Source organism: Grammomys surdaster, unplaced genomic scaffold (assembly GCF_004785775.1).
Source record: "Grammomys surdaster isolate TR1022 unplaced genomic scaffold, NIH_TR_1.0 225, whole genome shotgun sequence".
Taxonomy (NCBI): Eukaryota; Metazoa; Chordata; class Mammalia; order Rodentia; family Muridae; genus Grammomys; species Grammomys surdaster.
The window spans coordinates 6,384,397-6,456,485 of record NW_021604670.1 but is presented as its reverse complement, the minus strand read 5'-3'; the positions used below and the strand labels follow the sequence as shown (position 1 = coordinate 6,456,485).

Below are 72,089 nucleotides of genomic sequence, written 5' to 3'. Positions count from 1 at the left end.
ATCTAGACAGGTTGATTGTATTCATACTGAAAGTAGTGAAAGTTTTTAAAGGAGAGCTTATATTGTGAGATGCAGTGTCCTAGTCCAGGACAGTCCTCTCCACTTTGTCTCAGGACTCACTCTTTCTCCTCACTCAGTCTTGCCAGCAACTTGGCTGAGGAAGACAGGGCTCTCCAGACTTCTGCTCTGACCACCTCCCAGGCACAGAGACTGTGTTTCTTTCTTCTCAGATACACAGTGATCCTGTAGAAGTATTTCTTCACAGCTGGCTGAAAGTCTTCCTGGGTCAGGGGATGTTCCTGCACCCCCACCTGCTGCATCAGACAGGCTTTGAGCTCCTTGAGATCATCACAGAAGGAGTCTAGGAGGGTTGCATTCCAAGCAGCAGATGACTCACCTGATGTGAAGAGATTCAACACCTGCTCAGTCAGATCATGCAGGACAGGGATGGCTTGAGCCTTCTGGATCTGCTGGGCATCCACCTTCTCCAGGGGGAATCCAAAATAGTTTCTGTCCTTTAGGCAGGAGGCAGGGGAGAGTCTTCTCATTTGCTTCAGAAGTGTCAAGACCGTTGTCTTGTTCCTGGAGTTATGAGTCTGAGGCAGGTCACATCCTAGACAGCAGGTTGACCAGTAGCTCATCACTGCCAGGACCATCAGGAAAGCACAGAGCCTAGCCATGGTGAATGTTGCCAATGCTTCTGGTCTTCTGGGCTGTTTGGTCCTGATCCTTCCCCTCTAGGTTCTCTGAAGACCATCTTGTGAGGATGTGTCTTAAATAGGGCAAACAGTAGTTTTGACTTTCTGAATGCCCTCCCCTAACTTTCCAATTGTCCTTTCACTTTCTTTAATTCATTCTCTACTTGTTTGGGGCATTTCTATAAACCATTGAGATTTTCATTACTGCTTCCTCTTTCACTGCTTCCCACCAAAAGCTGTTTTCCAGGTGTTATTTTTCTAATTTGAATTTTCATTAACCTTTAAACTGACAATAAACTGTCTTTGTTTGAAATGTACATATTTATTGTAAATCAAAAATTTTGTTAAGTATTTTATAAATGTTAACTACATTGATTTTTTTCAATTTGTTTTTGTTTTATTTAGATTGCTTTTAAAATGTTTAAATTATAAATGTTTTCAAATTTCTCTCAATTAATGTACATTGAAGTAAAGGTACACTTTAAAATATTTTAAGTTCTAAAATTGGGTTTTTAATGTTGCCTTCATTAAATATAATACAAGTTTATATAAAACTCAAATAAATAATCACTGTACGTTAGATATTTATCTGATGATTTACTGCCATTGGGAAGATGCAGTATACAAAGAGACTTGCTGTTGAACTTGATGAGCTGAGTGTGATTCCTGGAACCCATGTTTACAGTAGAGAAGCAACGCATGTACAGGAGCCCACATCACAACTTTCACAGCATTGCAGGCTGGGCAAGCTCTCTCTAGCTCTGTCTCTGTCTCTGTCTCTGTCTCTCGCTATCTCTCACTCTCTGTCTCTCTCTATCTCTCACTCTCTGTCTGTCTCTCTTTCCTATACACAGACACACACAGACACACACACAGACACACACATACACACACAATCACCCATTCACACATTGGCATGCTCACTCACTTGTGACAAAGGCATCTGACATATGCTCTGAACCACTGTCTGCATTTTTCTTTGACATACTGAATTTTTCTTTTTTTTTTTTTGATGGGTGCAGCGAACGTTTATTGATGGTATCTCAGAGAGTAAGGAGGGCTCCCTAGGCCCCTCCTGTTGTTATTGGGGTCCGGGAAGGAAATTGTGAGGGAGATGCTCAGTGTTGGGGACAGGGACTCCTCAGCAACCGAGGGCCTCTCTCTTGCTCTCAGTGTCCTTGCTGGGGTGGGTGGTCCAGGGTTTCTTACTCCTTGGAGGCCATGTAGGCCATGAGGTCCATGACCCTGTTGCTGTAGCCGTATTCATTGTCATACCAGGAAATGAGCTTTACAAAGTTGTCATTGAGAGCAATGCCAGTCCCAGCATCAAAGATGGAGGAGTGGGAGTTGCTGTTGAAGTCACAGGAGACAACCTGGTCCTCAGTGTAGCCCAGGATGCCCTTCAGTGGGCCCTCAGATGCCTGCTTCACCACCTTCTTGATGTCATCATACTTGGCAGGTTTCTCCAGGTGGCATGTCAGATCCACAATGGATACATTGAGGGTAGGAACACGGAAGGCCATGCCAGTGAGCTTCCCGTTCAGCTCTGGGATGACGTTGCCCACAGCCTTGGCAGCACCAGTGGATGCAGGGATGATGTTCTGGGCAGCCCCACGGCCATCATGCCACAGCTTTCCAGAGGGGCCATCCACAGTCTTCTGAGTGGCAGTGATGGCATGGACTGTGGTCATGAGCCCTTCCACGATGCCAAAGTTGTCAAGGATGACCTTGGCCAGGGGGGCTAAGCAGTTGGTGGTACAGGACGCATTGCTGACAATCTTGAGCGAGTTGTCGTACTTCTCGTGGTTCACACCCATCACAAACATGGGGGCATCAGCAGAAGGGGCAGAGATGATGACTCTTTTGGCCCCACCCTTCAAGTGGGCCCCGGCTTTCTCCATGGTGGTGAAGACGCCAGTGGACTCCACAATATACTCAGCACCAGCATCGGCCCATTTGATGTTAGCGGGATCTCGCTCCTGGAAGATGGTGATGGCCTTCCCGTTGATGACAAGCTTCCCATTCTCAGCCTTGACTGTGCCGTTGAACTTGCCATGGGTGGAGTCATACTGGAACATGTAGACGATGTAGTTGAGGTCAATGAAGGGGTCGTTGATGGCAGCAATCTCCACTTTGCCACCAGATGGAGAGCAGAAGGCAGCCCTGGTAACCAGGTGCCCAATACGGCCAAATCCGTTCACACCGACCTTCACCATTTTGTCTACGGGATGAGGCTGGCACTGCACAAGAAGATGCGGCGATCTCTGGAACAGGGAGGAGCAGAGAGCTACTGAATTTTTCATATCTAAGATTTCTTCTCTGTGTAAACACTTTTCCATGATTTTTTCTTACATTGCATAGAAGCTGGTTCTGATTGTATTTGTGTTGTTTGTATGTGGTATTGTAGCTACCTGTGTCTCTACCACTTCCAAATCATTTTCATGCAGTTCAGAACTTTGCTTTTCCTTTCAGAAACCGAACAGTTTCTTGGGCATTCTTGACTCTAAACCACCTGACAAAAGAAATGTGGATTCATTTACAATCCCCACTGACAAGTATGCACACTACAGTGTCTGCTTGGAGACCCTCATTTTCCTTCTTTTCTCTTTGTGTCATTTCACAGGGTTGACACACCAGCATGGCTAGTCACAGTTGTTTGCATCCATCTCAGTAAACTGAAGAATCAGAAACTGTGCCATATTTATTTCATTTCCTCAAGCAAACAGCGCAATCTCTCTTTTTTACAAGTTAAATACCAGTATCATTATTTGTCCCCTATTTTTCTCTGAATGTACCTTTGGCTCGTACTTTTTCAAACACAAATATTGAAAACTTTTTCAGACTTACTAATTATTGAAATACACAATGGAGAGATAGCTGAGTCAGGAAATTTCCTGCAGTAAGTGCAGAAATAGCTGGTTTCTCAGAAACCATGCAGAGGACTATAGAGGTGTATATGTCTGTAATCCTGACATTGAAGAGGAGACACAGACATATACCTGAAATACTGTACCAGTCAGTGTTTTCCAGAGTAGATGAATTTATAAAAAGATTTTCTCTCAGCCGGGCAGTGGTGGTGCACGCCTTTAATCCCAGCACTTGGGAGGCAGAGGCAGGCAGATTTCTGAGTTCAAGGCCAGCCTGGTCTACAGAGTGAGTTCCAGGACAGCCAGAACTGCACAGAGAAACCTTGTCTCGAAAAAGAAAAAAAAAGAAAAAAGAAAAAAAAGATTTTCTCTCTTTTACTCTCTCTCTCTTTCTACATATTTATATGTATATATATATGAATATTCACACACATGTGTATGCATAAATGTAGTGTTAGAGTGGCTTACAGAATGAAATCCAATCAGTTCAGAAACTGTCTGCCTATGGGTGTAAGTTCAAAGAATCCAGTAATTGTTCACTAGGGTGGATTCTTAGCTGGTAATCACTATGTGCCAGATTCCAATAAAATTAGGCTCTAAACCCAGTGAAGGAATGGATTGCTAGCAAGGGAAAAGCACACAGACAAACAGCAAAATCATCTTTCCTTCATGTACTTACACAGGCTTCCAGCAAAAGGCTTGGCTCATAATCCACCTCAAAGAACCAAATTCAAGTAGTGTCTTCCCATTTTAGAGATCCTGATTAGAGGTGGGTTTTCCTACTCCAAGTTAAGCAAATCTTGATCACAGGTGTGTGCCTACATTTTGGGCTTTCAATTAATTCCACATTTAGTCAAGTTCACATCCAAGTACGACCATCACAAGCTCACAGGCCAGTCACTCTGACAGCAATGATGAGCCCTCACTTAAGTGACAGGTCCTGTCACAGAAACTGAGGTAAAAACCTGGCATTGATTGACATCTGGCCCCACTGTATACACATGCAAATGTGAACACACAACATGTGTCAACAGTAGGGATTTTATGATCTAAAACATGTAACAACTCTATGTTACCCTTCATTAAAATTAACAATTTATTAGTCATAAAGTGAGTATTGAACTGTGGAAATATTGAAAAATTAAAGAACTGGTACAGGTGTCACCAGCCTTGTACTCACAATGTATTACAGACTTATAAGTGTATAAAGAGCATAGGCTTAGAATATAAACAGATGGTTGACCTATGGAATCGAATAGAAGGGTCAGCTACAATTCCTTACACTTATTGAAATTTTATTATTAGCAAAGAGTACAAAAGTGCACACTGGAAATAAGAGACTGTCTTTAACAAATGGTGCTCCTCTACATGGATAGTTATCTCTAAGACAATAAAAATTGATCTATATTCATCATCCTCTAAAAAAACTGAACAGCATAACATCAAGGACCATGATATGTGACTTGATACACTTAATCTCTGATAAAAGAGAAAGTGGCGAAGAGGCTTCAACTCATTGACAAGTGGAACGAGTTTAACATGTACTGGCCTGTGCATGCACATGTGTGTATGGAAGACAGAGATGTGTGTCAAGTATCCTCTATCACTCTCTTCTTGATGCCTTTCTCACAATGCCTCATACTGGCCTTGAAGCTCTCTGATTTAGCTAGGATGTTGGCCAGATGATTGGGGTGGACTTCTTCTCTTAGTTGAAATGTTTTTTTGTCCTGCTGTACATCAGTGGATACTGGTCACTGAAATTCAGGAATAGCAGACACAGAGAACTGGATATGACCATCTTCACACTCTCAATCTTGAAGCTTGACAAACTTGGCTGTCACCTGCTAACATGATGTTACTGTACACAGACATATCTTCATGGAAAGCCATGTGATGCTCCCTGACACTAAGGTCATTTCTGTGTGAATAGAGTGTGCATTGAACCAAGTCTGCTTATGCATGTAGGAATGATAGCTCAGTAGTTGCCACCTATTGCATTCTCCTATCTCAGTCCTTCCAATTATGTGTCTTGATTCCCAAATTTTGTTTAATAAAGACAAGCAATTAACTCAAAGGTGTGAAATACAACATAGCATTTCATATTTTCTGAGCAGGTTAATATCTGCAGCTATTTCATAACATTTATTATTATATAACCATGGAAATGGTGAAAATTACAGTAAAAATAAACACAAAGAAACAATACAGGAAGTCATATCTGAAATATGTTTAGTAGTCATACCACTAGTCATTTATCCAATAAGTACAACCCCCAACAAAGTCTCCTTCAGTTAGAAATCTGTAGCTTACCTTGATATCACTTGACTGTCTACAAATACATCAATCACCAATATATGTCCCTATCACATATAAGTTTGTTGACATAGTTCTCTGCTCCCTGTAAGGAATTAGACATGGCATCATTCATATAAGTATGTTTATCACCCAAAGAGACAGAGACATCATTCTCCTGACCATGGAGTCAAGAGGCAAAACAAAACATTAAAGAGGAATTGTTGTAATTGACAGCTTATTCTTAAGAAGAGCTGAAGAAGTTCTAGCATTTACTTGAAAGCTCTATACACAGATACACATTACATTCCTCTGTTCAAGTGTCCTTCAAAACTCAAAGAGGCTGAGGCATCAAGAGCTCATGATATGTTGATCCATGCCCCTGTAAATCACAAATCTAGCCTAAATAGAAATATGAACTAATGTCAGATTCCTGCCTGGAGCCCACTTCCTTGTCCTTGGCCAATGTCATATTCCTGCCAAGCAGCCCATTTCCTTGTCCTTGGCCCATGCAAGTTTCTTGCCAAGGAGCCCCAAAAGCTCTCTGCCTTTTTCCTTTTTCTTATTTCATCAACAAGTCTAAGCCTGTCTTAGGTCATTCCTTACAAGAATGCCTTCCTTACAACTAGTGGAATATGCATTATCAAAGGCAATGCACTTCTGTCTTAGGTTAGTAAGGCTCTGTGCAGCATCTTACCTGTTCTTGGTTTGCCAGCCTGTTAATTTAATTACTCTGTCTGGGAATCCATTTTCAGTTTCAAGCTATGAACTTTGGGTGCCAACTTGTTGATGTTGTTAAAGGCAAGCTTTAACACAATGTGCAGGAATAAAATTATTCCCAGAACAAAAAAGGCTAGCATGATCAAACTATATATGTCATTCTTGAAGCTTGACCAAAATAGGAATACCGACCTCAGGTTATTGGTAATTTTATTAGCAGTATCTGCCATATCAATGCTCAGCACGTCAGCATTCTTGAAATTCATAAGCTCACTATGCAAAGTGAAAACATCCAGAGAGGTGTTAGAATTATGCCAAATACCCTGCAAGTGTCTTTAAACTTTTTCCTAATTATAATGACTACCACTGTAAATTTTAGAACTAACATGAATCCAATGGTATTTAGCATGACATTCTAGATGGCTCCTTACTGTTAATAATAACAAGAAGAAGAACAAGAAGAAGGAGGAAGAGGAGGAGGAGGAGGAGGAGGAGGAGGAGGAGGAGGAGGAGGAGGAAAGGAGAAGGAGAAGGAGAAGGAGAAGGAGAAGGGCACTGGCTATCGCAGTCGAGCACTTGAGACCTTTTGTCAGCAAATTAATATTACACATATTACTGGGATTCCTTATCATTGTTAAGGACAAGGGACTATGGAAGGGGCCCATGGAACTTTAAAACAATATCTTCATAAAATACAAAAGGAGGAGGTTTATCCCTGTACACTACAAATTGATTTGAATTATGTTCTCTTTGTTTAATTTTTTTTTTATTTGGATGCCAAGAAACTTTCTGCTGAGTGTCTTTGGCACCCTACAACTAGGCATACATATGCGTAGGTTAAAGGAAAGGATCCACTTACTGGCATATGGCATGATCCTGATCAGATATCTAATATGGGGAAGAGGGCATATTTGTGTTTTTTTTCTGCAGGATGCTGAAGGAGCATGGTAGCAGCCAGAGCAACGGGTGAGACATGCTGATGCCAGGACAAAGAAGGATGCTGACCTGTGAGCTTGCTGAGTGTTCTTACAATGGTGACTGGGAAGCTGTATTGGACATATGCTCCCAACCCACCTTTGCTTACCTATACCCCTGATGGGACAAGCTGCCTTGCCTCAAGTTTTTAGATCTTGTGGAACAGAGAATCAAAAAGAGTTTTAATGACTCTTGTATTTTTCTTAAAGGTGACCAGTTATTTGGACTCAATCATGGACTGGTCTAGAAATCAATTCAATATTGAAAATAACAGTCTTCATTTGGGAGGCTGGTTCTGGACATTTTCAGAGACATATTTGGAAGTTAGCTGCAGTTCTCTATGATGTTATGCTAGCAAGAGATAAAGTTGGAACAGGATCTGGATTTCAAACACGTGTTAATATATGTGTTAAGGCTATTTTAATTGTCAAGTTGAAATTACTTTTGTTTCTTCTACAGTATTTAATGTAAGTTGCATTGATTGCACTCTTTCTAATTGTGTTAGTGTGTTGAAACCTGGCATGTCTGTTATGGAAGTCTATCAAATAGCTTTTGTTTTATCGACCTGAATATCACAGAACCTTGGTATTCAGAAAAAAAGTTTGCAAGTACTGGAAGAAGCGAGTCAGTCTTTAAGCAGCAGTAAGAGGGTAGTGGGCTTGATAATTGCTGGTATAACAGCTTTAATTGCATTAATTGCTAACACCACTGCTTCTGCAACTGCTTTGACACACTTTTGTTAGTCATTTAGTAAAAAATGTTACTAATCTGTTAATATACAAGAGGATTTAGATAGGCATTTGGAACAACAGATTGATGCTCTTTATCCTATTCAAATTATTGGAAGGAAGGTCCGAGTTTAAGAGGAAAAATGTGTTTTAATGTGGAGGAAACTCTGCCAAATAACAGAATGCATGAGCAACTTGCCTGTTTGTTCTTTCCAGGCCAGGCCAGTAGGTGGCTCTCTTCTTCTCTAAATTTTTCTTATAATTGAAGATTTGGTTTCCTTTTCATTTCTCTCTTTCTTTCCTTCCTTTCTTCTTTCTTTCCTTCTTTCTTCCTTTCTTCCTCTTCTTTCTTTCTTTCCTTTCCTTCTCTTTTGTTCTGTCTTTCCTCTTTATTTATTTTTCCTTTTCATTTTTTGTTGAAACAGTGATCATTAGGTCATTAGAAGAACATTGTCAAGCTCTATACCCCATTTTTTAATAGGGTTATTTGGTTGTCTGGAGTCTAATTTCTTGAGTTCTTTGTATATATTGGATATTAGCCCTCCATTAGATGTAGGATTGGTAAAGATCTTTTCCCAGTTTGTTGGTTGTCGTTTTGTCCTTTTGACAGTGTTCTTTGCCTTACAGAAACTTTGCAATTTTATGAAGTCCCATCAAGAATTTTTCAATTGTTGATCTTAGAGAATATGCCATTGGTGTTCTGTTCAGGAACTTTTCCCCTGTGCCCAAGTATTCAAGGCTCTTCCCCACCTTCTCTTCTATTAGTTACAGTGTATCTGGTTTTATGTGGAGGTCCTTTATCCACTTAGACTTGAGCTTTGTACAAGGAGATAAGAATGGATCAATTTTCATTCTTCTACATGTTGTCCTCCAGTTGAACCAGCACCATTTGTTGAAAATGCTGTCCTTTTTCCACTGGACAGTTTTAGCTCCTTTGTCAAAGATCAAGTGACCATAGGTGTGTGGGTTCATTTCTGGGTCTTCAATTCTATTCCATTGATCTTCCTGCCTGTCTGTGTACCAATACCAAGTAGTTTTTATCACTATTGCTCTGTAGTACAGCTTGAGGTCAGGGATGGTGATTCCTCCAGAAGTTCTTTTATTGTTAAGAGTAGTTTTCGCTATCCTGGGTTTTTTGTTATTCCATATGAATTTGAGAATTTCCTTTTCTAACTCTGTGAAGAATTGAGTTGGGATTTTAATGGGAATTGCATTGAATCTGTAGATTGCTTTTGGCAAGATGGCCATTTTTATTATATTAATCCTGCCAATCCATGAGCATGGGAGAAGGTCTAAACTTAAGAGGAAATTCTTATACATGAGAGTTTCACTCAAACATTGAACTCTTTCATTCTGTTTTCAATGGTGGCTATATGTTTTCAGAAAAAACTCCTGTGAGGAATCAAGATATAATAGACAACAACTGTACAGTGAGCAGAGCTGAGAATGAGGAGAGAATGAAGAACACACACCAGAGATTCCTGCATCAGGGAGGGGAAAACAAGAGCTTGCAGGCTGGAAAATGGGTTCTGGGACAACAGGGAGGTCCTGGGACTCTATCAGAGAGAAATCTGTGTGTGTGTCTGTGTGTCTGTGTGTGTGTGTGTATGATTATTTTAATAATTTTATATATATATATATATATATATATATATATATATATATATATACTTACTTAATGGTATTATAAATCATATGTACAAGACATCATGCATAATATATACATTTGTTTATAATTCCACTTTCAGTTTCAGTCTAACACACTCGTGCCCATATAGTATATTTGTCAGCTATCAATTCTTATTGAGTATTGAATTTGGTGACTAATCTTCCATGTCCAATGTATCTAACAACAGAAGTGTTCCATTAATTGTGACAGACAACAAGGGCTTTCAGTGCCTCAACTGTCTGTACTTTGCCATTTCCCTTTCATCTTTACTAAGGTGTTGGTCTGATGGTTGAAGTCTCCAATTCTGTTCTCTCTTCTCTACTTTCCTAGAAAGTAAACACTGAAGTTGGTTTGTGGCACTGAACCAAAAATATGATGCCATTGAAAATTAAAGCTGAAAAAGGAACTGATGTGTCATGTAATTGACAAAATAGTAGCAAAAATGTTAGCTACTAAGATAAAAAAGACAAGATCTATGATCATTAATAAGATAAAGTTATGAAAGTAGCTATATTTTCAGATGATTTTTTGTGTCAATGCAATCCAATAAAACTTTCAGTAATATTTCTCTCAGAAGTATCATATCTAAAGTACAAGTGGAGCAATGAAGATAAAAAAGAATTAAACAGTGCTGTGTTTAGACTGTCACAATACCTGATTTGAAAGCAGAGCTTACATTATAGAGAGGGTTCCTGCACTGGCCAACACTTACCATAGAACAGTTCATTCCAATGAACAGAGAGACACACAACTGGTCACTGAGCAGAAAATAAAGGGCTGATTTCCTGGCCTCAAGAATCATTGAAGAAGAGGTAGTAGAAGAATAGTAAAAGCCAGAATCAGTGGATGGCTGCAGTAAAGTCCTGTTCTTGAACACAGCAGGGTAGTTACTCATGTGGACTGAGAGTGGCTATAATTGAATGTACAAGACCAAGCCAGACAAAATATCAGCTTGGAAAATGGTGGCAATTCCACCTCTAGCTCAGGAACTATGACAACTGATGACTACTTGGAGAAAGAGATTTAGATGTCCTCAGGGATGGGGCCCCTGATAGCTGCTACCCATGCTCCACGAGATGGTGCTATACCATGAACAGCTAGTAGTTCAAAGGAGATGGAGCAAAAGTAGCAGGATGAGGAGGAGGGTGAGAAGGAGGAGGAGGATTAGGAGGAGGAGGAGGAGGGTGAGGAGGAGACGGAGGAGGAGGAGGAGGGTGAGGAGGAGACGGAGGAGGAGGAGGAGGAGGAGGAGGAGGAGGAGGGTGAGGAGGAGGGGAAAGGTGAGAAGGAGAAGGAGGAAGAGGGGAGGAGGAAGAGGAGAGGGAGGAGGAGGAGGAGGCGGAGGAGGAAGAGGAGGAGGAGGAGGAAGAGGAATTGGAGAAGGAGGAAGCAGAGGAGGAGAGGCTGGAACAATAACAGAAAGAGAAGTAGAAATTGGGAAGAGAAAGGGTCCAGGAAATAGAGAAGGAACAATGGTATTTCAAACGGTTAATTTCAGAGTCATTTAACTTCCCTTGTGGGATTTATTCCCAGAATTGGTTTATGAAACAATTATGAGTAGAATTAATTCCCTGGTTCTTCTTGTCTTGCTTTTCTGTGCTATATAGGCACTCTAATCATTTTTCTTGATCTGTTTTGCATTGCTGTACAAGATCTCACTCATATTTAAGAACCCAAAACAAATAAACTCATTAACAGTAAGAGTAGATGATAGGTATATGATATCAGGGAAGTCAGATGGTGAATTAATCAAGGAAATATTTGATTAAAGTGGACTAAGTAACATAACAGGAACAAGAATCTATGGCTTTCTCCTGAACAGCATCCTCTCTGTACATCCAGAAGAATACTGCGTACTGGAGACAAGAACATGAAAATATTTAGGGTTTGTCTAAGTACTGTGCAGTGTATGTGCGTATACTCTGTGATATTTGAAACTGTTTATTTGTACAATACTTATAGTGTACACTTTAATGTTAAAAATATTTGATAATGTTATAGAGATAGCAAATTAACTAATCCACAGTGTCTTATAAAGCAAATTTATTTGAATACAAAAGAAGTTAATTACAAATGATAATTTGCTACATTTAAAAATGTAAGACTGAAAGAGTTAACACAGATACCTTAAATTATATTAATAGCATAATAAATAAATATATAAATAAGTAAATAAATAAATAAGAACAAATTGGTGCAGATACAAAAATGGTTTTACATACTTAAAATATTTGCTGAGTATTTCTGAAACATCTAGACAGGTTGATTGTATTCATACTGAAAGTAATGAGAGTTTTTAAAGGAGAGCTTATAATGTGAGATTCAGTGTCCCAGCCTAGGAGAGTCTTCTCCACTTTGTCTCAGGACTCACTCTTTCTCCTCATTCAGCCTTGCCATCAACTTGGCTGAGGAAGACAGGGCTCTCCAGACTTCTGCTCTGACCACCTCCCAGGCACAGAGACTGTTTTCTTTCTTTCTCAAATACACAGTGATCCTGTGGAAGTATTTCTTCACAGCTGGCTGAAAGTCTTCCTGGGTCAGGGGATGTTCCTGCACCCCCACCTGCTGCATCAGACAGGCTTTGAGCTCCTTGAGATCATCACAGAAGGAGTCTAGGAGGGTTGCATTCCAGGCAGCAGATGACTCATCTGATGTGAAGAGATTCAACACCTGCTCAGTCAGATCATGCAGGACAGGGATGGCTTGAGCCTTCTGGATCTGCTGGGCATCCACCTTCTCCAGGGGGAATCCAAAGTCCTTTCTGTCCTTCAGACAGGAGATGGGGGAGAGTCTTCTCATTTGCTTCAGAAGTGTCAAGACCGTTGTCTTGTTCCTGGAGTTATGAGTCTGAGGCAGGTCACATCCTAGACAGCAGGTTGACCAGTAGCTCATCACTGCCAGGACCATCAGGAAAGCACAGAGCCTAGCCATGGTGAATGTTGCCAATGCTTCTGATCTTCTGGGCCGTTTGGTCCTGATCCTTCCCCTCTAGGTTCTCTGAAGACCATCTTGTGAGGATGTGTCTTAAATAGGGCAAACTGTAGTTTTGACTTTCTGAATGCCCTCCCCTAACTTTCCAATTGTCCTTTCACTTTCTTTAACTCATCCTCTGCTTGCATCTGAGAGTTTTTCTAAACAATTGTGGTTTTCTTTATTGCTTCCTCTTTTGCTGCTCCCCACCAAAAGCTGTTTTATAACATTTCTTTTCTCATTTGAATTTTCATTAACTGTGACAGCACTGATAATCTGTCTTCATTTGAAATTTATATATGTATTGTAGATCAAAATTTCCTGTAAAATACTTTATAAACGTTAATAACATTGATTTTACAATTAATTTTAGTTTTATTTATATTGCTTTATAAAGTACTTAAATCATAATATAATATATAAGAGCAAATTTCTCTCAATTAATATTCATTGATTTAAAGGTATACTTTAAAATGTCTCAATATTTAAAGTACTAAAATTGGGATCTTCAAGTACCTTCAATAAATGTAATATAAATTTATATAAAACTTAATTTAAAATCACAATGTGTTAGCTGTTTATCTGATGTTTTAGTGCCATCAGGAGGATGCAGGATGCAAAACTGCTTGCTGTTAAACTTGAGTGTGATCCGTGGAACCCACAGATGCAGTGGAGAACCAGTGCATCCAGTGCATGTACTGGAGTCCTCATCACAACATTCACAACATTGCATGCTGTGCATGCTCTCTCTCTCTCTCTCTCTCTCTCTCTCTCTCTCTCTCTCTCTCTCTCCCTCTCTCTCTCTCTCTCATTCACATAATACAATCACACACAACCATACATTCACACATTCACTCATTCGTGACAAAGGCACCTCATGTGTGCTGTGAACTTCTGTCTGAATTTTATTTGACATACTGAAATCTTCAAGTCCAAGATTTCTTCTCTGTGTTTATAGCACCTTTTCCCTGATTTTCGCTCTTATTGTATAAATGTTATTGTGATTTTATTTGTTATATTTGTTCATTATCTTGTAGATATTATAGACTATCGATTTCAAATCCTTTTCAAGCAATTAAGCACTTTGCTTTTCCTCTCAGAAATCTACAAGGGTCTTACATACTCTTAGCTGCAAAACATCTGACAAAAGAAATCTTGGTTGATTTATGAAACCAACCCACCAATATTCACACCACTGTGTCTTCTTGGAGACCCTCATTTTTTTTCTTTCCCTTTGTGTCATTTCACAGGGTTGATAATCCGGCACAACTAGTTATAATGGATTGCGTCCATCTCAATACAGTGAAGAATCAGAAACTCGACCTTATTTATTCTATTTCCTCAAGCAAACAGCACAATCTGTCTTTTTTACAAGTGAAATATCGGTGTCATTATTTGTCCCCTATTTTTTCTGATGTCACTATGGCTCATACTTTTTCAAACAAAAATATTGTAAACTGTTGAGACTTATTTAATAATTAAAACAGGCAATGGGGAGATATCTAGGTCAGGAAATTTCTTGCACAAAATGAAGAAGTAGCTTATTGGTTTCTCAAAATCCATGTAAAGGCCTGTAGAGGAGTGCATGTCTGTACTCTTGACACTGAAGAGGAGACACAGACATGTACCTGAAATACTGTACCAGTCAGTGTTTTTCAGTGGTTGAATTTATAGAAAGAATTTCTTTTACTCTCTCTATATATGCGTGTATGTATATATATGAAATACACAGACACAAGTGTACTATATGTGTGGTATTAGAAAGGCTTACAGAATTCAGTCCAACTATTTCAGAAAATATCTGCCTATCAGCGTAAGTTCAAAGAATCCAGTAATTGTTCACTAGGGTAGATTTCTTAGCTGATATTCACTATGTGCCAGAGTCCAATAAAATTAGGCTCTAAACCCAGTGAAGGAATGGATTGCTAGCAAGGGAAAAGCACACAGGTAAACAGCAAATCATCTTTCCTTCATGTACTTACACAGGTTTCCAGCAGAAGGCCTGGCTCATAGTAGAGGTGAGTCTTCGCACCGTAAATAGCCAATTAAAGTTGTGTCTTGCCATTTTATAGATGCTGATTAGAAGTGGATTTTCCCACTCCAAGTTAAGCAAAACTAGATCACAGGTGTGTGCCTACCTTTTAGGCTTTCAGTTATTTCACATTTAGTCATGTTGGCATCCAAGGACGTCCATCACAAGCTCACGGGCCAGTCAGTCTGACAGCAAAGGTGATCTCTCACTTAAGTGAGAGAACCTGTCACAGAAAATGAGGTCAAAACCTGATGTTGATTGACATCTGACCCCACTGTATACACATGTAAATGTGAACACACAGCATGTGTGTACATTGAGGATTTTATAATCTAAAACATGTAACAAGTCTATGTTGCAGTTAATTAATTTTTTATTATCCACAAAGCGAGTACAAAGTCTATAGCAATACTGAATAATAAAAGAGCTGGTAGAGGTGTCACCAGCCTTGAACTCACAATGTATTACAGACCTATAATGATAAAAAGAGCATAGGTTTGGAATTTATACAGATAGTAAATCTATGGAATACAATAGAAGACCCAGCTACAATTCCTTACACATACTAAAATCTCATTTTTAGGAAAACGTACAATAGACAAAATGGAAAAAAAGAGACCATCTTTAACAAATGGTATTCATCTAATTGGATAGTTGCCTTTAAAAAAATGAAGATAAATCCATGTAAAATACTGAAATGTGTAGCATCAAGAACCTTGCTGTATGACGTGTGATACATTTAATCTGATAAAGGAGAATGTGCTGAATGTGTTCCAAATAATTGGCAATTGCAAAGAGTTTTAGGTATCCTGGCTTATCCATGTGCATGTCTATGTGGAAGACAGAGATGTGTGTCAAGTATGCACTATCACTCTCTTCTTGAGGCCTTCCTCCTGTGCCTTACACTGTCCTTGAAGCTCACTGATTTAGCTAGGATGTTGGCCAGATCATTGGGGTTTACTTCCTCACTTAATTAAGATGTTTCTTTGTCCTGCTATACATCAGTTGATACTGGTCACTGAAACTCAGGAATAGCAGACACAGAGAACTGGATATGGCCATTTTCACACTCTCAATCCTGAAGCTTGATAAACTTGGCAGTTGCCAGCTTACCTGGTGTTTTTGTACACAGATAAGTCTTCATGGACAGCAGTGTTCTGCTCCCTGACACCAAGGTCCTTTCTGTGTGAACTGTGTGTTCATAGAATCAAGTCTGTTTATGTGTGCAGGAATGATAGCTCAGTACGTTTTCACCTACTTCATTCTCCTGTCTCAGACCTTCCATTTATGTACCTTGATTCTCAAATTTTGTTTAATAAAAGCAAGTTATTGAATCAAAGGTGGGAAACACAATATGGCATTATGTATTTTCTGAGCAGGTTGGCATCTCTCCAGATTTCATAACATTTTTTTAATCATATAACCATGAAAGTTATGAAGATTATACTAAAAATAACCACCAAAGTATCAATAGAGGGCATCATATCTGAAACATGTTTAGCAGTCAGACCAGTAGCCATTTATCCAATAATTAAAATCCCCAACAAAGTCTACTTCAATTACCAGATCTGCAATTCACCTTGATATCACTTGATTTTCTGCAAATACACAGTTCACCAATATATGTCCCTATGATATATCATTGTTTTACTTATTCCTCCACTCCCTGTGATGACTCAGACATAGAAATACTCATGTTAGTATGTTCAACTCCCAAAGAGACAGAGACATTTTCTCCAGACCATGGAGTCAAGGAGTAGAACAAATATCAAGGAGGAATTGTTGTAATTGACAGCTTACTCTTAAGAAGGAACTGAAGTTCTGGCATTTCCTTGGCAGTTCTACATACTGATATATATTGCATTCCTCTGTTCAAGTGTCCTACAAAACTCAAAGAGGTTGAGGGGTCAAGAGCTCCTATGCGTTGAGCCATGCCCCTATAAGTCACAGATCTTTCCTCAATAAAAATATGACCTGAGTTATTCTACATCGATTTAGATTGACCATGGACACAGATTCACTTTGCACCACGTGGCTGTGCCACTGTGGAGTGGGTCACCTGAACTACATGAGGCCACATGTCAGAAGACAGCCATAGATCAGTGCATTTACCTAACTCACTGTTGCTGTCTCAGCAGGCAGAGCAGCAGTTGAAGAATCTCTACGATGGGTTCAGATGCTGTTTTACAGAATTCATAGCTCAGGGTGGGTGTTCTCAGCTTCACAATGCATTATCTACCGATCAAAACGATGTGAGTGTGGGTGTGAGTCACTACTAAGAGCACTGGACTCAGACCCCTCTTTCTCCAGAGAACTTCAGTTATAGAAGGCTAGAGAGAAAGACACAGAAGAGCTTTCTATAAATACTTATCTGTCCATTGTTCAGAAAACATGACCTGTGGACCTGAGAGGATTTCCCTTCCTAATATGAGTTTTAAGAAAATGCACCCTTCCAGACTGAAGTCAGTTCCTCTGGGGGAAAGGTCTGACTTTTCATGTAGAAGAAACTGCCGGGAAACAGAATTCATGAAGAACTTGCCAGAGTTGGATTCTGCTTGTTCTTTGCAGGCCTGGCCAGTAGGGGGCTCTCTTCTCTAAAATTTTCTCATAATTGAAGATTTGGTTCCCTTTTCCTTTCTTTCTTTCTACCTTCTTTCTTTCTTCTTTCATCATCCCATCCTTCCTCTTCTTTCTTTTCTTGTTCTTTCTTTTTCTGTCTTCTTTCTTTTCTTTTTTCTTTTTCTATATTGAAACAGTCAGCATTAGATCATTAGAAAAATGTCTAATGGTTAAAAGTAAGAGGAAATTCTTATACATGAGAGTTTCATTCAAACATTGAATTCCTTCATTCTGGTTTCAATGATGTTTATGTGTTTTAAAAAAAAAGAAAAAGAAAAAAAAAGAAAAAACCTCCAGTCAGGAAGCAAGATGATGTAATAGGCAGCAGTTGTATGGTGAACAGAGCTGAGTAATGAGGAGAGAATGAGGAACACACACTGGGGCTTCCTGCATCAGGGAGGGGGAACAAACGGCAGTGACACTGAAGATGGGGTCTGAGAAAGCAGGGAGGTACTGGGAGTCTATCAGAGAAAAATCTGTGTCTGCACACATATGTATATAAAACTAATGATATTATACATCATATATACAGGACATCATGTATAATACATACATTTATCTGTATTTCTATTTTCAGTTTCAGTCTAACACACTGATGCCCATATAATATATTTTTCAGCCATCAATTCTTATTGAATATTGAATTTAGTGATTAATTTTCCATGTCCAATGTGTCTAATGGCAGAGGTGTACAGTTAATTGTGACAGACAGCAAGGACTTTCAGCACCTCAACTGTTTGTACTTTCTCATTTACCCTTTCATCTTTCCTGACATGTTAGTTTGATGGGCAAAGTCTCCAATTCTGTTCTATTTCTCTTCTCTACTTTCCTAGAAAGTAAACGCTGAAGTTGGTTGGTGGCACTGAACCAAAAATATGATGTCATTGAAAATGAAAGCTGAAAACGGAACTGATGTGTCATCGAATGGACAAAATAGTAGGAAAAATGTTAGTTACTAAGATAAAAAGGACAAGATCTATGGCCATCAATAAGATAATGTTATGAAAGTAGCTATATTTTCAAGTGATCATCACTGTCCATACAATCCAATAAAACTTTCAGCAATATTTCTCTCAGAAGTATCATATTTAAAATATATGTGGAGGGCTTGAGAGATTGTTCAGTGGTTAAGAGCACTGACTGCTCTTCCAGAGGTCCAGAGTTCACTTCCCAGCAACCACATCGTGGCTCATAACCATCTGTAATGGGATTCGATGCCCTTTCTGGAGTGCCTAAAGACAGCGACAGTGTACTCATATAAATAATAAAATTAAATCTTTACAAAAATTTACATGTGGAGCCATGAAGATAACAAAGTGCAAAAGCAGTGCTGTGTTCACACTGCTACAATACCTGATTTGAAATTAGAGCTTACATATAGACAGGATACCGACACTGACCAACGCTTACCACAGAACCCTCTTGCAGTCTCTGCTAATGAACAGAGAGATTCACAACTGGTCGCTGAGCAGAAAATAAAGGGCTGATTTCCTGGCCTCAGGAATCACTGAAGAAGAGGGAGTAGAAGAAATGTAAGAGCCAGAAACAGTGGATGACTGAAGCAAAGCTGTGTTCTTTGACACAACAGAGTAGTTACTCATGTGAACTGAGTGTGGCTATGACTGAATGAATAAGACCAAGCCAGACAAAATATCAGCTTGGAAAATGGCAGCGATTCCACCTCCAGCTGAGGAACTATGTCATCTGATGACTGCTGGGAGAAAGAGATTTAGGTGCCTCAGGGATGGGGCCCCAGAGAGCTGCTACCCATGCTCCACGAGATGGTGCTATACCATGAACAGCTAGTAGTTCAAAGGAGATGGGGCAAAAGTAGCAGGAGGAGGAGAAGGGTGAGGAGGAGGAGGAGGACGAGGAGGAGAAGGAGGACGAGGAGGAGGACGAGGACGAGGACGAGGACGAGGACGAGGAGGACGAGGAGGAGTTGGAGACGGAGTTGGAGAAGATGGAGGAGACGGAGGAGGAGGAGGAGGAGGAGGAGGAGGAGGGGGGGGGGGGGAGGAGGCGGGGGAGGAGACGGAGGAGGAGACGGAGGAGGAACAGGAAAAAGAGGAAGAAGAGAGGCCGGAACAGTAACAGACAGAAAAGTAGAAATTGGGAATAGAAAGGGTCCAGGAAATAGAGAAAGCACAATGGTGTTCCAAAAAGTTAATTTTAGAGTCATTTCACTTCCCTGGTGGAATCTATTCCCAGGACTGGTTTATGAGACTATTATATGTGTAGTTAATTTCCAGATTCTAATTGTTTTGCTTTTCTATGCTATATAGGCACTCTAATCATTTTTCTTGATCTGTTTTGCATTGCTATACATGATCTCACTCATATTTAGACCCCAAAACAAATAAACTCATTAACAATAAGAGTAGATGATCGGTGTATGATATCAGGGAAGTCAGATGCTGAATTAATCCAAGAAATATTTGATCAAAGTGGACTAAGTAATATAACAGGAACAAGAATCTATGACTTTCTACTGAACAGCATGCTGTCATTACATCCAGAAGAATACTGCATACTAGAGACAAGAACATGAAAATATTTAGGGTTTGTATGAAAACTGTCCACTATATGTGTCTATCCTGTCTGATATTTGAAAACTGCTCATTTGTACAATATTTACAGTGTGGACTCTAATGTTAAAAGTATTTTGATAATGTTAAAGAGATTCCAAATTGACTAATTCAAAGTGTCTTATAAAGCAAATTTATTTGAATACAAAATAAGTTAATTACAAATGATAATTGCTACATTAAAAATATAAGACTGAAATATTTAATATAGATAAATTATATATTAATACCGCAATAAATAAGTAAATAAATAAATAAAATAAAGTGGGTGCAGATACAAAAATGGTTTTACAAATTGAAAATAATTGTTCAATATTGCTGAAACATCTAGACAGGTTGATTGTATTCATACTGAAAGTAATGAGAGTTTTTAAAGGAGAGCTTATAATGTGAGATTCAGTGTCCCAGCCTAGGAGAGTCTTCTCCACCTTGTCTCAGGACTCACTCCTTCTCCTCATTCAGTCTTGTCAGCAACTTGGCTGAGGAAGACAGGGTTCTCCAGACTTCTGCTCTGACCACCTCCCAGGCACAGGGGCTGTGTTTCTTCTCTCTCAGGTACACAGTGATCCTGTAGAAGTATTTCCTCATAGCCAGCTGGGAGTCTTCCTGTGTCAGGAGAGGGTCCTGCACCCCCACCTGCTGCATCAGACAGGCTTGCAGGACATTGAGCTGCTGATGTAGGTCATTGCAGAATGAGTCTAGGAGGGTTTCCTCCCAAGCACCAGATGAGTCCTTTGATGTGAAGAGGTTCAAGATCTGCTGGGTAAGATCTCTCAGGACAGTGATGACTTGAACCTTCTGGATCTTCTGGGCATCCACCTTCTCCAAGGGGAATCCAAAGTCCTTTCTGTCCTTCAGGCAGGAGAGAGGGGAGAGTCTTCTCATTTGTGCCAGGAGTGTCAAGACTCTCCTGTTCCTGAGGTTATGAGTCTGAGGCAGGTCACATCCTAGAGAACAGGTTGACCAGTGGCTCACCACTGTCAGGATCATAAGGGAAGCACAGAGCCTAGCCATTGTGGGTCTTGCAGATGCTGATGGCTCTGTGGGCTGTGTTTGAGTCTCCTCCTCAAGGTTCTCTGAGAAGCCTGCTTTGTGCATCTATCCTAAATAGGGATAAACACGAGTTTCCCTTTTTCAAATACCCTCCCCTTGCTTCCCAACTCTCTTTTTGCTTTCTTTACCTCACTCTCTGCTTGTGTCTTGGCTTTTTTTTTTCCAAGCATTTGGGTTCCAACATTGCCTTCTTTTTCACTGTTGCCCTCTACAGGGTTTCTTTCTAAATTACATTTAAATTGCCATCAACGGGTATTCCACAGACATACAGTCTCTGTGTGAAATTGACACATCTATTGCAAACACAATATTTCCACTATGATTGTATTTAAAAATTATAGTAATTCAGTTTAAAATTGTTTTTTGTTTTATTTATATAATTTACATAAATATTTGCGTCAAAAAGTAAAGTATGATGCACAATGTTTCTAAAGTAGAAGTATTGTGGCCTAGAAGTGGCGCTGCACAGTTTAGTCACAGAAGAGGCAGGCAGGTATCTGAGTTCAAGGCCAGTCTAGTCTACAGAGCAAGTTCCAGGACACTCAGGACTACACAGAGAAAACTCTGTCTCTACAAAAGTCATACTGATGTAATGATATACTTTATATTTTTCAACTGTTTAAAGGCTAAAAATTAAGTTATTTTCTTTATATTACCTTCACTAACCCTAATATTAATTTTCATAAAAGGTTAATTATGCCATCACTGTATATTAGTATCTGATGATTGTCATGACATCCTGAGGGCTGTATGTGCAAAAAGCTTTATGCTCAAGCTTGATAAGCTGGGTTTGATTTCTGGAACAGCAGACAACCAAGGCCTGTAAGGTAGCCTCTGGCCACCACATTCATAACTAGGCAAGCTTGTGCCTGTGGACACACTCTCTCTGTGCCACTCTGTCTCAGTATGTGTCTGCCTCTCATTCTCTCTCTCTCTTTCTCACAAAACACACACACACAACCACACTCACATGTGTACACACCCTCACTCATCATGCATATGCATACACACAAACCAATACTTATATAAAGATGCACGGAAATATACACACACACAATACATACATACCCACAACCCACACACACATATTCACATACAGAGATAAGCATTCTCACACACAAATGCACACACACTCACACTCATAAACAGACATACACAGAGACACACAAATAGACAAATGTCACATGTATATGCATACATATACTCACACACAGACATACACACAAATACACACACATATACAACCCCTCATATTCATTCATTCACACACTCACAGACTCACACATACACACATTCCCACAATACTTATACATATATACAAATCTCCCCAGTCATACACACACATACTTACTCTCTCATATGAGACAGTTTTCAACACATGAACACACACTAGACAAACATTTAAACACACATACACACACATGTACAGGTTTCCCCAAAAACATATGTCATTATTCAAACACTCACACATACACACACATATACATGCAAAAATTCCCACACATTCTCACAAACTCTCACAAACCTTTGTAAACACATAGTCACTTTCCGCCGTAACACAACACGCACAAAAACTCATACACACATTCATGCACAGACTTACAGGTGCATATCCTTATACAAATTCACATGTATACATACTCAAATATACACAAACAACCACATACACACATACAGCAACACATGCAGTTAAACATAAACACACTGAGTAACAAACAGACACATGGACACACATGCACATATACTCACACAGATAAACACATGCAGCCACACATACATACACACACACATGCACAATGAGAAAGACATTGACACCCATACACAATATTTAAAATCTCAAAGCTTAAATTGTCATTTATTTTGTCTCATAACCTTAGACAACACCATAGATTTCTTAATTTATTGTATAGTTGGAAGACCATATGTCTCAAAATTTTACTCATTTCACGGTCTCCAAGAGGCACACAGGGAATGTTTGTCCTTAGGATGTATCCCCCTAACGATCTTCATGCAAAGTCTCACTACCTAGTAATCTGCTCATCTGAAATAATCAATGGTTTTTTGTTGATAAAGTTTGTTCCTGGAGCATATGATGAAGGCTCCAGTGCCCTGTGAACACTGCTTTGCTAAGTACCAACCTCCAACATGTTGAATCCCAGTGACATTTTGCAGCCGAGCCAAAATATAATGGTAAGTATCTGAACTTTGTATTTCAAATGCTTGAAATCTCACACTCTGTGCCACAAGGACTATTAAAACCATACAAATCAACATGCAATGCTTATAATTATGCTCAGGATGTTGTAGTATCAGTCAGAACCATACACTGTTCTTATGAAATCACAGTAGAAGCTGTTCTAGATTCTCCACACCTCACAGCAGTAAGGGATTTGCTCAGTCATTTCTTTGTACTTGCAGATTTCACAGTCTTTGCACTTATTTTGAAAGGTAGGAGCAGAAATAATTTATTTAAAGGCAACAATAATAAGCACTATCTCGGAATCAGACTCTGTCAGAATCTATGTAGGATAGGTGAATGCTAGTGTATGACTTTCCTAGAGATGGCCCACTGGTTTCTTGCATGCATTATGATGGATGAGCTCTGCGAGGCAAGGCTCTGAAAGGCTTCATCCCAACATTGCTTCTTGCTACTATTGATATGCCTGTCCTATCATTATTACATGGTCTAACAATTCCTGGGCATCAAACCATTCTATTTGGTAAATTTCCTGTGGATCAACATAAAGACAAACTTTCATGAATTAATATTGCTTAGATAAATTAATGATTTTAAAGAATTCCTGATTTGATTCAAATAATTTTAGGAAGAATATTTTAAGAGATGGTTTTAGGGTTTTTTTTCTAGAAAGATGTAATAAAGCTAGAATCAAGAATAGATTCTACTATTCCTACTCCTCATAGTAGTATGTAAAGGCTGCATAATAAGAAATACAATGAGCTTTCATAATTACACTAAAAAGAGTAACAGTCTTGGGACAAATTTGTGTTCAAAGAAAAACATTCAGGTTCAAGGATGAAGCCACAGATATGCACTATGATAAGGCAAGGCTATGTAAAAATTGTTGCTTTGAACTTATAATGAGCTTACAGTATGCAATACTGCTTTGAATTTGTTACTGTTACATTTCTGTAACTCACCTGTTTTTGTAACATTTTATCTCTGAAATGTGCCCTTCCCCTGGCCTTGAGCAGGCCTGAGAGACCTTGGTTACCACAACAGGCCAAGCGATAAGGATCTAGGTGGAGTTACCCACCTAGGCTGCACTGAACTTGAAAGAAGAACTGCCCCTGGGCTTGTCTTGAGATATCTCCAGCCAGTGACCTGTGACCAAGAGCGGATTATCCCACCCATCTCTCCGGCTGAAACTAGGAAGGGTTCAGGCGGGGTCTTTCCCTTTAAATTGTAAAGCTAACCATTAAAAGTATTGAGCCTTGATCAGAGAACTTAGTCTTGGTTTCATCCATCCTTCTTTTGTTCCCAGCCGCAGGCGGCTACACTGAAGTAATTATTTCTTACATAGGGAACTTTTTGTCAAAAAGCTATAAGAAGCTGAAAGCAGTAAAAAAGGTGGTGCAGCTGATTTCTTCTCTCTCTCTCTCTCTCTCTCTCTCTCTCTCTCTCTCTCTCTGTGTGTGTGTGTGTGTGTGTGTTATCTGAGTGACTTCTTTCCTTTCCTTTTTCTCTCTAGTTCAAAAAGAGTTAACTAGCTCTGAGCCTCTTGACTGGTCTGTGAGAGGCTCCTGGCTTACTTGTCAAAGAAAGAAGTTCTAGAAATAAATTCTTTTACTTAATTCTCTGCAGCTAAACAGCACATGTTAACCATAAGATATTGGCACTTATTTAAGCACAAATAATAAGGGAGATAGAGTTAAGTTTCCGCAGGGCTTATTTAAGCATAGTAGTTAGGTTTTAGCTCTTACTGAAACACAGAGCAATAACAGTTAATACAGAATTTCAGTGCTTATTTAAGCATAAACAATAATAAAGAGACAAGTTCCCTGAGTTTAATAAAGCATGGGGAGTTAAAAATACAGATACAGAATTTCATAAAGCATAGAGATTTATAAAATAAAGATACAATATTAACTAAAGCTAAGAGTTAAAGAAAAAAACAAAGAAAAACAGAAACAAAACAAATCAAAGCTTAATAAAGCATAAAAAGTAAGATTACAAGGCCAAGGATCATTTGGTCTACAGCCTTTGCTCAACTCTGTGCTTCACCTCAGCTCAAACTTCAAAAGTTCAGGCAGGCCCCTGTCATTCCCCTACACACATTCACACCATGGAAGAACCAATTCTGAGGGTCAGGGTAATAGTTAGAGGTTGAAGAACACTACAGAGCCTACTACAAAAGTTGTGGGCAGAAAGGGAATATCTTCATTGATCCTGACTTGGAAGGACCAGTGAAGCATGACCAGGTCCCTAGAAATTAACGCCATCCCATCTAAGTAGGAGTTGGAGTCTCTTCCAAGTGACCAAAGACAGTTGGAAGCCTTTGAAATCACAGAGCAGACATAAGAAGGACATCAAAGCTTTTCTCAACCGTTTTTCTTCCTTTTTGTAGGGTAGGGTTCATTTGTGTGTTCTCTCTGTTGCCTCAGAGCACAAGGCTCAGATATTAACTTTGTGACCAAGCCCGCTCAGTCAACAGGTTCTCCAGCGCAGGAGTGAGGATTAAAAGAAAAGAGACGGTTAGACAAAATTGCAGCGTGACCCCAGCTAGTTCTGAGGCTGAAGGCAGGTTCCTTTAATTCAACTTTTCTGTTAAACCCTTTTAATTACATGCAAGTATTTAGGTCAGTTCTAGGTTTGAGGAACCCACATTACAATAGAAACAAACAGTCAAGGAACAAACAAGGCAATATACAGAGTCCTGTGATCACTCTCTTGATCGATGGTTCTAAGGGCTCATCAGGATGACAAAGTATCTGAGCCTACTTCCTTGTCCTAGCCCACAGTCATATTCATGCCTGAGGCTTACCTCTTTGTTTTAGCCTAAGACTAGGATTCCTGACTGAATTTACTTCTCTATTTTAGCCTAAAAATAGACTCCTGCTGGAACTTACTTCCTTGTCATGGCCCAATGTCAGATTCTTGTCTAAAGCCCAATTCCTTGTCCTTGGCCAATGTCAGTTTCCTGCCAAGCAGCCCCAATGGCTTCCCACAACTTTGAAATCAAATTTTAATTTTTCCACTAAACCTCAAATATACTGAATAGCAAGGTCCATTTTCAATGAAAACAATCAGTACGGTAGAAAGTCAAAGTGCATACATGTATGAAAACATACACCAAGTATTCAAATTGACTCCATGTCTAAGTATTGCTCTTTTGGGAACAATTATTTAACCTGTCATCAATGTCTTCCTTGCTTCATTGAAACTGGAAATGATGCACTCATGGCTCTATGAATTTCCATTACTGTGTAGACACTGGGCAGAGCTTTCATAGCACAGAGGATCTTCAGGACAAGGAAGTAGATTATGTTTTCATTGTTATTGTTATTCCCATTGGTGATTCATTACAGTTGACAGAGCTTTGCTGATAGTTCCCTCTCTCAGGAACAAGTCCTGCAGGCCATGATGTTGTGCCTCTCTGTTCCCTCAGAATCAGGATGAAAACACACATCTCCCTTTCTGTCCACCCTTTGTGCACTGATGTCTACAGTGTTCTTCAGACTATAATAATCGCCCCCACCCTGAATGCTAATTCATTCTCTTTGTCTGTCTGCCTATCTCCCTCCCTACCTACATACCCTCCAGTCTGTTTCTCTGTGTCTCTTTCTATCTTTCTGTCTCTCTGCCTCTGTCTCTGTGTTGCTCTCTGTGTCTCTGTTTCTGTTTCTCTCTGTTTCTCTCTCTCTCTGTGTTTCTCTCTCTCTCTCTGTGTTTCTCTCTCTCTCTCTGTGTTTCTCTCTCTCTCTCTCTCTCTCTCTCTCTCTCTCTCTCTCTCTCTCTCTCTGTGTGTGTGTGTGTGTGTGTGTGTGTGTGTAGTCTGATCCTAATATGCCATTCTCCCAAATACCATGTGAGTTGGTTGGTGGGTTTTGTGTCTAGTCACACTTTCTGCTTCACAGTAGCACGATATCTTTAGCCTTCCCTCTTGAAACCCACTGCCTGAGAACATGCTTACCACATCCTGATGATGTCAGAACTCATACTGGATACGGTGTGTCCTTGGTTTTCAAAATCATAAACTCTAGAAGTCTGCTGTTCTTATGCTTACTGTGTTCATGTGGAGAAATTTTTATTTCAATAGAGACCCACACTCCCAGGAATCAGAGTGTAAAGAAGACTCAGACAGTAACAGCAAAACTGTTTCATCTGTATTTTTGAAGCCATTGTCCAGTTTTTCTTCATTTCATTCATAGCAATAAGTACTAATTGTTCTGCCAAATGCTCTTTTTATAATCCACACTTAATCTTTAAATACTTGTTCTGTTTGAAATATTTGTAATGACACACTTATGGTTGATGATTTGGTTGTTTTTCAACAGGAAACACAAACTAAAGTTGTTTATCCGGTTTGGATGAAGTAAGGGAGGAAGGGGTCGTACAGCCCCATCTCCGTTCATCTCCACATTGCGTTGTAGAGACATTCCAACTATTTTTTCAGAGAGGAAGAACTTTACATCCTTCACTTATACATAAGTTTTTCATTTAATAGTACTACATTTTTGGAGCGTTAAAATTAAATGGTGGAATTCTGCCTGTCTTTTCATTACATTTATTTCATGATGATGGCAGAGAGTAAAATGAAACAAGTAGATAGTATGCATTCTGATGTTCATGACAGTTTAACTATTTATTTATTTATTTATTCTTTTCTACTTTTCTAGAGAGCAAAACACCTGTTTGGTTTTATTATGGGAATAAAAATGTGGTATCAGTTGTCATGAAAGGAAAGAGAGGAAGTGACTTTTGCTATTCAGACACCACTCATGTCAGTAACGATCAGTATAGTACTTGGGGAAATCCCATTTTATGGATTTTTTTCTTTAAAATGATAATATGAAAGTGATTACCTAAGATTTAATGAAGTGTCAGTAAAAGTGTAACAACATTACACTCGAAACAAAATCATCTATTTTTGAATACCCACAGAATTACAAAGAGCAGTGGTGTGGGTATTACAGCACCTGACTGAATGTAGTACAGAGTTCTAGCTATCAGAATAGCAGGACACTAATACAAAAGCACTATGAGGATCAGTGCAATGAGATAGTTGGCCCAGAAATAAATATAGACAGCTACATCCACCTGAGTTTCACTGACTTAGCAACAGCACCCATTGGAGATGTGGCATCTCCTCTGTAACTGTGATTGGGAGAATGAAAGTAGATCTCTGTCTACCACACTGTAAAACAATCAAATCCAAATAAAGAAAGACCTGGATGTGTATGCAGAAAATATCAAGTTGGTAAAACAGACATAGAGAAAACTCTTCACTATAGTGAGAGGCAAGGGCTTTATGAAAAGGACCCAGACAACCCAGGAAACAGCAAGAAGTGAGAAATGGGAAACTGGTATAAACACAGTATAAATTTTCAATGCTTCTGCATGACAAAGGAACAATGATGTAAAGGAAAGTATAGCCTATAGGAAAGAAGGAAAACCATTCCCAGGGAGTCGTCTAGCCAGGCATTATATACTAGAAAAGATAAAGAATGCAAAAAAATATATAAATGATATATAATTTCATTAATTCATGGGCAAATAAACAAAGAGATAGGTCTCAAAAGAGCAAGTGCAAAGTGCTAATGAATATTTGAAAAATCTTCAACATCATTAGGTGTTGGAGAAATTCAATCAAAACTGCATGAGTGTTTCATTTCACCACAATCAACAAGGAAATGCTGGTGAGAATACAGATGAGTAGGAACCATTATTTTTAGTGGTAGGGATATTCATTGGTGCTAACACCATGAGTGTTACTATGAAGTTTCCTCACAAAAGCTAATAGAGCAACCATATGATCCAGCTGAACCACTCCTATGTACCTATCAGAACGAACAAAGAGAACTTGCAATGGAAACATCTGCACATCCATGTTTGTTATGGTACCATTAACAATAGACAAAATCTTTAATTGGCTCAGATGTATATCAAAAGATGAATGGATATTTATTTCAATTGTGTGTGTGTATGTGTGTGTATGTGTGTGTGTATGCGTGTGTGTGTGTGTGTGTGAGTCCTATCAGCTATATTAGTTATAAAAAGAAAAATGTAAGATATAGAAAGTAGCAGATTATTCAGATATAAAGCAGAATAAATTGTATAATTATATGAAAATGAACAGATATCAAGACCTTCATTCTAACAGAAATTGAAAGATATATAGTATATATTCTCAATTATATGGGAAACCTATTCTCTCTCTCTCTCTCTCTCTCTCTCTCTCGCACACACACACACACACACACACACACACACACACACACCTATATATGATATTGATGAAGACCAGGATCCATTTTGGAAAAAGCGGGGACCAACATAAGGGTTTGGGGGAACAAGAAAGTGTAATGGAGGAATAAATATATAAAAATACATTGCAAGACACATGGATGCAAAGTCACAATTAAATTCAGACTCTTTAAATGATGCCACACGTTTTGATCATAGATCATTGGGAAATAAATCTGATACTAACCCTGAAGCTTCCCCTTTGTTGGCTAGCTCTCCAAAACTGAAAGGCGCTTTTTCACACTATTAGAGGAGAAAATTTCATAAAATATCTTATTTAGCTGTGAGCTATAATAGTGATTGACCTAGAAAGCTATGTCCATTGATGTAATTGTGGCAATTTTTAAAAAGCAGGGTTTAAGGGTTTAAAGGACATAATGGAAGAGATTGAAAGGAGAAAAGAGAAGGGGGAAATGATGAAATATTTAATGAAAACTTTAAAAATATATTAAATACATTTATAAATATAACATTGATTTACAGCAAAAAGAAATTTACCCTTTAAAAAAAAAGAATGGGGTTAAAAGAAAAGAAGATTGGAATAAAGGAAAACTGAAATCCAAATGAGCAAACATTAAATCCTTCAGATTCATGACATCTGGAGCTTGGGATGGAATCTTTTGGGCTCCAAAGAGCTTAAGTAACCCTTTACCCCAATCTTTGATACCTGCAGCACAAATTCTTTCTTGGATCACCTCTGTTTCACTCCTGAAGCTTTCCTAAGCAGACATCTCATGATCTTTGCATCTCCAGCATACTTGAGCCTCCAAGTTAGGCTTCATCTTTACAACTTCACACAGTGGTCTCTCATGGGCCCTTTGCAGAAACTTCCAAACCAACCACACATTGCCTGGTATAAAACTCCATCTTTCACATGTGCAAAACCAGTATAATATAGATGACGTCTGTGACGGTTTGAGTAAGACTCATAGACTCATAGATTTGAATGCTTGATCACCAGGAATTGCATAATTAAGAGGTGTGGCCTTGTTGGCATAGGTGTGGTTTTCTTAGAGGAAATGTGTCACTGGGAGTGGGCTGTTAGGTTTTAGAACCTCAAGCCAAGCCCAGTGTTTCTCCTCTCTTCCTGCTGCCCGCTGCCTGCCAATTCAGATGGAGAACTCTCAGCTCCTTCTCCAACACAATGCTTACCTGCATACTGCAATGCTTCCCTCCATGATGATAATGGACTAGATCTCTGGTCAGCTCCAATTAAATATCTTCTTTTATAAGTATTTCCATGGTCATGGTACCTCTACACAGCAATAGAGAAACCCTGAGACAAAAGTGGTACCAGTACTGGAATATTGCTGTGATAGTCTTGTTTGAAAAAATATGGAACCCTTTGAGACTGTGGAGAAGGAAATTACCTGAAAGCTTTAAGTAGGGCTTAATGTGCCATGCTAGTAGGAGGATGAAAGTGGTCCTGAGAATGATTTGAATTGTAGGGGCCTGACTCAAGATGTCTCATTGGAGAAGAATATTAGTATGTGGCCTAGAGACATCCTTGTGATATTTTTGAGAAGAATGTAGATATGTTTTTCCCTTGTTTGGAATTTTGTTTGATTAAATTTAAGAGTTTTTGATTAATTCCATTGGAAAAGATTTCCAGACTACCTAAGATTTCCAGACCACCTACTGTTGCCTGTGTCTGGTGGTTATTAGGTGACAGTCTTCTGCAGATTTATAAGGAAAAAGAGTAAGCTAAAAAACAAAGTTTACAGTTTCAGAAGAAAGGGGGCACCAGGAAGTGTAAACAGATTGAAGAAAAGCCTGATGCTAAATAAAATAAATGCAGTGGTGAACCCAGGGCAAAACACCATGCTGCTAAGCTTCCAAGTTCTTAAGAAGAATCTTTAAAATATGAAAAGAAATTAAAAAAAAAAAACTTAAGGCCAGACATAGTGGTACACCCCTTTAATCCCAGCACTCTGCAAATCTCTGAGTTTGAGACCAGTCTTGTCTACAAAGCAGACAACTTTAGATGGTGAAGGAAACTACTGAAAATGAAAAGCTAGTGACAAGGGAGACATGTGTCAGCACTAGCAAGTAGCAGAACTTGACAGCTTCAGCCATGTGACTCTGGTTTTAAAGTCAAGGATAGAAGAAAGGGGTTGTGGAGTCTCTCTCCACAACTAAGGCAAGGTGCTGAGGCCAGGCATCTTTCAGGGCTGTCCCTGCATGAAGACCCAGAGAGGTCATTGTATGAAGCTGGGAAAGTGAAGCCTAGATTGCCTTAAAGAACTCAAGATGTTGTAAATGTGAGAGTCACGAGATACGTGCCAAGGAAAGCTGGTAACGGAGAAGAACCAGCCCAAGAGCAAGAAGTGTGCTGCAGTCAAAGCTGAAAGGAGCTGGAGCTCTGAAGAGTGCTTTGACCTCAAACATGAAGATGCAGAATTTGAGATTTGCCCAGCTGGTTTTCAGTCTTGTTTTGGTCAAGTATTTCCTCACTGTGCTTCCTTTCCTACCTTTTGGAATGGTAATGTATACCCTATGTCATTATATGTTGGAAGTGTGTGATCTGATTCTGCATTTTAATTTTATAGGAGATTACAGTTAAGAGATAGCCATGAGTCTCAGAGGTGACTTTGAACTTTGGACTTTTAAACATAACTAAAACTGATAGACTGTGGAGTTGGGGCTTGGGGAAGGGAACTTTTGAAGTTGGATTGAATGCATTTCTGCATTATAATATGGCTACAAGTCTATGGTGGCCAGGGAGTAGAATGTGGAGTTCTGAGTAAGGATGCTTCAATAGATTCACAGATTTAAATGCTTGGTCACCAGGGAGCAGCACTCTTAGAAAGTGTGGCTTTGTTAAAAGAAGTGTGTCACTGGGGGCTGGGCCTTGAGGTTTCAAATGCTTAAGTCAGTCACAGTATCTGTCCTCTCTTCCTGCTAACAGTCAATATAGATGGAGAACTCTCAGCTCCTTCTCCAATACCATGTCTGCCTGTGTGCCAACATGTTTCCCTCCATGATAATTGACTAAACCTCTGAACTATAAGTCAGCCCCAAATAAATGTTTTCCTTTATAAGAGTTACCATGGTCTCCTCACAGCAATAGAAACTCTAAGACATTTCTAAGCCCACTGCTACCTCTGGATAGCGGCTAGGCCCCTGGACCACATAAGCTCCCCTATCCTGATCATATGAAAGCACTTTCCTAGGCTGATGTTTTCAGGTCTCAGTCTGATCAGTGGCCGTCTTTGTTTAGATTCTACCTTAAAATGTAATTTGGATTTTCACAAGATGGAGACTTTGTTAGTGGGAATCTTGCTATGTGGACACCATTCCTTTTGTCCCGGTTTGAAACACCTGTTTTCTCTTTGCCTGCCTCACTGATCTTTGCTTTGTCGTCTCTTTGTCTAAGACTTTAAACTTGTTCATATTTCTTTCCTTACTAAACTTCAGTTTCTCATGTTTCTGAGCCTTTTATTGCAGTAATATTTTAAAATGGCGGCACTTCATCTGCCACTGTCTTCCCAACTAGCCTAGGCCTGAGAATACGCAGACACTGGCTCAGGTGGCCAGAGCCACTGGCCCTGCCACCCACAAAACACCAGCATGGGCTCTGTCAATCTTCCACGCTGTCTCCACAAAGGTGGACTGAACCCAGACCAACCCGCCATCCAAGAGGTACCCGGTAGAAATGAGATTCTAATGCTTAGATTATCCAAAGGCTTTATATGTTTGATAATGCTCAATAACAAGATGCCCACACAATTAGAGGTGTAATCCAATACCCAACCTAGATACCAACTACCTTTGACTGCTAGAGACACATGCACATCTGCTGCCATGTTCCCCTCTCTCTGGTCCTCTCTCTCTCTCTAGCTCCTTTTCGTCCGCCTCCTCTTCACTCGTTACTCCTCCTTTTCCTCTCCTTACTCCTCCCACCTTACCTCCTCCTAACTTTCAGGAAAAATATGCCGCTACACTTTTTGATCTTTCTCATTGTAGAGCTCAGTTAGAGCAGTGAAGAATAATCTTGTCAGAGCCTGGGTACTATCTATTCTTAGAATTTCCACCACCGTAGGGTTGCTGGCCCACATCGGGTCTGTCACAGGGCACAGAAACTTGAGGCAGAAGGAAAGGTGTTTGACTAAGCTTGCTGGGGTGGGTACTGGGCTGTAAGGAAGAACCAAAGCACTGCTCCAGGGTGGGAAAGCTCAGTCTTAGGTGTGGGAAGGCTGGAGCTGGTTCAAGGGTCCCTGAGCTTGCAAAGAGGCCCAGGGCCATTGGGTTCTCAGACTCTTGGATATCCAGGAACAGCTGAGAGTTACAGAAGAGCAGAGAACAGAATTGGGGGACGGGGCCTGAGAGCTGAGGACAGTGTTTAGCCGAGGGCCAGGGGACAGGAGAAGCTCTGGCTTGTCCCATTGGGGTGATTGTCCTTATCTTGGTGGTGGCAAGCTTGGTGGCGGGGAGTGCAGAGAGGACTTGTATGGGAAATTATGCTACTGCTCTGTAGATGAAGGCCTTCTTCATGGTTCCCCATGGGGGATCTTGATAAAAAGAGACAGTCCGTGGTTCTGGACAGGGTTCAATAATTCATTGTCATGGCAGAAAATGGGTGCCTAAAAACCATACCCCACTTCTCAGGGTAGGCCTGAGATTAAATACCTTTTGAGGAAGGAATGTCTGGGAAGGGAAGCTTATTGGCTAAGTACTCAGGGCTTCTAGGCACCTCATTAGCATGGAGAACTCTGTTTTGGGCCTATGTGACCATGGGTTACGTCTCTTTTATGTCAGAAGCATAGCACATGTTCCAAGTCAGGAGTTTGGCAAGGAGCTGGGAGTCACCTAAGCCTCAGGTGTGTGCCCACTAAGTCCGGATCTCGATCTATTCTACCTTACCAAACTTCTTGGCATGGTTGTACATCCCCCATACCACCAATAAAATTAGTAATAGCCTTGAAGTTCAGCCTCAAGTTCAGGACAGGAGCAGAACACATTCTGATCCTTCCAGGGTGTCACATGAATGTTCCTTGTACCAGCTTGATCAAATGTTTCTTCCTTCTGAAAGTTGTAAGTCAGGTCTCAACTTTATATGTTTTTCTTGGCATTCTTGTCTTCCAATCTGCCACCAGAATGTCCCTTACAGTGCTCAGGGGCTTGTCTATCCCACAACTACAAAGAGTCCTCCCACAAAGCAGTTTCAACAGCCTCAGAACAAAAAGATTAGATTACCACATCAATCAAAATGATCAGATTGATCACAGTAATGGCCTTACTGATTAATATCAATTCCTTATAACTCTTTCCTGTTGTCACTGTGATATAAACACACACATACACACACACATATACACACACACAACTGTTAAAAGTAACTCAAAGAAGGAAGGGCTTACAGTTTAATGGCACAATCAATCATTACTAAGAACTCATGGTGGCAGGAGCTTAAGATATCCAGTCATGCATAGGGGTTGATGTCAAAAGTATCCCCTCTCCAGGAAAAAGACATCGGGATGGGTATGGCCCTCATGCCTCACTGGACAACGATAGGGGAACTGAAGTCATTATAAGGTCCCCTTCAAGTACTGGAGGTCAGGCCTCTATCCCTGCCTTCTCAAGATTAGAATTGCCACAGCCCTTCTATACTTAGAGAAGGGAGGAGATGTCAGGGCATCCTTGCTTACACACTGAAGGCCTAAAATCAGCCATAGGCCTAAAATCAGCAATAGGCCTGTCATACATGTATACTAACACCAAGTCTTGGGTCTCTGTGGAAAAACATTGAAACAGATGACTATAAGTTATTGTAAACAGGCAGCTTTCGTGGAAATTTACCAGCCTGAGTAGTCATAGACCTTGTAAATAGGTAGCCTTGGAGGATATTACCAACTTAGATAAGGACAAGTGAATCATAGACAGAGTCATAGTGACCTATCCCCTTGAACCTTCACCCAGCAGATACTCTGTTCTGAAAGATATCTGTACTCCCCCTGAACACCCACACTCCAGTGTCATCCCCTTCCCCATGTCCTGCCTTTCTGTATTTATAACCCCTGTGTGAATGAATTACGATTTGAAAAAAATAAATAAATTATATTTAAAAAAAAGATATCCAGTCACATTGTAACTGCAGAGATGAATATGTTTCTCTCACTTTCTCATTGTTATTCAGTCAAGCACCACAGCCCGTGGGATGATCTATATTTAAGTTGAATCTTATCTTAACTAACCTAACCTGGGTAATCATTCACAGATATATCCAGAGGCCTGTCTTTGTGTGACTCAACTTTACAATCAAAATTCACCATCTTAAATACCTTGATAAACATTTGGAATTTCTTTGAGCAGGGTATGAAGGTTACATGAGAGAACATGCCCTCTTCAACAAATGACATCAGGAGAGTTATATGCCCTAAAGAAAGAAGTTGAACCCTAATATAACACCATATATCAAATAAACTCAAAAGCCTATTTTTATTTATTTTCCCTTTATTGGGCTTCACAGAGGCTGTCAGTTTTACAAATGGAAAGGTTTCAGAAACCCTGCTATCAAGCAAGATTCTCGGCATTATTTTTTCCAGCAGTGAATGCTCACTTCATGTCTGTACCCCTTTTTGCTAATTTGTGAACATATTTGTAACATTTCTTCTATGATACATGCCACAGCGACCTCTGATGAGCAGTCTTTGATGCGACTATCGCAGTTGTCTAGGAGCTTCACAAATCACTTCTACAGACAGCAGCAAGCTTAATTGTTTGCTAATTGTTAAGCTTAATTGCTCCCCAGACTATCCATCCTCACTCTCACTTTTCCTGTCCCTGTCCCCAACAAGCCTTGGACCTCCTGTCCCCCTAGATTCAGCTATATTGAAATTATTCTTGTTAAGAAACCCATTACAGCCGGGCAGTGGTGGCGCACGCCTTTAATCCCAGCACTTGGGAGGCAGAGGCAGGCGGATTTCTGAGTTCGAGGCCAGCCTGGTCTACAGAGTGAGTTCCAGGACAGCCAGGGCTACACAGAGAAACCCTGTCTCCAAAAAAAAAAAAAAAAAAAAAAAAACCCCATTACAGCCTTTGCTGAGACAACATTAAGAGCCAAAAGAGGTTTTCATACAGGAGTAAAGAATGAGCATTTGCTGGGTAACACTGAGTCTTAGGGCATCATAACATATTGTAATAATTAAGTCCTACTCATTCCCAAGAACTAATTTTCACAAAGCTGGGCCCAATCTTGCCCAATATAAAGTGACAACTGAAAAAAATATCACCAGGTTAATTAAATAATTAGTAATTATTAAATATCATAATAATTTTGTATTGTGGTTCAAAGTTTTCAAGGAACCACCAGAGGTTTTTGTTCTAATTAATCCTTATACCAATAGATATCATCATGTATCTATGTGTCAGTTGGGATATAAATATAATAATGATCTTTATTATTGCTCTTTAGAGCATGCAAGATAGCCCAGGTTTGCTTGTTTTGTTTCTTTCTTTGTTTGTTTGTTTGTTTTAATAAAAAGCAAAAGTAGCATTATTCCAATGACAGAGATCAAAATCAACATAAATTGATTGTGATAGAGAATTTAAAGAAAGTCATATCACCTTTGTAGGGGAAATGGTGCAATATTAATTAACTATACTTAACAGTCCTGACCAATTAGGAACTAAGGAATGAAGGAGAGTTCAGGAGAGACGATTACAGAGAAGTACAAAAGCTAAAAGCAGGGCTGGAATCAGAGAAAAGGCACCCTTTCCTGGTCCAGGGGGTTGTTTGCGGCTGTCTTAGCAGAATTGGTGCCTAATAAAGGGTACTCTGTAAGAGCACACTGTGCTCTCAGGTGCTCCTCTGCTAGGTAAATGATCTTAGCAATCACTCTGTCCTGTGTGACAAGAAACAAGAAAGTAATGGTATCCAGGGACTTTCCTGTGCCTTATTAGACGAAATCCTAAAAAGACACTATTCTCAGTGCTAGGACAACAGTCCTCCTTCCACTGTGTGAGTGCTCTCATGTTTTTCGTTTTTTGTTTTATATATATATAATTTTTTTCAAATTGTAATTTATACTCATTCACACAGGGGTTATAAACACAAAAAGGCAGGACGTGGGGAAGGAGATGACACTGGAGCATGGGTGTTCAGGAGGAATACAGATATCTTTCAGAACAGGGTATCTGCTGGGTGAGGGTTCAGGGGATAGGTCACTATGACTCTGTCTATGATTCACTTGTCCTTATCTAAGTTGATAATATCTGCCAAGGCTACCTATTTACAAGGTCTATGACTACTCAGGCTGGTAAATTGTCACAAAAACTGCCTGTTTACAATAGCTTATAGCCATCTGTTTCAGTGTTTTTCCACAGAGACCCAAGACTTGGTGTTAGTATACATGTATGACAGGCCTATTGATGATTTTAGGCCTATGGCTGATTTTAGGCCTTCAGTGTGTAAGCAGAGATGCCCCGACTTCTCCTCCCTTCTTTAAGTATAGAAGGGCTGTGGCGAATCTAATCTTGAGAAGGCAGGGATAGAGGCCTGACCTCCAGTAATTGAAGGGGACCTTGTAATGGCTCCGGTCCCCCTATTGTTGTCCAGTGGCTCTCATATTTTACATGCTCTAACAGCTAACAGTTCACAGACACTCAGTCTAGAGACATGAGGGAGTAATATGGCCTGGACAGTCAGAGTTGACCCCCAGAAAAATCCCACACTGGATCTTCAGCCCTACCTTGTTCTCTGGGATCTTTCAGACTGATAGAAACACAACTAGAACCAGATCAAACTATTGTTCCCACTAGTGTTCTGCCTGAGACTTTCTCTTCCCTTCCCTTTCCTCTCAAGCACAAAAACCCCCATTTCTCACTCTGAACACACTACACAATCACAGAACTGGGTCCATCTGACTTACATGTTATAATTTAGTATTTTCATTACAATATACCTCCATAGGCACCCACGAGTTCTTAAAACACTTTGCATGCTTCAGATATGCACTTATAATGACCCTTCATAGCCCTTTCTTTATCACTTTGTTTGAATATCCGTGAGGCTTTGGGTTCCTACTGACCAAAATAAGACTGTGGGGGCAACCAGGCTAGAGGCATGACCAAACACTCAAGCCAGGCAGCTAAGGTTCAGAGAGACTTCAAAGCTTGGAAGGACAAACAGAAGCAGTCCAAGAGACAAGAGGAGAATCCAGCATCTGGGAGGATGGACAATGATAAAAAGGATCCTTGGCCTGCTGCCTTCTCTGCTGCCTGACACAGTGTGTGGGAATTTGCTCGTGAGTGGTCAAATTGATGAGGAGGAGCTGGACAGTGATGGTATAATGTGATATCAAGATAGATCTAGAGAAAAGAGAGTTTGGGGAAAGGATATATTTGAAGGACACAGTATTTCACAAATAAAAAGAATGGGAAGGGAGAAATGTAGGCACTTTGAACTTCCATTTCTTTTTAGCAGGATGAAAACTCTTGAAGTCCCCTCCTGTTATTCATTGGGTCATCCGCCACACCACATACAGAAAAATAACAAGAGCCCATACACTCCCTCTAGCTGTGTGCATTTCTTTGGGGTATTGGTTTTTGTTTTTGTGTTATTCCCAAAATTTGAAATGAATCAGAATATTACTTTAAGAAGAAAACTGAGTGGATTTTTAAAGTGCGGAGTGTTACAGTGTTTCCAACATCACCAATATGACTGTAAGCATCTTTCCCAAGGGTCTACTTCCTATCATTGTGTGCCAGAATCATTTGACAATAGACCAAGGCCAGTTAGAAGGGATTTCTGTCTTAGGCGCTCTTTCTATTAGAAACTCACTGTGTGCTACCAGGTGACCAGCTGTACCTTTTCCCTGTTCCAGCTAGGAGGCACAAATTCAAACACCCCAGATAGTCTGTGATCTGTGTGCAGTGTGACAAAAACACATAGTTTTACCTGGTCCTTGTTAAATCCTTACCTGGATGATTGCATTGTTGCAAACAGGAGGGGAATTGTGGCTATTATTTCATTGAACTTCCTTTTTTGCTTTTCTTGACATTTTATTGGATATGCACAATTCAGACTTTGTTCAGGCAATCCCATCCCAATTGCCCTCATGTTCAGAATCCCTTTATTCTGTTGTTTTACAGGGTCTGTTGTCAGGAACTCCAGATGTGCATCTACTTGGAGTGCTTTGATTCTGTCTTTCTGTTTTTGTTTCCATGTCATCTTGATTTCTTCACCATCATTTTTGCTCACAAAATTATATTATTATACAATATTAGTTTCCGAACGTCATTTTCTGGTATGCTTGCATGTTCTCCTATACTTCATGCTATCACCTTGAAATATTTCTTTAAAATTGTTTTTCAGAAATATCATTGTGTGGCTTTCATCTGGGGAGGTGTGCTTTATTTTCTCCAAGGCAGCTTGCAAAGGAAGCATGGTTTTACTTTTTAACATTCACACCTGGCGTTATTCATACATAACTTCTGCTTTGAAACTGCCAACTTCCTTTACTGTTCTTTATAGCCTTGAGGATTGTTGCAAGTAGATGAATTCTCCCTCTCCCTGTGACCCTGACAGCTTCAAACAGCAGAATCTGTTCCCTTGCTCACTTCTTATGCTTGAAGAAAATATCACAAACTGACACAATCTTAACTTGTGGTTGCAACAGCATAAATCTTACCATTCTTTTGTTTTGGTTTACAAAACATGGGCGTTGAGTTTGCTCTCAGTAAGCTATAATATAGAAGTTATTAATTATAGGAATTAAACAAAATGCAAAGTAAACACATAAAAATTCAATTGTTGCAAAATTTAATGAAATATGAAGATGAATTTGTTCTTATATGAACTGTATAAATCTCATAAGTACATGAAGATAAACAGATGATAGGTAGATGAATAAAGAAATATCAGGTCAGTCATCTCTGAGAGGCTGATCTCCCTGGGTAGGAATATATTTCTCATAAATATGTTTAACATTATCAAAGTACTTCTTAATTCAATTAAATCAAATATGAGCAAAGCACAAATAGGAGTCATTGGAAATAACAAAGGTCCAAGTCTGAGGTGTCAGAGCACAGTGGTTCCCAGAGGCCCCAGGTCCACCTTTGCTTCATCTTCTTGCAACATTCTTCTTGCAGAGAAGGCTCTGGTTTTTTCATGGACAATCTCCCAGGCACAATCAACATATGTCTTCTCTTTCAGGTACAGATGGATTCCTCTGACATATCTCAAGGGCACTTGTAGGGCAGACCTCCCCCTCCCATCACCTCCGTCTAGCATGCTTCAGGTCCTCCAGTTGCTGAAGGAGCTCAGCATGGAGTTTGTCAGGAGGGCTGCATTCCAGCATCAGAGTGCTGTCTGTGAGCAAGAGTTGGAGGATGGGATCTACTGGAACCTCAACTGGAAGAAAGACATAACCTGGACCCTGTGGAACACGATACCATCCACCATCTTCCTCGAGTATTGGAAGTTCCTCTGTCACTCCTGAAAGAGGAAGAAGAGACTCTTCTCATTTGGCCCAAGAACATAAATGTCTTCCTGCTAAGCATGGGAGAGCTCTGAGGTAGATCACAGACCAGAGGAGCCAACTGGGCGTAGCTGCACATCACCAGACGGCCAATAGAGGGAGCAGGAGGGCCATGGGGAAATGATGCCACTGCTCTGGACGAGTTGGGGCTGGATGACTCTTGGACTCAAGGTTTTGTGAAGCCAGCCTGTGCATGGCTGGCTTCTATGTAGCAAAGACAATTGTCATGTCTGAACACTCCCTACAGTTTACTTCTGTATTTTTGTTTGAGTGTTTTCAATGCGACCTGAGAGCACGACACTAAAATAATAATTTTGCAAGGAAGGTGAATGTTCTCAGTAAACTAGCTACTCCATTCCAGTTGGAAATTATCATTAGAAAGATAATAGAGTCTATACTGAGAAGTGTGTATATGTATGCAGTCACTCACTCACAAACACATCCACAACTATAGTCTTTCCACATATTGAAATATTTTATTGGTCCGGTGTAGGGACAAACGTTCAGGCACAGTCTGCACCTCTATTTTCCACCCTCCTTTTACCTGCAGAGTGATGCCCCTGAAGCCCTGTGGGTTTCTGAAGCTATTCGTGACTTGATGAACCATCCATGGCAAGGAAGCACTGGGAGAAGAGGGTGGGTGTTTTACTGTGAAAGTGACTTATCAAAGAGCTTCCCTGAAGAGTTTCTCCTCTGGAAACACATTCTTGCAGGCCATGCAGCTGTGTGTCACTGGTCTCTCAAGGTCACTAGTAATGGGCTCTGCCCTCTTTGCCTACATTTTTTCATACTGAGGTCTAATGTTCTCCCTGCTGTCACCATCCTGAGTGCAGGGTCTCCCCAGTTTTGTCTGTGTATAACAATTCCAATCCTAAGGAAATGCTGCTTCCCTCTCATCATGTGACTCACGCAGAGTCTGTCATCACAGCATCTACACCTCCTGATGTACAGTAAAGACGTTTCTTGGCATCCCACCTCACACTTCACACATAGAGAACAAAAACACTAACTAGCCTATCACTTCAAAACTCTGGTTCTAGAATCGTTGTCCCTCATCCTTCTAGTATATAAAATCCTCGTGTCTGTGTTTGTGTGAAAGGCTTTCATAGTGACTCATGTCCCTCAGATACAAGTGTCAGGAAACCTCAGAAGCTAAAAACAAAGTGGATTTTTTTTTGTCCCATGGCTGAAAAGAATGTCCAATTTGTCATAATTCTATTTTTATTAGACAAATTGCAAAGCCCAACCAACTCTGTTTTTGAGGAAACTCCATTTTGTGCAAGGCCAGGGCCTAAACTTCAATTCCAGGAAGAAAATCACAGAGTCCTTCTGAGCAAGCATTCTATGGCAACCCCACCCACTTAGCAACAGCTAGTCAGGCTACAACAGGAAGGTCAAGGTACATAGAGATAACTTCAGACATCCCTGCAGAGCATAGATAACTCAGCCACCCTTCTGTCAGGTAGTTTTGTCCCCATGTTTGGTTCCTGCAGATTATGCCACAAATGCAGTTTTTAAAATATTAACTTGCTGACCCATATGGAAATTCCCCAAGCTTGGTGTAACTACAATACCCTAAACCTCTATACTTGGGGCTCTCACTCTGACCTGATGTAGTGGCGATAGCGAGAGACCTTGCTTGCAGGCTCATAATAAAGACCCTTATGTGTTTGTATCAGAATTGGCTCCTGGGTGGTTCGGGGGGTTCCCTACAACTTGAGCATAACAAAATTTTTTGTATCTTGTAAATGCTATATTTATCATCAATCTTCTTAAATCCTGACAATTTACTATTTTTAACAATTTGACAATGATGGATTGATGAGCTGCCTTCTCTGGCAGCTACTTATTCAGCAACTAGTGCCCTACGTGTGTTTATGCAGTCTGAACACTGCCCATATTCCACACCCCCTAAGAAAGCCAGCATCACCATCACTATCTCTGATCCTATTCCTGTGCATCCTAAACATCCTGGCCAGTCTGTCAGGAAGATAAAGTCTCTGAGCTTCAGCTGAGAAACTATGTGCTCTAAGCTTTTCTAATGTTTTCAGAATGTGACAATGACTTAATGGTTGACACTTGTTTCCTTCTCTTTTCAATACATACTAAATCATTTTAATAATGGAATTACAAGGAACTAAAAGAAAGACTGAAACATGGAATCATTTTTCTTTATGACTTTCCTTCACATTTTATTTATTATTTCTACTTTTCTAAAAAAATAAAACTCCGTAGAGGCTTTGTAGCCTAAAAGAACTCGTTGAAACTTCCATTGCAATAAGGCTAAAGGAAGTGGCCTTTGCTTATGAAAGAGGGAAGTATCAATTGGGAAAACACAATGTAGCCAAGCTGGGTAACTCAGGACAAGAGCAAGGTGAACACTGGGCGCTGATGTAGAAGTCCACAAAGACAGGTATAATCTGGCAGAGACTACACAGAGGGACACTCCCATGCAGATCCACTGCCTTTGTGAGGCCAGATGATTGTATTTTCTCTCATTTACTGAAGGCTCAAGTAGCTTTAAGGACAGAAAGGAAAAACCAGACTAGCTCATACAAGACTGGCAACCAGACCCCATTTACTACTACAGATGGCCAGATTATATGTTAATAATCCTTCAAGGCCATGAAAATACTATGTCCAGAAATCTAAACAATAATAGAAAGGGAATTAAATGAATTTTAAACTTCTGTCATTAATGTTGATAACAATTAGGATGACATTAATATTTAAGTAATGTTAGTAATGTTACTTACATTGCTGTGGGGTCTTTTGAGAATATTCACTCATATACTTACCTGGCAGGGAAGACACCATGAACTGGAGAATATTCACTCAGCCCTCTCAGTAAAAAACAATTTGAATGATACTCATTTAAAGAACATCTTAGGGGCAAAATTAATCTTCAATGTTAAAACACAGTTGAGATGCAGTTTGTCTGCAATAGTCCTTAAAAAGAAATGAGTAATGGAAATGAAGAGAATTCAGAGCTTAGGAAATCCCTTGGCATGAAATCTATAGGGCAGAGGAAGAGGATGGGATAACAGCAGATTAAACAGATTTATTTCCTGTCTGTAAGATATAATTCAAAATATCTCTTAGGTTTAGTGTGTGTGTGTATACATGTATCACAGATATTTGAATGTCTTTATCTTTGTTTATAACTGGCATTAAAGTAGATTTCCCCCCACATTTTTGTCCCTGTATCATGAGTTTCTCTAGCTTTACAAGCTGTCATCCTGGTTTTACAGACTTTTAACAAATCTATAACAAAACTGTCATGTCTGAAGTGCTGTCCTCTCTGTGACAAATGCAGATGGTGCACTAGACTATGTCACATGGAGCATCTCTCCTGTCCCCAGATAAACCTGTCAAAGCTTACATGTAGCAATGGCCATCCTTCTTGGACCACAGTGTTGTCACTAGGACTTGACAGATGCCTGGGGAGGTGGGATGGTGCTCTGGGGCTGTCAGTGATGAGTCTGTTTGCTTCATAGGAAATCACAGTGAGTGGAGCTCATGAGGACTCTTCAGTGTGTTTCACTGGAGTGGAGTTCCCTTCTGCTAAAAGAGATGACAAGCTGGACCTGGTGGTTCAGCAACCCACAAATGTGGTACATGAGAACTGTAAGTTCAAGACCTGTTTGGGCAACTTTGCAAACATTTGTGGCAACTGTACCCTAAAACACCAAAGAATGACCATGAGATCATAGCTCTGGGGGAGAGCATTTGGCTAGTATGCATGATGTCCTCCTTTGAGTCTCTAGTACTGGAATGAATGAAGAATGAAAGAAAGAAGAGTGGGTTTGAACTGGGAGGTGTGGCTCAGTGGAAGAGCAGTTCTCCACTCTGCAGGAGGTGTCCTGGGCTTCAACCCTAGCATTAGTGAGGAAGGGGAAAAAAGAATGGAGGACTGGTGTGTAACTTACTTAGGAGTGGGTTCAGTCACCAACACATCAAACCGAGTGTGGTGTCAAAACCCTGTAATCCCACACCTCTAACAGTAGAGACATCGGGACTGAAGTCCAAAGTCATGCTCTTTTATATAGTGAATGACTTTGAGTTCATCATGATCTACCTAAGATCCCGACTCAAAAAAAAAAAAAGATACATAGAAGAAACAAACAGAATAAAGCTTTTGTTTGCACAGATGTATTCTTTAAAACTCCATCATCGCCAGGCCCATAATTAACTGTCACACTTTCCATACTTGCCCTTATGCCACTCACATTAATGACTAATGGTTCTAATGCATTTATAGAGGTTTCATGTTCTTTGTTGTGTGGACCCTAATCCTCAGGAATGATTGCAAACTTAAATATGCCTACTCAGAGAATAATGCACCAAGCATAATGCAGAAGGAAGAATGAAAACTGATCTAGCAACCTGATTGAACTAGGTAAAAGCCAAAAATTAACCTTCACAAAAGACTCTGCTGCCAAGAGCAGCTGTGATTTCTCAATCGCACTGTGTTGTTGTTGTTGTTGCTGCTGCTGCTGTTGCTGTTTTCCTCTTCAGAGCATACCTTGAACCACTTCTTGCTAAATGTAGTCAAAGGCTCTGACCCTCGGTGCATTCATACACTATCTGCAACACATTTGCATTTTAAAGAAACTGAATTAAGGATAGTATCTATGAGTTTCCCTGCAATGCCTGGATTCCATGAATAAGCTTCTCTACACTGTGATAATGTGCTGCTTTTTAGGGAACACACACACACAAAGACATAGGCACATGCACACTCAAACACGCACACATACATTAGCAAAAGATGCTAAAATAACCTATATAGCCCCATTTCAAATAGTCCACAGGCTTTTGTGGTCTGAGTCACTCATGCTGGGGACACTGTCTCTTGGTGCTTTCTCCCTGGAACAGCAGTGGGCTCTCAGAAACCTCTTCAGTCAATCTCCTGTCTCTAAATTGAAAACTTTTAAATGGTTAACTCCACATAGCCCAATGGCATTGCACCATTCCTCAGAATGATCTAAAAATATTTTATTCCACTCTGCTTTCCTTCCATGTTCTCTAGCAGGACACATTTGCATTCTGAGCAAATGGACTTTCTGTAATTTGTCTTCTGGTGGAGTAAGGATGTAGAGGTATCTGAACAAGGGAAAGATGGGCTCCTATATCCTTAATCAATTCACTGGGGGTTGACCTGTGTGGTTAAGGCTCTTTATTTAAATATGTCCTGTATATTATTGGATATTAGTGGGTCTTGACCACTGCAACTCAGGAATCAGGAATCTTCAAAATTCAAGTCATGGCCACAGTCATACTTTTGGTTCTGAAGTTCTAAATGGTAGTTAATTCTATCTGACCGTGCACATTGATCTTTCCCCAAAAACACTGTGTTCACTGAGTCATTGCAGCCACCATCCTGTGTTCCTTGTTACATGGACTAGACACTGCAAAGCAGAGCTTCAACAAAAGGGTTGACGTCTGGTTCTTCTATCAATCAGATGTTGCTGACTGAGCAGATCAATACTCTTCCAACTCATCCCATCCACATCCAGCCCATCTTCTTAGTTCTATAATTTTGCAAATACATAAAAAATCAATGTTGCCTTATGAAACAAAATAAAGCTATAGAGAAGTCCAGGGCAGTGTGTCAGGATGGAGACGATGATCAAACTTTCGGGTATAATTATTTATATTGGGAAAAGTTGATGATATAAGCAATGACAAAAATAGAAGTAGTCAGACTGGAAATATGTTATGTAATCACAATGTCAGCCAAGCTTACACCAACAACAACTCCCCCCCCAAAAAAAAAATGGTTTCAGCAAGCTGCCCTAGTAATCTCTCATGTTGCTTTACTTACGTCTGTGTTTTCTCTAAGGGTCCAGTGAGATTGGCACTGATGCACACTCATCCCTTCTCCAAAGGGATAGGATGCTCCTTGAATTTTAAGGTCGAGAGAAGGGACTTCTAGAAAGAAGGGACTTGTAAAACAATCTCTAATTAAAGCCTTACAATCCACATCAGACAGGAGGCAATGCCACATCCAGATGGGCACATGCTTCCTCCCCTCCTGAGACCTACAGAGCCCAGAAGGATTAATACGTCAAGAACTGTTGTCCCGTAAATGTGATAGTGGCAAATGACACATTCTAAATGTGTTATTCCCACACTATCCATTGCGAAGGAAGAATAAGTTTTCCTGAGTTAGGGAGTGTTTCTACAAAATATAAAAGTCAAGCAAATGGGTTTGTTCTGCTATAGTAATAAATTCATTGCAGAAAAAAATGCACATTATCTCTAACACCAGTGGACTTCTGCAGAGACAGAAAACTAGCAGGTCTCCAGAGTTGACTGTTTTCCTTTATCTGGGTAGGTACTGGGCACTTCTCTGGTGTTACTTTCTCAGCAAAAGCATAAAATGGTCCAGCTTCTGATTTTCTTTTAGCTACAGCTATAGTTACACCATCTTAACAGATAACATTCTCTAATATTAAAAAGCATCCTACACTAAGGCTGGAGAAATGACATAACAGTTACAAGTACTGGCTGCTCTTCCATAGGGCCAACGTTGAATTTCTAGCACCACATGGAGGCTCACATCTGTCTGTAATCTCAGTCCCAGGGGATATGATGCCCTCTTTTGGCATCCTCAGGCTCTGCACACATGTGATAGATATGCATGCTTACAAAACACCCATACACATAAAATAAAAATAAATCTTTTTTAAATTACTCATCCAAAGAAAGTGGAAAAGGAATTCCTCGCTTAGGAATCTGCAAAATGAAAACTCCCATTCATCTTTTGTTTTTTATTTGTGGTTTTGTTCTCCTTTGGGCAAACTAAGCTCAGACACCAAAAAGAATGGGCTTTTGAAGTAAGTTTGAATTAAAGAGTGTGAATGAACAGAGCAATCGGGTACTTCTAGGATGAGAGAAAGGTGCTAAGTGTGATTTCTCAATGAAAGGTTTTCTTTTTTAAAAAATGAGAAGGAGAAGGAGGAGGGGAGAGGGGGAGGGAGGGGGGAGGGGAAGGAGGAGGAGGAGAAGGAGGAGAAGGAAAAGGAGAAGGAGAAAGAGAAGGAGAAGGAGGAGAAGAAGAACCACCACCACCACCAGTGGGAAGTGTGCCCAGTGTCTGAATCTGCAAGAGAAAACTGCATATTTGACTTTGGTACAGGACACCAAATGTCTTCCAGTATTCCTACCTACAGTCTTGTCCTAGCTGAACATAAAGTAAGAACTATTCCCATGTGAGGAGTGACTGTTTTTTAGTCTTCTTCAGAACTCTTCCTTGATGGGTTTTCTTGAAAAAACAAAACAAAACAAAATGCTCTGAAGATGTCTACTAAGATATGTAAAATATTTCAATATTGTGGTACATTTTTTATAAAAGTCTTCTTTCAGTTACAATATGTAACTGTTAGGATTACCAAAAAAAAAAAAAAAAAAATGGTCCTCAGCTGCATGAAGAAAATCCCCATTCAGTGATGAGATTTCAGAATGACCAGAATCTGCCCCAGTCCAGGTTGCTGCCCTTGGTAGACTTACTTTCCAAACACAGCGCTTCCCTGAGTTTTCCTTAACCCAGAAGCACTACATTCTGTACACTTCCTTTGGGTGTGGCATTAACTATATGGAACAGCTCCTAGGAGTGCTCTCTAGCAGATGCATCACAAAACATAGACATTTCATTTAACTTCTGCTTTCTATTTGTAGCTTCTGCTCTTTAGGGAAACTGTTGAGCTGAAACCAGACGGAAGAGAAAGCAGCTATGTGTGAACAGGCAGAAAGGTGAAAGAGAGATGACAGAGGTCACATGGTAAAGGTAAGGGCTGTCCCACCTCTAACTGAACGTCATAGGCCTTCTGCACTTCCCTCTAAAAGTTTTCCCATCGAGCTGCCATCTCCTAATTAAATGTAAAGAAGAGTTTTCCTTCAAATGAGGAGCTCTCCTGACCTCTGCCTCCCCAGACTTCATAACCTAATATCTTTTTAAGCTGCTCCCTTTGAAGTCAGCTACTGAGTAGTAGATATATAGCCTAAGAATTTTAGTGAAAATAATTAATACATTGAAAAGTATTTTTCAATATTTTTTATAATATTTCACATACAATAAAATATCGGGAGATACTTGACCTGGAACAGCAGCTGACACTTTTTTAGTGATAGAGTCCTGAGAGAGAACCAGGAGATCAGAAGATAAAGAGGATAGAAGAAAGACAAGAGTTTGAAGGATTTGCACAAGCTTTATCTTATGCCAAGCAAACTTATTTAAAAGGTATAGCACTGCATATACTATTTCCAGGGGAGAAATGGTAATCGGCAGAAACCAACATACAAATAGGACTAAGTCAGCAAAATGCTAATAAAACAAAGAGAACACAGGGTATCTCAAGAGCATTATAGACGGAGCACACAGCAGCCTTGGGGCTGATCACCATAGCTCCTTAGAGTAGGAAGAATTGAGTTTTCAGGATCCTAAGCCACAGCTTTCCCAAGGCACTGGCCCCAGCATGTTATTGGCTCTGCCATGCTGTGTCTCTTCTCCATAAATCAGTGGCTCAGGGAAAACCTCACTTGATCAGTCCAGCTCTTAACAGATACCTAGCATATTTAAAATTACTGTGTATGGAAGAGAATGGAAGAGAATAACTAAGTGCTTTGCAGTGCACATTTGTGTTTGCTGTTCAGAACAAGTGATTCAACATCACACACACACACACACACACACACACACACACACACAGACACACAGACACACACACACATTCCCTAAACAGAAAAGAATTTCAACACAAAGTTATGTTCTTTGTACAGCTGTGTTGCAGGTTTTCTATTTTCAGTTCCTTTAATGGTTTCCAGTTCCCTTTGCCCTAGTATTGCATACATTTCTCTTGCTCACTGGATCCCATGGTTCGTTTTGCAATTTCAGCTAGTCAAGAACTCTTTTCTATGTGTAATGTTGAGTACTCACGGATTCTGTTGCTGTGTTTGAGACCCACATGATCCTGTAATGTTTTTAAAGGTGAGGAAATTAAAGGAGATGGTGGAAATTCCTCATCATATGTCCCTATTTCAGGAATTGGATGTTCTGAAGCCACAGTAGGAAGCATGTGGCAATGATGCCTAATAGCTTATTGTGCAGGCACAGCACAATAGCCTGAGTGTGGCACTTCTTTAAAATGATGAGGGCCAACTCTCCAGCCTTTTTGGAACTCATAATTCTGCCATTTAGGACTCTTCCTTTGGGGCTAGTTCCTATGGATATATCTTTGTGTTCATAAAAAATAATTAGTTTCCTTAAAGTTGAACACAATGTAGCTTAATACTCTTAAAAATATCTAACAATTGATTGAATGGATTTATCTCAAGATTACAATACAAATGAATCTTTGAAATGTCAGGCAGTGAGAATCATTTCTGTGTTAGAATAAGACTCAATTTTGTCAGCAAGTTGGCTGAGGAAGACAGGGCTCTCCAGACTTTTGCTCTGACCACCTCCCAGGCACAGGGGCTGTGTTCCTTCTCTCTCAGGTACACAGTGATCCTGTGTTAGTATCTCTTCACAGCCAGCAGGGAGTCTTCCTGGGTCAGGGAAGGTTCCTGCATCTCTACCTGCTGCATCAGGCAGCCTTGCATGTCATTGAGCTGCTGGTAGACGTCATTGCAGAAGGAGTCTAGGAGGGTTTCCTCCCAAGCAGCAGATGCCTCCTTTGATGTGAAGATGTTCAGGATCTGCTGAGTGAGAACTTGCAGGACAGGGATGGCTTGAGCCTTCTGGATCTGCTTGGCATTGACCTTCTCCAGGGGGAATCCAAAGTCCTTTCTGTCCTTCAGGCAGGAGAGAGAGGAGAGCCTTTTCATTTTTGCCAGGAATGTCAAGGCTCTCTTGTTCCTAAGGTTATGAGTCTGAAGTAGGTCACATCCTAGACAGCAGGTTGACCTTTCGCTCATCATCCCCAAGGTGCTCAGGAAAGCACTGGGCCTAGCCATTGTGGATGTTGCAGGTGCTGCTGGTCCTTGAGCTACGTGGTCCTGAACCTCTAAGTTCTCCACAGCCCTTGTTTTGTTGCTATGACTTAAGTAAGGATTGTTTGAGGTTTAAGTTTCTTATTGTCACTCAGGCTACTTCTATTTTTTGTTGTCTTCCATGTATTTCCTAGTTGGTTCAGAACAGCGTTGCTCAGGTGCTTTGTTTCCCTCCTTCTACCCCCACAGCCTTGTATGTTTCCTAAACACACTTGTAATCTGTAAAGTGTTAGCCTTAAGCATCTTACAGAATTGCAGAAAATTACTAAAATATGTGCATATGTGGAGGCTGACAGTGGATGTCTTCCTCGATGAACCTCACCCTATCTCTTAAAACAGAGTCTGTCACTGAGTCAGATCTCCATCTCATCTAACTAGCTGGACAGCAAGCCCCCCTAACCCTCCTATAGTGGTTTGAATGAGAATTCCTCCATAAGGTCTTCAATTTGAATACTTGGTCCCTAGTTGCTGGAGCTGTTTGGGGAGGGTTAGGAGGTTGTGGGGTCTTGTTGGAGGCATTATGCCATTAGAAGCAAGCTTTGAGAGTTTAAAGATTCATACCATTTCCAGTTTGCTATCTCATTTCATGCTTGCATTTCAAAATGTATGCTCTCAGCTCGCTGTTCTAGCCACCAAACTTCCTTGCAGTCATGCTTCCCACTGAAACTCTTATCTCTCTAGAACCATAAGCCAAATAAATCCTTTCTTCCATTAGTTGCCTTGGTCATAGCGTTTAATATCACAAGAATCGAAAAGCATCTAATACAGAAGTTGGTAGCAGAAGTATTGGCTACATTTCTAGGGCTGTAATAAAACACCATAACCAAGAAAACGTATAGACGAAAAAGTTTATTTAAGCTCTTGGTTCCAGAGGGCTAGTGTCCATGATGGTAGAGCAAAAAACATGGCAGCAGGAGCAGAAAACCCATGCAGGGAAAATAAAATTCTAAATGGTTTGAGTTTTTAAACTCTCAAATGACTTCTCCACCAACATAATAAATCCAAGTGAGTTGCATTTATAGCACAAAGGCAGGTTTATTAGGGCAGCTCAGGGCGGGGTGTCACTGACTTCACAGAAGGGGACAGTGAAGTCACAAGGCTGGTCTGGGGTAGGGGTTTCTTAAAGGGGAGGAGGGGGGTGTGATTTGATGGTGAAGTCCTGGGGTTATAGCCTTATTTGGTGGGTTTAGGGCCCTGTAGGTGTGTCTTAGGTCCAGTGGTCTCTTTTAAATCCTGATCTCTGGGAGCTGGTTGTATCCAGTGTTTTGTGTGGGCTTTGTAAGTCTGGGCTCCTGGTCAGAAGAGAAGGGCAAGAGACTTCTTGTTTCAGGCCCTCTTGCCTTTGTCACCAAACCTCCCGCCTAACAGTAAGGAAGAGAAAATTAGAAGACAAGAGGAAAAAGCCCTGCCCAATAGAGCAGGAGAAACAAGATAGCAAGACTGCATTGCCCAGCTTGCCCACTGTTTGGTGTTTGGTGTCTCCGCTCAAGAGCCTGGACAAATTTGCTCCTTGTCAATTCTACTGATTCATCTTGGTGAACTGGGACCAACTAATGGCTGATGTCAGGTCATATAAAAGAAGAAAGCTTGGTTGGGTAGTGGGGAAATGCATTTGCAGGGGTGGGAAGTATTTGTAAAAAAGATGCATGGAAATGGAGCAAGTTCCTCTTTTGCCTTTCCATCCTCAAATGGATCATGACTAGTATAAAAATTGTCTTGGTTTCATTTCAGAAATATAAAGCTCAGCATTGTAACAAATAAGTGTATCTTATAATAGATAGGAGATAAAAAAAATCATGATCACCCCAAAAGATACAGGAAAAAAAGATTTGATAAAACTCATGATAAAAGCTCTGAACACAGGCTATGGAATTGGCTTGTTATCTAAAGTGCTGGCTGCACGAGCATGAGGGCCTGATCAGACCCCAGCACCACATAAGGGCCAGGCACTATGGGACATATCTGTATGGCCTGTGCTGGTCCAGGAGGGCAACAAGAAGGTCCTGGGGGCCTGTCTGAGAGGTTTAGTGAACACCCTGTCCTAAAAAATAAGATGGCAAAAACAATAGAGGAAGACAGATGATGCCAACCTCTGTCCCTTCACTGACACACACACAGGAGTGAAGGAACCCGTACACCCTGTACACATACACACACATTTAAACTCTGAAACACACACACGTATACACACACACACGCACACGCACACACACACACACACACACACACACGAATCTTTCTATAATATGTAGAAAGCCAACAACAGACTGAAAAGGGAAGGAGAATCAGGAACAAGACAATGGTGAATCTCACAGCTCTTCCTCAATATAGTACTAACGATTTTAGTCAAAAGCAATTTGCAAAAAGAAAGTAATAAAGGGCATCCCAAGAGAGGTAAATTATGCCTGCTGACAACAAAATGGTCTCATACATAGAAAACCCACTTCCTCTATTAACAGTAAGTAGCAAACTCCACTGAGCACTCTAGTGATTAATCATAGTCATGTCCTCCCACTCCCTGAGGGCAATCACCCAGATGTCTCACAAGTGGTCCTTGCCAAGTGTGCTGTCTGTCATTTAATTGCAGTCAGTGCCTTTTTAGACAGCGTGAAGACAACTGTATGAGTTATGATTTGGTTTCCCTCCTATGGCGCTGTTTTCTGTAAATTATATCAGAAACCATGAACATTGTTTCTTGTTTACAAGAGTCTTTAAAAGAAGAGAAAAACTCAAATCTCGAGTAGGATCTCTAAAGGGAAATATAAAGAGATTAAGGCATGTGTTCTATTTTAGATGTATAAAAATGACATCTAGGATCAAACATCTAAGTGTTAGAATTTAAGGGACAGATTAACACTCGGACAGGTTTTTACTTCAGCAGTGGGCCTAGGATGAACACATCCTATTGGAATGAAATTGGGCACCTGCCATTTTCTGGGTATACTGAGTTTGCACTCCACTAAGAGAAGTGCTGAGGTCATTCATGATCTGAGTTCCGTAAGTGAAGAGTGGAACCAGAACTTGGATAAATACAAGGTCTGAGAGTCTTGGACGTGTTGTGTGAGGATCCCACAAACCAGTTGCATCCTCCAGACCAGTGGAGTCAGTCCTCCACTGAAGGTGTGGCTCTCCAGTTACTTCGAGGTTCTTTGTCATGGCCTGGCTTTGAGCCATGGCTGGCAAGCATGAGACATGCACAATCCCAGGCCAAATCAGGAACCTGCCCTGTTTCAAAGACAAGATTATATTTGTAGGTTTCCTCAAGACAAGTAGGCAGTAACAAATCCCAAGGGGCTCAGGCTACCTCTGTTCTCCTGACACAATCCTGAAGATCTCAAAGACCTAAACAGTAGTTGGAATTTCTGGTTATCTGTTTAGTACAGGAAAAGCAAGAGACCTGATCGTGGAGAATCCAGCCTAGCTGCTACAGATGAGCCCAAGTAGCCAGTCTTCATCAAACAACACGTTAACAGTTGTGCCTGGTGTGCATCAGAAACCCCGGCAGGGTGGAAGGGAGGCCTAAGACCCAATTTTCATGAGTTGGGTCTCATTTACTAATACATTACTTCAAGACAGTAAATATTCACTCAACCCAAGGACATTTTTCTTCTTCACTGATAACTTTAAATTTTAGAAATTCTGCTTTTAAGCAGAAGGAAATTTTATTTATATACATAATAATTCAAGCTTCTCTTTTAAGACAATTGTTATGCTGTCAGAAGTTATTCTTTTACAAATGGTCAGCTTCCAGTTTCTGTTGCTTGGTAAACGTGAAGAAAGATAAATGCTCACTCACACTCAGAAATACAAGGTGCCCTTAAACTTTTACTGTTCCCTCAAATTAAGAAGGAACATTAATCCAAAGATACTTAAAGTCATAGAATACTTTAAGTATCTTTGCTACCAGCAATTTACTTGTATTTGTAAGTATGTTAGTAAGTTAAATAAAGATTTTACTTTCTCTAATTGAACACTCTATCAGGGGAAACAATTCTAATGGAAAAGTGATTAGATAGAAACCTTTCCAAGGCTCTGAAGGAGATGAATATAACATCAATTGACGAAACCCATTTTCCTACTCCCTTAGAGAAATCATGTGGTGCTTTTAGCTGGGCGGTGGTGGTGCACGCCTTTAATCCCAGCACTTGGGAGGCAGAGGCAGGTGGATTTCTGAGTTCGAGGCCAGCCTGGTCTACAGAGTGAGTTCCAGGACAGCCAGGGCTACACAGAGAAACCCTGTCTCGAAAAAAACAAAAACAAAAAAACAAAAAAAAAAGAGGAGAAATCATGAGTGATAGTTTTTTATTTGGTCTTAGCTATTACATGAGTTGGAAACTAATATAAAATCATCAACCTTGGAACTTCAATGGGTATCAAATGTATTTTCTACTTTCTATTCCCACGTCTCTACTGACTGTCTACCTGTGGCTTCTGAGCTGCCAGACTTGGGGGAGGCGGGGGTGGGTGGACAATTGAGCACTCACTGACAGCAATAATGACTGTGAGAGGGAAGGTGCAAGATCATGCAGCACATGGAGACTGTGTGGGTCAACAGAAGTTTCCAGAAGTTATTGTTAAGCTGACATCTCAAGAGTCTTTAAAACTTAACCAGCCAACAGGGACTGGGGATGTGATTGTGTGACAGCCAGTGGGGTCTCACAGAAACAGAGGAAAATAAAAGTTTAAGACACATAGACATGGAAGCAGAAAGGAGAATAGAAGTTAGAGTGGGAGGTAGAAATGATATTATTAAAGGCTTTGTAAGAAGTTAGGGTGTAAGAGTCGGCAGACATGGTTACGAGAACTTCAGAAACACCTCAAGCACTATACCGCTATAACGAGTAAAATTGGATTTTTCTTGTTTATCTCCAAAACCTGCCTTCAATATAGGTTCCACATATCATGCAAAAAGAAGGGTGGCAACCCACTAGAAAACAGTTATTGTATCACAGGAGATAACTGAAGTTATCCACGAGGTTCAAATTGCTAAGGGTACAACTAAATGTTAAGACTGACAGTTAAACAGAGGTATTAAAAAGACAGTGCTTGTTAGGCCAGACAAGGTGCTGCATACCTTTTGATCCCAACACTCAGGAGGCAGACAGATCTTTGTGAGTTCAAGACCAGCCAGAGCTACCAAGTAAGAACCCTACCTCAAAAAAAATAAAAAAAAAAAAAAAGGATAGTATATATTGAATTGTGAAAATCCCTTAGAATCTAGTACGAACCACAAACTGTCACACTCGACTGCCCTTTCTCTCTGACTACAGCAGGTAGGTAGGTCTGGAAGGTTAAGCTTGTTCTGATAACATGCTCCGTTCCTAGACTTGTAATGAAAGCCATTAGCTGTAGACAAACAGGAACAGATTTCCCAGTGAGTATGACTTCTGGTCAAACTAAGTCACGTTTCACCACCATTCAATCATTTAAATACAACAATGAGATAATCAAAGACACAGATACTAAGCATCAAAATCAGGGTGAGAAGAGTTCTAACAACATCTACTTTTAGAAAATGTGGAGCATCTTATGGGGCCACACTAAAAGTAATTAATAGAAGCAGCATGCTGAAGTAACCATTTAAGGGTTCATTCTTTAGTTCATTGAAGAAATGCATTTTTCTACAAAGTATAAAACCTTGAAGGTGATTTTACTATCCTGTCAAACTAAATTGTTTATACCAACTGTTAATATATTCAGCTATGAGAGTGCTTCCTACCCAACAATTGAGATTTTAAAAATTCTTCAGTATCTGGCATCTAAAAAATTAGAGTGACGTGTTTAATATTAAAGCATGTTAATTACATTTCCATCAGAGTGATAAACACCTACAGGGAACAACTTCATGTGGAGAGGTTTCTTGTCACTCTGGTTTCAAAGTCCATCCAAAGTCACTTGCACACATAGCTTTGGACATGCAGATATCTCATCAGGAATGCACTACAGAAGAATACACTCATGTTTTGGCAGCCTAATCTACACAGTGATTTCCAGCCTGCCAAGGATAGTGAGACCCTGTCTCACAAACAAAACACTCAGAAACAAATTAATGAAATATGCAATGTTTCTCCATTAACAGTTAAGGTGCTACTGGCAACTAATGTAGACCCAGAGTGGGACAACTACAACTTTGAAGATTTCCTTTGAATGCTCACTGTGCTTTTTGTCAACTTGACATGAGCTGGAGTCATCTGGGAAAGAGGACCTCAATGAGAAAACACCTCCACTACTTGGCCTGTGGGCAAGCCTGTGGGTGACAGATGTGGGAAGGCCTAGTTCAATGTGGGTGGTGGTAACCTCTGGCTTGGTCCAAGTTCTGGGAGTTATACCGATGCAGGCTAAGTAAGCCATGAAGAGCAAGTCAGTAAGCAGCACTCCTCCACTGCTTAAGCCTGTCTCCAGGTTCCTGCCCTAGCTCTCCTCAGTGATGGACTGTGAAGTGGAACTGTAAGATAACCAAGTCACTTTTGGTCAATGTTCATGACAGCAACAGACAACTCACTGAGCACATTTCTGCTATAAATACAACTAGTGCTATTGCAAATACTTTTCAGGAATCTAGGAAAACTTACACTGTTCAGATTTACACTGTGTCCCTGCTAGTACATGGGGTAAAGTTTTATGTATAATAATTGAAAGCTGAATCAGGTTTACTTACAGTGATGAAATTTTGAGGTTAATCAAATATCAATCTATCAAAGTGTAAAATCTATGGCACTTTCATGACATTATATATTTCATGGAAACATTTTCAAACAGGTTTGAATTATTGATTAAATCTAAATTAAAAATCTCAACTAAACATCTGGGTGGGGCTGGGCAGATGGCTCAGTCAGTAACTGCTTGCCACATGAGCACATAACCCAGTGCTGTAGAGATGGAGACAGGAGGATGCCCAGTTCTTTTTGGCCAGTCAGTCTAGCTGAAGTGATGAGCTGAAGATTCAGTAAGAGATACTGTCTCAAAATAAAATAAGGTGGAAAAGTAATTGTGGAAGACACCTTGCTCCAGTCTCTAGCCTCCACACATGTATACACATGAACCTACACACACATATGAAGCCATACACACACATGCAGACACCAGAACTCATATACATGTGTACATGCATACACATGAACCCCCCACACACACACACAAATTATAAAATGCCATTGGTCACAACTACTACCTACCTAATGAATGCTTCTCTGTGTAAAGCAGTTTTAAAACACCTCCTCACAACCCAACGCATACAACTTTTTTAGATTTTGAGTGTTTTGCCTGTATGTAAGTATGTATGTATGTATCCATGCATGTATGTATTGTGCACTATGTGCTTGTCTGGTGCTCACAGAAGTCAGAGGGCAAAAGATCAAACTAGAGTTACTTGTGAAAAGTTAGGAACCACCATATGGGTGCTGGGAATTGAACCCAGGTCCTCAGCAAGATCTTAAGTACTGAGCCATCTCTCTCCAGTCCTAAGATGCAAACCTAACAAGCTCCAGGGTAAGAGGAAACATGAATCTTATAGATGTAAACATACCTCCAGAGTCTGTCAGCAGACTTTAGTTGAGCAAAGGATACTCTGTCATGTGTACATATGATCTTCATAAGAACAAAGTACTTTCAATTATAAGCTAGAAAAACTTTAATATGACCAATGTATAAGCTACACTAGAAAGAAAGAAAAATCTAAGTCTGGATTTATCAGCATGGAAATACAATTTACCTTTTTGTTTTCCAACAGGGTCTCACTATACAGCCTAGACTGGCCTTCAATGCATAATCCTCCTGCTTGTTTCCCAAGTCTGGGATTACAAACATGCTCCACCACTTCAAAAAGAATATGCTTTTCATGAGATGCATTCGGTAATTAAGAGATAAAGTTCATGCATATTATTTTTTAATATCTACACATGAAAAACTAGGCAAGTCATAGTGATTGTAGTTTGTCTTTGAAACTTGAATTGGCAGCTTTTAAAACTATTTGCCAATGTTTTTATATATATGTATGATGAACTCATCATTTATTATGAGGGGTTATGGCTGGCATGTAAAACCAAAGATAATCTTTATTTTATGCTTTATTTTCCTGCTCATTTTGTAGGGCAAACCTTACTTTTATACCAGAAAAGCTTGTAAATATTATTGAAAACTTACTGGGAAAAACACAAACAAATGTTAACAATGCTTTGTAATGATATGTGCTTATTATTTCAGTCACTTAAAATTTCCATCTTAACAGAAGTTCTGGTTTTAATTAGTCATAGTAATACAGTATCAGCCAGCTTCTTGTATGATTACCAAGAGAGCCATCAACTATGTAACCCTGGAAAGTAACAGGAGAAATGTACATGTAAGATTTAGGGTGATACAGATGGAGCAATCTGCTTACCTGGTTAAGGACTAAGTACTTGTTAATTACAGAACAAGAATGTCAAATGTACTAAGAACAAAGAAAGAAAATCTTTTTAGAACACTGGAAAGTAAACGGAAAGGTTTATCTTTAAGACTTAGGGTTATGCAGATGGAGCAGTATGCTTACCTGGACTAGGAGTACTTGCTACAGAACAAGAATATCAAATGCACTGAAAACATAGAAATGCTTTTTTAGCAAAAGGGAAAGCATGTATAGAAAACAGGTTTGCAATATCAGCTCAGCGTATTAGAACCAGCATGAAAAAGCAATATATCAATTCCATGTGGCATCAATGGGAGGAGAGGGCCTAGCTCCTGTAAAGGCTCGATGCCCAGGTGTAGGAGAATGCTAGGGTGGTGAGGGGGGAGTGGGTGGTGGGGCAGCACCCTCACAGAAGCAGGGGGATGGGGAGGGGATAAGGGGTTTGCAGAGGGGAGACGGGAAAGGGGATAACATTTGAAATGTAAATAAATAAAATATTCAATAAAGAAATAAAACAAACCATAGAAAAGTTATCCAAAGGTCAAAATATAGAAGGGACAAATTTGGTTTCAAAAAACTACTGACTGAAAAACAAAACAAAACAAAACAAACTACTGACTGAAGAGACTCCATCTGTAAAACTAAGAAGTTTGAGTGGGAGGGAAAAAAGGAAATACAAGAAAATATCAGTTAAGTAATTTTATTATATAAAAGAGATCCTGTAACTTGATATGAAAGACAAAGCAACTTCAAAAGCTATCACAACGAAAAGGACATTGACATTTGACCAAAGAGAAAATGTAGCTATTCAAAATACAGAAGTTTTCAATCTTGCTATTAAAAAAAGAAAAAAAAAATCAAGATGCAATTTCTTGCCTGCTTATTCAATACACAAAGTTACTAGCAATTTTTACCTTAACTTCTAAAAGCACTCAAATATGTCTAAAGTTAACAAAAGAAAAAAGGCAGTCATTAAAAAAAAAACCACGAAGTATGAAAATTCTGTCAATGCAAAAATTATGAAAAGCATTAAAATGAATCAACACATGTATATATAGGCAGTAAGTAAGTTCAGATGCCAGAAGCCAAATCCTTTTCCTTCGTCTGAATTACATTAAGGAACTGTCAATGGCATTGTTCCTTATTTACACTCTGGTATTCTCCCAGGACTAGATGTATATGTGTATATGTGTATGTGTGTGTGTGTGCGTGTATGCATTTTTTTCCTTCAGTTGAACAATTTTCCCAGGAAAATATGTATTCAGTATCACTCATTACCAAGGGACACTATAATTCCATTTATCTGATAAGTTCCCTTCAGATTTTCCCATGTATTTCTCAGCCAGAAAGTATTCCCACAGTATTGAAGACTGAAGGTCTACTTTAGCACTGCCTTAAAGAAACCAGCTGACTTCTTAGGGGATCTGAAGTTCCTTTATCAAGGCTAAAATGGCATACTTTTGATTTGATGCAGAACAGGGTATATCTCTGTCTGCTCAGATCACAGCCTTGAGGCAGCTCACACATTACAGGATGCTTACCAGTTACAGCAGCACCAGAAATCACTCAAAATCACATAATAGACATGTCAGAGTGACTAAGGCAGGAGACTAAACTCAAAATCCTGGAGCTTTGTTGAGAATGTCTTTGCCTTCCTTAACTCCCAAGTTTCACAGGTAAAAGTTAATGATTAAAAAAAAAAAGCAATTCTTTGAAACTTGCCTTCTGCTAAATAATCAATATGCATGTAACTACAGAATATACAGAAAAACTAATTAAATTTCATTTAAAGAAACAATTCCATAAAATGACAAAGTTGGCCGTCAATTTAGCTTGTTGTAGCCCTTATCAATCTAAATTCTGTTTACGACTTTAGACAAGGACTCTCTGATATTGAATTTTCATTGAAATAAAATTAGCTGCTTTCTTGAAAAAAATATAAGGTCATTTTCACTACAGTTGAAGTTTCTATCAAGTCTAAAAGTTTATATGTACACACAAATTTTTATGTGAGCATGAGTATCTGACTAGTGTACATATCTATTATTTTTTCTCCAGCTAGATAACAAATCTTAACCTGTTTCTTCTACTTAATATTGTTACTATTTCTGTCTACCTAAGAAACTTCAAATATCCTAAGACTAATCACACAGCCTAGTTAACAGACTGTCCAAAACTATCCAAGAGGGAGGTAGCTGTACCTTGGCAATCTTTATTTTAGGTTAGAACAGGGGGCCTCCATTTAATGTTTCAGTCAAATCAAATGTTTCAATTTTTTTTTAGTATAACAGACATAATTAAACATTTACTATAATCATCTAAATTTGACATAAACCACAAAAAACATCTAATTTTCTATGTATCTTTTTCACTTGTTAAACAGCTGAATATATTTAATACTTTTTAAAATGCACTTGTTAGCCATTTAATAAACAAGATGAAGTCAAACCAAAAAAAAAAAAAACCTAAGTTACCTTTTTATCTATTAACTGTAGCAATAAGGAGAGACAGTGGAAAGGGAAGCACAAGACCATCCATGACACACTGAAAAGGTATTACACCTTGGATCTAAGAATGATCTGAAGGTGCTGAAAGAGGCGATTCTCTAGAAGGTGACCCAGGATTTTCTTCAGGTGGAAAAACTGTGAGAGTGCAAGCCCGGATGCCACCAAGCGACTCTGGAAGATCAAAAACTTTATGCCACTCATCTTTTTCTGGGTCGTATTTCTGGACAATTTCCACCATGCACCGATTATTCCAAGAATATCCACCAACAACATAGATTTTGTTTTCAAAGACAGCAACTCCAACATCACTCTGACCTCTTAGCATAGCAGCAATTGGTGTCCACTGGTCAAGAGTTGGCGAATAGTATTCGCAGCTTAGGACATCATCATAATCACTTGTTCCTCTGAAGTGGTTGCCACCAATGACATACAGCTTGTCTCCAACTGTACACATGCAATGCAGACCTCGGACTGTAGTCATAGGAGCCTTCTGTGTCCATTTGTCTGTATCTGGGTCAAAACACATGAGCTCATTTTGGAAAGTGTCATGGGTAATTCCTCCGGAAATATACATTAAACCCCCATATACTGTTCCAGCATGGCCATAGTGGGGTTCACTCATTTTTGCGACATAGCTCCATTCATTCATTCTTGGGTTGTAACATTCTACTGTAGCCAGTTCACCAGCTGCACTGCGCCCACCAACTGCATATAAATGTCCTTTGAGGGCACTCAGGTGAAAGAATGTGCGCTTTTCGTTTAAGGATGCCACCTGCATCCATTTATTATAACGAGGATCAAATCTGAAGACTGTATCAACAGCAGTTTTTCCTTTTGTATCATAATTACTCTGACCACCAACTACATAAAGGAAATTTCCAATAACAGCAATGCCGTGCTGGTACCGAGGAGCATCCATGGGGGCTAACGACTTCCATTCCTGTGCCCTTTCGTCATACATCCGTAACTCTTTACTTACAACTAGCTGTTGCCTCAAAACTCCTCCTAAGGTAACCAAATGAGTAGAATCAGATCGAATGGCGGTTCTGTCTGACTGCATCACTGGCTGCATATATGGCATCATTTGGTAATTGCTTGCTTCCAAAAGTAAATTCACACAGGTATTGTCTGTTCTCATGAAATCTACTGTCTGCACATAGTTGATGAGATCCTGTGGCGTCATCAGTGGGAAGCGAATATTCTTCATTAATTTTGCAGCATAGTCCATCCGAGGGTCTTCCAGCCTTAGCCAGCGGCAGGCTGCCTTAAAGAGTTCAAGTTCAGAACAGTGCTTGAGACTATTGCTGGAAAGCACAAAGGCAAGCCGTTCAAAGGGAAGTTTTAGAAACTCCCCAGTACTCAACAAGGCAGGAAAGTTCTTCAGGATGAAATTATTCACGTATTTATCCACTTCTATAAGATTGTAGGTGTTAGCAATCCGTCCGACTTCAACACAGTTATCTAAAGAGACGCCTGATATAAGAAATACTTTACAAAAATCCAAAACCGGCAAGATTTGTAGAAAGCTGGCAGCTTCAAGAGTGTCCTGAAGATTGTCCATATTAAGAGACAGCTTTGCAGTATAAATAAAATCAATGATTTTCTTCAGACCAACTTTGTTCACTCCATGAAGCTTAATGCACATTAAATCTTTCTCTTTCATTCCTCCTGTGAACATGGCCTTGAAATAATCACTGGCAGACGCCATCATGGCTCTATGAACCGGGAAGATTTCTTCTCCATCGCCAGGTACCAGAGTCACGTCACAAAGCAGCCCCTCTATTCTGAGCTGATCAAAGCCTTGCAATACAACAGAACTGTGTGTATTGCTGGTAAAAAACCGCGTAGTTCCAGCCTTGCAAGGCTGCAGGTGGGCAGAGACGCCCATGTCGCCGTTACCGAGAGACACCTTCATGGGAGAACCCGGTGCTCGCAGCGAGCTGCAGGCCGCAGACGTTACAAAGAGAACACTCTGGGGAAACGCCGGGCCGCCGAACGAAGGGCAAGCGAGCGGTCGCCGCAGCACCGTTCAGGGCACCCCGACGTCCGCCTTGCAGCAGCACCACGCACCTCAAATCTGACAGTAGAGCGGGTGAGTCATCACCTGAGGCAGTTACGTGACCGCTTCACCTCGTCCGGCTCGGACTGTCGTCCTTCGCCGCTGCGCTCAGGGCGGGGGAGGGGCCGTCACGGCCTGTGCACCCCGGCTGCCGCCCTCCAAGGCTCAGCACCTCAGCGAGCAGCGGCTGCGTCCTCTGAGGTCCTCGATGTGTCGCCGCGGTCACCGACGTGGCTTGGAGCAGGGCCTGGAATTCCGACTTGGGCCTAGAACGGCGGCCTAGCACCGACACCCAGCCCGACCTTCCGGAAAGGCCGAATCCCAGGATCCCCCGGGCTAGGAGCGGCTGCACAGCTATTGCGCTTGCGCAGCTGACTTGGCAAGGGGGCGGTGGGTGGGGGAAGGGCGCGGGCGGGAGGGGGCGGGGTTCCGCCCGGCCAGCGAGGCCTGCAGAGGGGCCATTACGTAAGCTTGAAGGAATGCGCGTGCGTGTGCTTCAGCTTGCCGTGGTAGGTTTTCTTAGCACTTTTCAAGAGCGCATTCTTTTCAAGATTTACGCTAATGGCCTTTGCCAGAACAGCAACCAAACGCAACCTTTGTTCAAACAGAAGAAGCCTTGCGGAGGAAATCATTGTATCGTTTTAATTTTTTTTTCTTCAAGAACAGTTTTACAGTGTACATCACTCAGTTTGATAACTCAATTAGAAGGTTGGTTGTAAAAGGTTTTTTTGTTAAATATTTAAAACATTTAACTTGTCATTAAATTTTGATCCTGATGATGTATTTTGAATATTTGGCAGGAGAGATAATGCCTTCATAAATACAGCTTTCAGGGTTTTGTTTTCCAAACACTATTTTTAAATGGTTACATAGTTTCCCAGTAGTTAAATATGTTATAGTTTACTTTGTCCGCTGTTTTCTCCAGAGTGTACAAATGTCCTCCATTGTCTTACGAAATCTGTAATAAGCTTAGAGGATTTGAACACAAAACTTTATCCTGATCTGGATAATGATAATATTTGGCAGAATATTCAAGTCAATGTTTCCAAAATATTGTTAACCACCAATGCGTGGATTTGCATTTCCCTTGTGTTGAACTTTGCCTTTATAAGTATTTTTATTAAAATGCAGTTCTTTAGTTACTGGCAAATTTTAATTTTGATTTGAAAATAAGTATATAATTTGCCATAATTCTGTTTTCGAAGTTTGAAGTTATTGCTGTCTTTTAAATCCTTCTAGGGTTTACTTGTATGCAAACTAAGAATATACTTATATTCTTCTGTTCCACTTCCTGGCTCTTTTCTAAATGACATGTGTCCTACTGGATTTTTTTTTTCAGTTCAAGATTTTTCCAAAATTGGTACACAGAGAGTTTACTTACAACTTGTTAATGACCACCAAATGTATGTGCCGTAATTTTCTTAACTATGAGTGATTAATCTTTCTTTATTTCTCCTTCCTTCTCCCTGTGGTTTCTGGACAATTGCAGCACTCCCGGGAAACTAGTAGAACAACATTCTTTTCCCCAAACTAGTAGAACAACATTGTGGTCAGTGTCCTCCCACCCCTACCCCCAGGTGCTCTAGCAGATCTCCAGCCTGTTTGATACCAGAGCTTTGTTGAAATGAGACTGGTCGTCCAGGATTTCTTCCCAGGAGCTAAGGGAAGTTTTGGGAGGCTGCTTGGTAAGGAGTTGGGGTAAGCGTTCCCTGAGTGCCTCTGACATGTGGCCTGGCTGTGAAGAGGTACTTCCAAGGGGTTACTTTCTACCTGCAGGAAGAGAAAGAACAAGATCACTTCCTGAGAAGGTACCAGAGCAAAACCCAAGACAGCAGTCCTTTTCCTATCAAATTAACAAGGTTAATAAGTGAAAAACCAGACATGAACATTTATGTCTATTAGGACACATGCTCCTCATATTCCAGTGTTTTATTTTATTTCATATTTTATTTTTATGTTCATTAGTGTCAGAACTGGAGTTTCAGGCAGGTGTGATCTGTCTTGTGGATGCTTGGAATTGAACCCTGAGTTCTCTGGAAGAGCACCCAGTGCTTGTAACCTCTGTGCCATCTCTCCAGCCACCAACATTTAATTATTTTAAAAGACTTATTTTTTCTGCTTTCACCATGAAATGAATCCATGTTGTCCCAATGTGGTGGTCATGTTAAACAACTATGTGTTAAAAGCATCTACTTAGGATCATCATCCCACTAGGCAGAGCATTTACTCATGTGCTTTATTATATCAATTCCAATTCGCTTTTGTAACTTTCATTTATTATATCTTAGTATTTAGCACGTATGAGATCATGTTCACCATTGTTGGTATCAGGCTCCGAACCCAGTGACATCACACGGACGTATATTAACCATCACATTTCACTAGTAACAAGAAGTATTTACTTTCATATTTTAATTAATATTTTTATTGCTTCAAGTTTTACTTTCAAACATTTCACTGAAGGGTCAACTCAGGAATGGAGAGGCTAATTAGCAATTCCTGGTCAGCTCAGGAAAGGCCCCTGAAGAGAGAGACTAACATTCCTCAGACAACTGGGGAAAAGACCAACCGACCTGCCAGTTGGGGAGGCCCAGAGCATATGGACACATCCCACAGGACAGACTTTTGGTCACCCACAGACAAGGGAAGTCCCTGCCACCATCCCTGCCACCTCATTCCCTAAAAACCAATTTAAAAGTCACACTGTTCTGCCAATCTAGCTGCTGTTTCTCTATGCTATCCCTGGAAACTGTATAAATGTCTGCTGAACGAGCTGCGTGGGATCGCCTCTCCCTTTGGATGCAGGATGACCCCAGCATGCTGGAACAATAAAAATCTCTTGCTTTTGCAATGATCCCCAGCTCCAAGTTGTTCTGCAAGGATATAAAAATTCATAGAGAAGCTTGAGACCCCCTCATCTGAATTAAAGTTGGCAGGTTCACAGGCCTAGGTTCCAGGAACTAACTAGCCACCCTAAGAAAGAATTAGCCGGGGGACAAGTCAGCCAGGTCGTTCCCACAAAGAATAACAGAACTACAAATACAGGTTGGTCAAGATACTCCGGGAAATGACTGACCACAATGGGCTAGGTTAAGGCCACATTCCTGAGAAAAATGTGTACGGGATGTTTCCCACTCCCCATCCGGGTTTATAATGTGTGTAAGATGTTTCCCACTCCCCACCTTGGTTTATGACTAACTACTGTTCCTTTTTTGATTTCCCCCTTCACCCCCCTGGTTCACGGTTTTCTTCTTTAAATACCCCTTGCTCCCGAGCCTGGGGGGTTGACGCTCCCTTTGTGAGCGTCAGCCTCAGCCGACTGATACCCCAAAATCCAGAAATAAAGCCTTTTGCGGTTTGCAGCAAGTTCGGTCTCGCGTGATTCTGGATGGTCGTAATCTCCTGTGGCTTGAGTGGGGGTCTCCCCACTCTGGGGGCCTTACAGTTCACTAAGGGGGTCTCCAGTAAACTAAGGCTCACTAGAGTCTTACATCACATGTTTATTCTTAAGTCAATGTCAAGGCTGGGTTTGTAATCTCAAATGAAGAATGGAGGTCGTTTACTCAAGTTACAAGTAACACCTGAGGCCTGATGGTGGTGGCATATGCCTTTAATCCCAGTACCCAGGAAGCAGAGGCAGTAAGGCCTCTGTGAGTTTAGGGCCAGCTTTGTCTACAGAGTGAATTCTAGGACGCCCAGCTTGACACAGAGAAACCCCCTCTTGGAAAAACAAACAAAAAATACCTGGTCATGCTAGTGTTCAAAATATGATTTGGTTTAAACAGCTGGGACTTAGTTTTTCTCACCGAAATTTTCCTTTTTGAAAAAGAAGCGTAAAATTATTAACAGTTTTAATTAAAACAGAGTATCTGTTTGATACAGATGAAAGGCCCCCGGAGTGGGGAGACCCCCCCCCCACTCAAGCCGCAGGAGATTACGACTACCCAGAATCACTGGAGAGACCGAACTTGCTGCAAACCGCAAAAGGCTTTATTTCCGGATTTCGGGGTATCAGCTGGCTGAGGACGAGGCTCGTTAAGAGGAGCGTTGACCCCCAGGCTCGTGAGCAAGGGGTTTTTAAAGAAGAAAACCACAAGCGGTGGGGGGGGGGGGCGAGAAGAGAGAAACATTGACTAGGCACAATATGATTGGCAGAACAGTGTGACTTTTAAACTGATTGGTCTTTGGGGAACGAGGTGGCAAGGACCTTTCTTGTCTGTCTATGTGCTCTGGGCCTTCCTCACCCGCAGGTGGGTTCCCATCCCATAGTCTGAGGAATGTTAATCAGCCTCTCCCTTCCTCCTCTGAAAGTTAATCTGGCAAGTGTCCTCTGACTAAGAAATGTGCCCCTCCCGGGATGTGTCCTGGAACAGTGAGATTCTTTTAATTTTAAATTCAAACTGAGTCTTACACAGGCTAGCCTCCTTAGTACTGGTGTTAGAGTTACGCATCATCCCTGTAGGATCAGATAATCAATTTTTAAAATTACATTATATACTAACTCTGTTGGCAAAAGGAAAGTGTCTTCATAACAAGAAACTGGAGGACTCAGAGGTTTGACCTTGACACGTGGACACGTAGTTCTGGGATTTACAGAGAGCTGTGACTAGAGGTTCTAAGTTAGGAACTAGACAGCAGTTAGTTAGCAAAGGCTGGAGGATGAATGAAGTCTTAGAGTAATCCAGTAGAGATGAAATATCCAAAGCTAAATCGTGAGAACATCACATGGCAGGGGAGGGAAGTAAAATGAGGAACAATGGCCGCCATACTCAGTAATGTTTAACTCTTTTATGACACTCTTAGGATCGATTGCAAAGAATGGTCCTAGGTGTGCAAACTATATAAAGCATCATTTTATTTGTTTTATATAATAGGCTAAAACATCCAAATAACTTTTAAATCAAGCATTATTTAATAACTCTTAAAATACAAGTAAATGAAAGATTTTTAGATTGTGCCCTATTTTTGATTCCCTTTGGTTTTCACTTTACAACATTAACTATACTTTCATATGTTTATAATTTAAACCTCTATACCTCTGTGATGTATTTGAATATGCTTGGCCCATAGAGAGTGGTACAATTAGGAGGTGTGGCCTTGTTGGAGGAAGTGTGTCACTGTGGGGGTGGGCTTTGGAGGTCTCCTCCTATGCTCAGGCTCCACCCATTTAGAGGAGAGCTTCCTCCTAATTGCCTGAGGATGCCAGTCTATCCTGATTGCCTTTAAATCAAGATGCAAAACTCTCAGCTCCTTCTCCAGCACCATGTCTGCCTGCATGTTGCCATGCTTCCTGCTATGATGATAATGGACTAAACCTCTGAAGCTGTAAGCCAGCCTCAATTAAATGTTTGCCTTTATAAAAGTTGCCTTGGTTGTGGTGTATCTTCATAGCAATCAAACCTCTAAGACAAGCTCCTGGGTGTATAAAAACCATTTATGCAGGTGATAACCATGTTCCTCTTTGTGAATTTTACACCTACAAAAATATCTTTTCAATTTTCAAATTTTTTCCTTAGTGCCAGAATATTGAGCATGTAGAAACAGTCTCTCCCATCTTGTGACTTTAATAATTATCAGATCTTTCTCATGTTTTTTAAATTTTTTCTCTTCCTTTTTATCTATGATATCCTTAATTCCACTTAATTACTGCTGATAATACATGATTTTATGAGTATTTTCTTCATTACTATCTTAGTTACTTTTCCTCTTGCTATGGTAAAACACCATGAGCAAGGCAGCTTATAATAGAAACACACCTCCACTAACAAAGTCATACCTTCTTATTCTGCCCAAGCAGTTCTATGGACTGGAGACAAAGCATTCAAATATAGAAATCTATATGGGCCATTCTCATTCATAACACTACAATAACTTTGGCTATTTAATCTTTCCACTGTTAATATGTGTCCTGGTTAGGTTTATTTGTCAGCTTGACAAGGCCTAGAGTCATCTGAATGAGAACTTCAACTGAGGAATTGCTTCAGTCAGACTGGCCTGTAGAAATGCCTACAAAGGATTGTTTTATTAGTTGGCATAAAGGTTCCAGCCCACTATTGGCAATCCCAACCTTAGGCTAGATGGTCCCGGGTTACATAAGATGCTAGCTAAGCATGAGCAATCCAGAGAGTGAGCCAGTTAGTGTCATTCCCCTATGGTTCCTGCCTCCAGGATTCTGCTTTAAGTTCCTTCCCTGATTTTCCTCAATAATAGATTGTAATGTGGATGTAAAAGCCAAATAATCTCTATTCTCCCCCAAGTTGCTTTTTTTTTCTAGAATGTTTTAATTATGTAATAGAGACAAAACTAGAATACCATGGGTATGTTATTGGTGGAGTTTTGGGGTGTGTGTGTGTATACATGTGTTGGGTGATGGGTGTCTGCGGTGATTTGAATGAAAATGGCCCCCAAAGGTTCATAAGGCACTATTAGGAGGTGTGGCCCTTTTAGAGAAAGTGTGTCACTGGGTATGGGCTTTGATGTTTCAAATGCTCAAGCCAGGCCCATTGTCACTCTCTCTTCCTGGTGCCCGAGGATCCAGATGTAGAACTCTCAGCAACAGCTCCCACACAATGCCTGTATGGCCCCATGCTTCCCACCATGACAATAATGGACTAAACTTCTGAACCAATTAAATGCTTTCCTATATAAGAGTTTCCATGGTTATGGTGTCTCTTCACAACAATAGAAACCTTAAGACTAGGTTAATGTGTCTTTGGACACCAGAAACCAATGTCACATGTCTTTTTCAGTTGTTCTCCACATACTTTTGTGAGACTGAATCTCTCAGTATACCTGGGACTCACCAGTTAGGTGGAATGGCTGGCTAGTAAACCCAGGGATTCTCCAGTCTCTACTTTCCCTATGCAAGGCCACACTCATAACTCATAATGTAGGATTCAATGCAGAATTCCTACTTCAAGGCAATTCAACTTCTTTCTGGAAAATGGGACCGTGTTTGTAGAGCTGACGTCTACCCACTTGAAAGCCCTCAGGTTGTTAGTTCCTCAGGCCAACACCTAACAAATGGCAGTTATCTTATTTTTCTCAGGATAGAGCTGTATGAGCATGCTTGATTTTATCCTCCACTGACCTACAAGAAAATAAAAAGGAGGAGGAGGAGGAGGAGGAGGAGGAGGAGGAGGAGGAAGAGGAGGAGGAAGAGGAGGAGGAAGAGGAGGAGGAAGAGGAGGAAGAAGGAGAAGGAGAAAGAGAAGGAGAAGGAAGATTATTTCTGGAAATGTTGCAGTTTGAATGAGAAATGTCCCCCATAGGTTCTCATATTTGAATGATTGGTCCCCAGTTGGTTGATCTGCTTGGGGAGGTTTAGGAGCTGCAGCCTTGCTGGAGGGAATTCATCACACAGAGCAAGCTTTGAGGGAAAAAAAATCCTTACCACTTTCCAGTTTGCTTTCTCTGCTTAATCTGATGGCTAGAAGATTCTAGCTCCGTGCTTCCTGCTCCAGGCCACTGGACCTGCCTCTTCCTGCCATGTGTCCCTTTCACGATAATCTCATCCCCCTGGAACTGTGAGCTTAAATAAACTTCCTTCTCTAAGTTGCTGTGGCCATGATATTTTATCACCACAATAGTCATTAATACAAGAGAGCAACTGAAAGGCTAGACGACAGGTATACAACACACTGAGCATGTTCGGTTAACCCAGGGGCTTAAACCAATTGCTGAAACTGGGAGGGGCTGCTCAGGCTGGCAAAGGAAAAGCATTTATATTTTCTTACTGATTTTGAAACTTGACACACTTCTGCCATGTCTCCCTTTTGGATCTGATCTCCTCCTTATCCCTGTGTTTTCCTTTTCCTCAATAGAAACCCCATAGCTTTCTCTTTGATCAGTGCGTTGTTTATCTATCTGCTTTCCCTCATTCACAGAGATGCTTAAAGGTTTCATAGAGAAACAAAGTCAGAAATTGAATGAGATAATTTGAAGTTTTGCAGAAACATATGCAAGTCT

The 72,089-nt window shown here is 40.4% G+C and overlaps 4 protein-coding genes and 1 pseudogene across 4 annotated transcripts; all 5 read right to left on the bottom strand.

Moving 5' to 3' along the window:
• Positions 1-116: 116 nt before the first annotated feature.
• Positions 117-680, bottom strand: LOC114625990 (interferon alpha-1-like). Its single transcript, XM_028773367.1, has one exon. The coding sequence runs from the start codon at positions 678-680 to the stop codon at positions 117-119; it is 564 nt and encodes a 187-aa protein (XP_028629200.1).
• Positions 681-12,316: 11,636 nt separating this feature from the next.
• LOC114625991 (interferon alpha-1-like) lies at positions 12,317-12,880 on the bottom strand. The gene has a single exon (XM_028773368.1). The coding sequence runs from the start codon at positions 12,878-12,880 to the stop codon at positions 12,317-12,319; it is 564 nt and encodes a 187-aa protein (XP_028629201.1).
• A 7,695-nt stretch (positions 12,881-20,575) lies between these two features.
• Positions 20,576-21,209, bottom strand: LOC114625974 (interferon alpha-12-like). The gene has a single exon (XM_028773348.1). It carries the CDS (start codon positions 21,170-21,172, stop codon positions 20,600-20,602), a length of 573 nt encoding a protein of 190 aa, XP_028629181.1. The 5' UTR covers positions 21,173-21,209; the 3' UTR covers positions 20,576-20,599.
• A 29,348-nt stretch (positions 21,210-50,557) lies between these two features.
• On the bottom strand, positions 50,558-51,136 carry LOC114625999 (annotated as a pseudogene).
• Positions 51,137-60,239: 9,103 nt separating this feature from the next.
• On the bottom strand, positions 60,240-64,471 carry Klhl9 (kelch like family member 9). Its single transcript, XM_028773324.1, has one exon. It carries the CDS (start codon positions 63,975-63,977, stop codon positions 62,124-62,126), a length of 1,854 nt encoding a protein of 617 aa, XP_028629157.1. The 5' UTR covers positions 63,978-64,471; the 3' UTR covers positions 60,240-62,123.
• Between the last annotated feature and the right edge of the window lie 7,618 nt (positions 64,472-72,089).

Bases quoted from the DNA above. Each gene is read 5' to 3' on its own strand.
- LOC114625990 (XM_028773367.1), bottom strand. From the start codon at position 680: ATGGCTAGGCTCTGTGCTTTCCTGATGGTCCTGGCAGTGATGAGCTAC.
- LOC114625991 (XM_028773368.1), bottom strand. From the start codon at position 12,880: ATGGCTAGGCTCTGTGCTTTCCTGATGGTCCTGGCAGTGATGAGCTAC.
- LOC114625974 (XM_028773348.1), bottom strand. From the start codon at position 21,172: ATGGCTAGGCTCTGTGCTTCCCTTATGATCCTGACAGTGGTGAGCCAC.
- Klhl9 (XM_028773324.1), bottom strand. From the start codon at position 63,977: ATGAAGGTGTCTCTCGGTAACGGCGACATGGGCGTCTCTGCCCACCTG.